Below are 72,089 nucleotides of genomic sequence, written 5' to 3' on the forward strand. Positions count from 1 at the left end.
AAACTGTGAAGTGGATTATGTCTTTATCTATCTTACCACAAGCTGTGACGCTGATTATGCCTTGTCTACATTACCAAAAGCTCTGAAGTGGATGCCTTTGTCTATCTTATCACAAGCTGTGAAGTGGATTATGCCTTTGTCTATCTTATCACAAGCTGTGATGATGAATATGTCTATCTATCTTACCACAAGCTGTGACGCTGATTATGCCTTTGTCTACATTACCAAAAGCTCTGAAGGGGATTATGCCTTTGTCTATCTTATCACAAACTGTGAAGTGGATTGTGCCTTTGTCTATCTTATCACAAGCTGTGACGCTGATTATGCCTTGTCTACATTACCAAAAGCTCTGAAGTGGATTATGCCTTTGTCTATCTTATCACAAGCTGTGAAGTGGATTATGCCTTTGTCTATCTTATCACAAGCTGTGATGATGAATATGTCTATCTATCTTACCACAAGCTGTGACGCTGATTATGCCTTTGTCTACATTACCAAAAGCTCTGAAGGGGATTATGCCTTTGTCTATCTTATCACAAACTGTGAAGTGGATTGTGCCTTTGTCTATCTTATCACAAGCTGTGAAGTGGATAATGCCTTTGTCTATCTTATCACAAGCTGTGAAGTGGATAATGCCTTTGTCTATCTTATCACAAACTGTGAAGTGGATTATGCCTTTGTCTATCTTATCACAAACTGTGAAGTGGATTATGCCTTTGTCTATCTTACCACAAGCTGTAATGCTGATTATGCTTTTAGCGGACTTGTCAGTAGGATTTGTTTTATTGATTACCTACGCATTATATATGTAAAGAAAAAGCAAATAAATTACTTATTTCAGAAAAAAAAAACATATATAGATCACAAACATAAATAAGTTTAATGTTAAAAAATATCGCATATCTATGTAACGTTTACCGTTATATATGAATTATTTGAAGCCATTACAACAATATATTCGCAATCTTTACAATAGCCTGTACAGAATAATTTCTATGAAAAAAACGATGGTTATCGCGATCTGTCAAAGTACATTTTTTAAGGTTATGACAAATTGTATACGAATAAGAATATCGTTTTATCTTTGATTGATATTCCAAAACATTTTGAGCTTATCGTGTGACGTTTGTCAGTGTTCCATTCGAAATAAAATTCGCTATCAAACTCCCATCCATGTCGTCTGTTCGAAGAATGTTTGTCATATTGCCAGGATCATCGAGTGGCTTCTAAACAACTCAGACGTTTCAATCTACTGTTCAATACTGAAAACACCAGAAACTTATCGGCTGCTTTTTCTTAAGCTAGCAAGCTCATAACGAACTATTTATAGGTTAGATGTTTGTGTACTGCTAAGCAAGCTGGCTATAAATGGTACCGTATCTGTATAGTTTTTAACAATGAACCGCGCCTCAGCTCTAGAGATTGTCAACAACGTGAGCTGCTGATAGCAAGATGAAAGATATACAGTCTCAAATCAAAACCAAATAATAGCTGCAAAAAACTAAAATGAAGGCAAGTCATCTGAGTGTAGTTTCAAAGCGGTAGTATGTAAATATCAATAATATCCGTATATATCCCGGTCAGCAGTTTTCGTTCAATTAAGAAGGCAGATTTCATGCATTATACATCAAAAGCGTCAATATATATATACTTACTACAAGTCAGCTTGTAATAACGATAATTATTATGTTAAAAGTGAAAAGCAACTGCCGATTTTAATTTACGGAATATTTTGTGAAAGTAGGTGAGTAAAATACCGACCAATGGCAATTAAGAGTATTGTCATTCGAATTTTTATCATTTACTACATTCAATTGCCCTCCGCTTACAAAGGTGATAAAGAAAATGCTACACGCGTGTCAGTTTTATATGAAACTTATGAAACAACTATGAGAGTTTATCATTTTACTATAAAAGAAAAAAAGAAAAACAAGAGAAAAAAATTATGATTTTCATTAATCTTTCATAAAATGGAAAGCAAATGTAAAATTCTGTCGATCGTATAAGTTTGATACTATTGTAATAAATTCGTTAACAGCATTTTCTAAGACTAATACATAAATCTATATTGGCGATTTTCTTACGCTGGTTCTCTTCCTTCAAGGACGTCGCAATGCATTTAATGCCATGAAGTTATGACGACCAAATCACAGTCATGCTAGATCATAAATCGCATGTTTGATGACAACATTTTGCGATATTGGTATCATTGCACAGATAACAAGACAGTTATGTAGAAATAAAGCATAAGTATATAAGCATAGCAAATATTTTGCCCTTTGAGCCATTTTATAGACTATTGAAAAATCGTTAATATTGAACGAAAACAATCGTAATACACATTTCCCATAATTTGTATGCTTACATATACAACGTAATTGTTCAATGGGAATTTGCATTTCCAAGGCATTGTGGTCAGGAATGACATAATTACAAAATTACTTGATTGCTATTCATTAATTATTTTTTGAAATATGATTTAGTGCAAATATATTTTGGTCCTAATATTGTTATGAAGTCTGAATATATTTTGGTCCGAGTATGGCTTATCTCTGAAATTAGAATTCGGAAAGTAATGGTAAGAAAAATAAATGGTTTCCAATTTTATGGGAGTGATATTTGAGCGCTTTCATTGGTGCAATCACAAAAAATATACACTCACAAAAGACACATATTCTGTATAGCTTGACTAGTTAAAAAATGACAAGACAAGGTTTAAGACTTCGGAAAAATGAAGCGTAATTAAAGAAAAACGCATTCAAATCAAAGATGAAATATATAATGGATGGAATCATGAAATAATGGAGTTTCTGGTTGACAACATCTTCGTCGAGTTTGGTGGCAATTTCTTCTAATAGACTTTTGGCAAGGGAACTAACTGTGCCCCTCTGTTGGCTGTCTTGTTTTGTTTTAAAACGAGGCTGAATATATCGAGGCACTTATCAAAACAGATCACAAAGACCTTGCAATGTCGTTAAATCTCACTTTCAGATGTATTCAAATAATGAAAGATTAATTGACCACGCCCATCCAGTATTTGAAATCAAAGACATGACAGACACCAGTCGCTTATTTCGACCGTTTCCTGCAGTAAAACCAACATGGACAGCATTCCACATAGCGGTATGATAAGCGTGATTATCTTAATTTACCAATTATGAATTTGCCATCATTTCTAGACAGCAAAATCCTCATCCTATGCTGATTCGATATTCAAGGTTCTGTTCTCAATATCATGATTTTCGTGCAAGATGTCGTCAACCGACAGACAAACTCTTAAAACAGGGTTTTGAAAAGAAATCGGTTGATAGAAATTATGTTTCGTCATTGTCAATCAAAATAACAGATTTTCTCAGCTCTGGTATCTTTTTGTGGAACCAAGTGACTGGAGCACGCAAAAGCAATTCTTAACGCTCTGACAAAACGGTCTGACAGCTTTCATTTTACATGCGGTTTGGATCATAAATGCATACACTGTATAGACAAGCTCAGATTTACTCTTCCTTAAACTCATGATATTTTATCATGTAATCCACCTCTCATCCAGTGAATTCGCCCATGTTAACTTTTTTGCGTATACCTGTCACTGGTGTAATATATCCGGGAGCGATTTTCATTGGCTGTACCCATCAGAAACCAATTGTGGTATTAGGGATCATAACGTTACGTCCTGAGGTGAAAATGGCGCAAGCAAATGGTTGCCTCAGGTTGATTTTATCCTGCAAATTTCAACTTCATATCGGTCAAAATTACAAGTTAGAGTTATGTGATATAGATAAGAATAATTTAACAGACAACACTGATCGAAATGCAACATAATGGAAGCAGTGAAAAGTCTGTGATTGATATAGGCAGGTTTAAAATCTATTATTGCACAGTTATGTTTTTTTCAGCTTCTTATTTCATGAAATATTTTTTATGTTGTGAAATAGTGCTAGTGTTTTACTCGTCAACATGAAATTTTCATAGGATCTCTTTCAGGACCAACGATGAAAAAATGAACCCTGTCATATTTCTATGGTAACGACACTAAATGGGTCGTAGAGCAGGCCCTACGGATCTTTAGAATTTTTAAGTTTCTATTTCATTGGTAGTCGCTCATGATGTTACAAAATACCACCCACTTTTATTTAATTTGGTCCGTGGGCAAAATTCCATTCTTCCTCAAAGAGATCCTTTCTATTTTTAACTTGGATTATGTTAGTTCAAAATTGTCCCGAAGTCTGATTTTCGGTTAAAAAAAAGTTGCAAAAACGGAAAGCTAACGAACAAATATTCTTCTTCATAATTACGATATAGTTTTGAAATAAGGCTCTCCTCATTTTACTGTGAAGTAAAGATTGAGATCGCTCTGAAGAGAATATGTACAGTAGGACATCGCAAAGCTATGCCCATGTTAAGTACAAAAGTGTAAAGCTAGATAGCCAAGGTTTTAACAAATGTGACATGAAAATATTGTATATCATTCGATTTAACGATTTTCTACCATCAATTCTAGCCAGAGAAATTACCGAAATGAAAAAAAAAGATAACCCTAAGGTTAAAAAGGTTAAACTTAAAAATGCCGAGTTATGTCGAATTTTATACGTCTATACGTGGTACAGGATCTTATCTTCTTATCTATGAACCTTAAATTGAAAAGTGTTTTGTACATACAGCCGAAAATCGTTATCTCGAATTCTTATAACTCGAACCTCCCATTTAATTCGAAGTTCGCTTAAATCGAATACTCGGATAACTCGAAGTTTTCCCACGGTCACGCCGACTTTGAGATAACGAGGTTCGACCATACTTCTCAGCTTCTTAAATCTGATAAATACTGAAATTACATCTAAGCAGAAATAAAGCATGAAGGAGAAAGTTTACATAATATATTGGAATTATTATACTTTGGATCATCATATCATATTTTTGAGCAATGTGATTTTATACGGCTTGCAAAATCTTTTAATACATATGTATATAAACTATATCAAATTAACATTAACATCATGTTCCATAACTTCCGGCACTGAATCAAAGGACTTCAGATGGCATTCATCCCGAAAGCACTGCAGTCTTTTCAGCGTTTCAATGTCTTGGTAGGACGCATTACTGAATTGTTTACAAAACATTTGACTTTCAATACTTTGTCGCGTCCGATGACTGGAACAGCTTTTGTGACGACACAAACAATGTAGACGACCGTCTGAATGTGGATGCGTTCCACTACTAGATCCACATCCGGTGGAAACTTTTAACAGCGTGTCTTTGGTTGAACCTTGATTCAAGGGGTTTTCTGTCTTTGACAAACGTCTGTTGTGTTTTTGGTAGAATGTGTCTAATACTATAGGTTTTTGTGGAAACAAGTATCTCATTCCACTCGGTGTTGTTGATTGTTGTTCATTTTTATTGATAAAAATAGCTTTTAATTTGTAAAACGTTGGAAAAGCCTCCAAATTGAGACAGCACCGGCAGAATGTCCGTTTGAAAGCATATCTGAATTTCCTTGAAAGGACGTTATAGAGGATGGGATTGACGGTTGAGCTCAGGAAATAAAGAACACCTGAAAATAAAGGGAAACCATGATATTAAATTAATCATGATTAACGTCTGAATTCTAGGAGAATAGACATGATAAAAAGTGGAAATACAACGAAAAAGAAATTTGTATATGAAACAGCAAAAACAATGTCAGTATAACTGGCCAGATAAGCTGATAACCAAAATCACGACAGCTTCAATATAATAGGTATCATGTAAAGGCAGTTTAACCTGCATCAGGTTACAGTCGTCATTACAAGTATCATCAAACAGTTAAACATTTACCATGAACACTGCACAAGTTTACTTCCGATGCTTTTACACGCGAAGGGGGAAAAATCAATCTTATAAAAGCAAAAGTCTGAATGAAAAAAAAAAACCATGCTCAGCTGTTACAAAATAATTACTGTCTTACACACCTAGTGTGCAATTTATACAGACGACTTGTCAAGTAAATCATTTCGCAAGTATTTCTATAATTTTACCAGCGAGGACAAAAATCCATTTCAACGCCAGCCAAAGAAAGCATTACTTTTTAAAAAATATCTGCTAAACCGGGACGTAGAAACATTAATAGGCCCAAATGCGTTTGGAAATTCTCACTACCGGATGTATTTCACTTTATCTCGATACTACAATCGTGTCACTTAATGACTGGAGGGGGGATTCTCAGTCGTATAAACACATATGGCCTAAGATTACCAGACAAATTAATGTTTCATGTTTCTAAATAATGGTGTCCTTGAAAGAAAACTTTATATTTTTCATACTAAGTTTAGACATTTAGTATGCACCACTAGCTTTTATATAATTTATTTCCGAAAGTTTTTTTATTATACGAAACACAAAATTTTCGACATTCATCAAAACATGTTATGGCATCTCTGCACTCCAAATGTCTGCTATTTCATAATTATGTATATGTACTATAATTTACTATGATGGTGTGATGTAAGGTTTCATTTTTCGGACATATTATTTAGAAATAAAAAGTTCTGAGTTGATTAATTTAATCTGCTTAAGAATTATATGATTTTGGATCAACATCCTTTGTATGTGATACACAAACAAAGAGAAAAAGAAATGAAAGCTTCTGACTCCATAAGGACTTAGAGTCGAAAATGAAAAGGTGGCGACACGAGGAAGATCGGGAAGACACTTAAAGTGAAGATAAGAACAGAAACTGAAAGTAGGGAACAGAGGAGACATCAAAACAAAAGGGAAGACTACACCAGAAACGGAGGAGACACAACAATAAAAGTAAAGTCAGCAACAAGGTAATACAACGACAAAAATGTAAAACAAAAAAAGCATAAGAAAGGAGAGACAACAAAAACAGGAAGCATCAAAACAAATCAGTCAGACATAAGTGAGTGACAGAAGTCAACTGTAGGAAAGGAAGGAAAACCACAACAAAATGTAAAACAACAGAAGAAACCAAGGAGACGCCAAAACTAAAGGTAAAGCAACAAAAGGGAAAGTAAACACCAAAACTAAAGGTAAAACAAAAGAAGGATTTAAGGAGAAACCAAAACTAAAGGTACAACAACAGAAGGATTTAAGGAGAAACCAACACTAAAAGTGAAAGGAGTAAGGAGACACCAAATGAAAGGTAAAACAACAAAAGGACTAAGGAGACACCAAAACTAAAGGTAAAACAACTAAAGGAACTGAAAAGATCCAAAAGTAAAGGTGAAACAACATAACAGACGGAACTAAAGAGACACAAAAAAGGAGGGACTTCAAAAGAAACAGAGGGGACACCAAAACAAAAAGAAAGACAACATATATCAGCGGAGGAAGCACCTAAAAACAAGAAACAACTCGAACTGTAAGACACCTAATAAACAGGACATTGTCATACCAGGTGTTCCGAAAGTGTCAATATTATGTATATTTGTTTTTTGAGCTTTTCGCTTCATATCCATTAAACTGATCAGTAAAAGTACACGATAGCAATGCCTATCAGCCTTAAATATTGACATAGACTACCTCTGTGTTGAAAAGACATCACAGCTGAAATCATTATTAAGTACACAAACCTATACATGACATTTTACATTTATTCAAGTAAAATTCCACCATATAATCCTGTATACATCTGACCCCTTTCATGACCTCTGACCTTTATATGACCCGACACTGTACTTACCCGATACGTAAAACAGTTTGCTATGTATCTCAATGTCTTCTGGTGTCCATGTCTTTATATACAATGAAGTCAGTCTCTGGGCATGGAACGGTGCCCAGCACACAAAAAACGCCACCACTACCGCAACTGTAAATAACAAGAAAACTTGTAATAGATTCTAAATTTAAATGGCAGAGATCTCTATGAGCACGTTATTCATTCTTGGTACTATGTAACGAAAAAAAGTCTCCTAAACCTCTAAATTGTGTAACAAGTTTATGAACATTCCTTTACTTGATAGTAACATATCACCATTTCATTACACTATCGGCGTTTTATATCGATCTTGATTCACTATCCAAGATTCCGTTAATTGATAGAGAATGATGACAAGCTTACAATATAATGTATACAGTTGTTGGATTACTTATTCAAACCATCAGGATCTAGACGCGAATTACGTTTCATCTCTTTTAACGCATGTCGCTACTTAATGAATTTGAATTATTTCTCTGAAACGTTCATATATCTAATTTTTTAAAAATTAATAGTCTCAGCAACAGCCAGAGTAATTTTGAAGGGATGTTTCCCTAAATTAGCGGGTGACTACCTCACTAAACGACATACGAGAGGCCCGCTGCTTGTCATTCAGAGCAAACACGGTATAATATTTTGCAACACAACCACTTCAGCACAGGATGGTTAATTTCTTAGTTTCATGGAATTAACAAACAGCCTGGCTAATTTATCGTCGAACCAGACATCTCGAATCTTTCCCCGAGGTTAAAAAGTCCAAGTCCACACTCTACCGCCTGGGCTTTTGTGGCCCCAAAGTATTCAACTGGATGTCAGGTGATAGTAATCAATTATTATAAAACGATTTCAATCAATCAACAATGTTCAATTTGGAGGGCAATGAAAAGCCCGTAGGATGTATAAGAATGCATGCGAACTTATTTAAAATGGAACCGATTTATCTTTTGTGATATATTGATACAGATTCCCTAAAGCATCTCAAATAAAATGCATACAGTTCAAAAACGTATTGTTATTGATTTTAAACATCGGAAGATCAAGAACGGAAATTACAAAATTTACTACTCGTATTTGTATTTTTCCTTAAAACCAGAGATGGAGATGGATTTCAAAACATCATATATATATATATCGGCAGATATGGAGGTAGACTACTTTCCTCGGAGTGTGACATGTAATTGCTTTCGTTGCGATCACATATACGTTCAATGTCTAGAGTGCATAACATACTAAGATTGATATAAAACATTTTTGATATTTTAATCACCATCTTCCATACAACAACTTAGACTGGTTTTTTTCCGTTATAAAGGGCTTTCGGCGTCCATCGGCAGTAGGGATTATCGAGACACCTTAAATTAAAACACCGCTCTCGATTTAGATTTACAACTTTGTATTTGTTTTATGTCTTGATAAAGGGGCAGGTTGCCACGAAAATTTGACAATGCAATTGTCCGTACTGTCGCTATTACTTCATTGATTACAAGTAATACTTATACTCATGTTTGTATTTTTCTCTCAATTTAAAATCAAACAGTGGGGAATCATAAATGTTTCTCTGTGACAACAGAAATTATCTTTAAATCTACACAAAACAGTACTTTTTATCCATGTAGTGACATGGATAAAAAGTACTGTTTTGTGTAGATTAAAAGATAATTTCTGTTGTCACAGAGTCAAGTGACGTTCATTCACACTTGGTTCAGAAGGTTAGTGCGTTCATACCAACGCACCCTAAAGGATGACCGCGGTATGACGGACAGCTAAAACGGGACACATATCAGTGAATACTGAGAGATGAAAGAGATATTTGTTTACGTCTAAGATGTTTGATATAACAGTTTTCAAAGTAATGAGATACCAGGAGGGCCTTCGTCGATATCGCGAACAATGTTTCTTATCAAATAATATGAAGGTGCGGAATATTACACAGGAAGAAAACAATTTCCCGATTCCAGACCATTTTGTTGACTCACACATCCCGAATCTTCACTCGAGGTTTGAAGTCCAACATCCTATCAACTGCGCTATTGCAACCCAAACGTATACCACTGGATATCATGTGAAAGGTAATTGATATCAATTTCAATCAACGAAGAATATTAAATTTGGAGGCAATACAAAGGCACATATGCTGTACAAGGAATACGCTTAACGATGTAAAAGGGGAAAAAAAGAGAGTAACTTATGCTATTGTCTAGTGTTCTGTCCTTCAGACCATATTATGGTACCAAAACAATTTTATATAAAAATATGTTCATATATGTTTAAAAGTTGCGGAACAGCCACATTGCATATTAGGCAAGTTACAACTTATCGATATCGCGTCCTTGAATCATGATTATCATAAAAGCTCCGTACAAATAGGTGAAAAATAGCTATAGCTAGTGCCATGTTGGAAACATTTGCTTATCTTTCATAATGTTACAGCTTTCCTGAAGCATCTCTAAAAAAATACATACAATTCAAAAAGAGCAACATAATCATAACTTAAAATACTTATCTATATCATACAACTTTTCCCATTGGAACAATAACACTCACATCAAGGCAAAATTCCTTTAAACATATCCAGATAATTCCTAATGTAATTCAGGAATCTGGCATTTATCACATCGCCGCTTGATTCGCTGCCATATTAGATATTTACAAGCGTTTCGTTAACAGGACGATGCCCACGAGATCGGTCCTTCTTTAATGGTCCGAGTTAATCGTGTGTTTACGTGTTATCAATGCATCTAGAGTATATAATGGCCAGCGTTGTGGTAAGGCATCCATTCACAGACATGACAATGTGATGGTCATCAATATTCAGGGGTCATATTTGGCAGTTACGGTCACTCGTGACGTCACAATGCTTTGCAAACAGAGCTGATGGAAGTCGGACAGATTTATGCCCGATCAAAGATTTGTCATAGAAAGCATTTAACTTCACGATACGATCCGAAATAGGTGGCAAATCTTACATTTTATATGAAATAGGCAATGCCATATATAGCGAGCGCATTATGATCAACAAGACGCACATTTATACAAACAGTAGACATAAAATGTTGTTTATGGATATTCAAATATGATCATAAATCTTTAAATTATATATGTATATATATATATAAAAACAAAAACAAAAACAAAAACAAACCTATATACAGTTACAAGACGGGCAATGAAATCACAAACTTCAGTCGATCCACAAAAGACACAATGCTTTTCTCCTTTTCGGAAAATGACGAAAGTTCCCGAGCCTTCAACCGGAAATCAGGTAAATAGGAAATCAGACAGACTCTTATCTTGATTGGTTAAAACTGATTTTTTTCCATCACGATTTTGGCAATTTGCTTTTCAAACCATTAATGCATACAATCATTTGTCTGTTCAATTTAATGAATTAATAAAGACTTTAAAAATGTATTTATCTCCATATGAAAGCTTGGAAAGATATTTTGAATAATGAACGAGTCGGAAGTTCTCAAACCATACTGTGATTTTGAAAATATCCTGCTACAACATGGTCAAGGCGGGCCATGTATACAGTTGTTTGAAAGTTGTATTTTTATTCTTTTGACCACTTTGAATTCCCATACACAATACCATTAAGCGTTCGCTATATATAGTAACGATGACTTCGGAAGGTACATATTTACAGACACATTTATCAGTATCAAATCGGCGAAGGCATAAATTCTAGAAGTTTGGTGTGAATAATTTAATATTTATCTACTTTAAAGTCTCTTTCGTCACGAAAACATTCTTCTCCAATGACCAAACCGAGGTGCGACGAGGGATTGGCTTTTAAGAATCTCGTCACGACAGTTGTATGTTGCTAACCCAATATCTTACAATTTTCCCTTGTTCCTACCGACAATCTACGTCTGTTAGAGACAAATACATTTTCGTATAGTGCACACGCATTCCTGTCACACCAAACGCCTTAACGGTTTTTTCACATCCAATTTACTTGAAATTGAACATTCAGCGGGATCAAATTTTCGCGTTATCGATGTACAGACAAATGAAGTTTATAAAACAGGCCATATATATCCCAGTGCATGACAAGCTCTTGCCTCCACAGTTTAGTGAAAATCATATTTATAAAATCATGTTTTAGTTTTTAATGAAATTGGTGAATTTCAATGTCTTTATCTGACATAGGAGGTTCCAAGAATCGGTATCTAGATGGATACTTTTTAACAATTTCTATGTTGGACTAAATCTTACTTGAATTATATTTTACTGTTGTATCGTGGAAATTATAACAACGCAAAAATAACAATTTTTACAGTATTGTATGAATTGTATAATTCAACATGAGATTTATCTCCCTTTCTAAACACTGTATTTCATATGACGTCACGGCCTTTCTGACGTGATCAGTGTATTGTAAAGCGTCGAAAGATCGAGAACGAAATCAGTAATATTTATACTCGTGTTTGTATTTTTCTCTCAATTTAAAATCAAACAGCGAGGAAATCATATATGTTTCTCTGTGATAACAGAAATTATCTTTAAATCTACACAAAACCAATTCTTTTCATCCATGTCACTCTACTCCAGTGACGTCATTCACACTTGGTTCAGAAGGTTAATGCGTGCGTACCACCACACCCTAAAGGATGACCGCGGTGTGACGGACAGTTAAAACGGGAGACATACCAGTGAATGCGGGGAGATGAAAGAGATATATATCTTTTACATTACAGATATTTGATATAATGTTTTCTAAAGTAATGAGAAACCAGGAGGGTCTTGGTCGATATCGCGAACAATGTTTCTTAAAACATCATATGAAAGCCTAGAATATTGCAGAGAAAAAATCCATAATTTGGATTTTTTTTCTAGTTCTAGACTATTGAGTGGCTCGAAAAACAAGAAACAAATTTTTTTACTTATTCATTTTTTTAAAATAAAGAATAATACATAAGGTCAGGTAACTGACGAGTATAACATGAATTAGATACAGTGGTACTTCAAGTGGCATAACGTTTACCTGAGCACGTTTCTGATACTTGTAAGTGTTTTTTTTCAGACTGAATGAAAATATCGTGTATTTGATAATAGAAAATAATTTTTTACTATCATTATCTCGTTCTGGAATAAATTATGTATAAGATGCATGATGTGCTAAGAATCCTGTTTAATTGATTTTTTTGTTTTTGTTTTTTTTGCTCCAAATGTAGGTTCACTGGGTGTACTGATCTGTGCTCATACTTACAAGAGTGCATATGATTTTATATATCTAAATGACGATATAAAATTTCTTTAAAATTATTTTTGAAACGTGACAAATTGTTCTTTTTTTTATTTTATCTCAGAAAAGTTGGCACGCATCAGATCATCTCTAAAGCTGCCTGTTGCATTGCTTCCTTTAATCCTTTAATCTCGTTGAACCGGATATTGCCATTGCGGAACGTATACTGTATATTCCGCATCATTGATTATCAATGGCGCTGATAGATTTTAAATGACGATATTCTTAATAACTATTTTTTTTTCTTTCTTTTTTTTTTCAATTTCAAAGTTTTCTCATTTTTTTCAAAAACTTTAAAACGAAGTTTCTTACGGCCGTTTTCTGTTTTAATTTCCTCTTCTAGGTATCTGTTTTTATTTTCTTAGCTTTATTATGTTATTGGAAATAGTGGAAAATAAAATCCTTCGAAAGAAGAAAAATTTACAGTAATCCTACCACAATATTTCAGTCCTGAAGAAATCAACCAGATACATTTTTAATATTTCTTACAGTAAGAGTTTTCCTGATGGTAACATCTGTTTGTACTATTTTGTTTGTTTGTTTGTTTGTTTTCTGTCTTTGATAAATCAGCTATTGTCTATATGAGGTAAAGCCATCCGAAAACGGTCTAATTAGGAAAAATTCTATTTCCGTACACTATAAGAAGTATGATGTATGTGATGCTCGTTAAGATGCCTTGTGGTTCCGTTGTTGCTGGCATTTTTCATTTGTTAATGTGATTTTACTTTCTTAAATTGACCAAGATTTACATGGTGAGTGTTGCCGATGAATTAGCAGATAATTTCTCATCCGGAGCACCTAGTCTTATTCTCCTTGTACTTTTCCTGAGGTCACCGTGTAAACCTTTCTTTTATTCATACCATGCCCTGATTTCATGGAATTCGAGTTTAAATTAAAATTATGTTGACACATCGGTATTTTCTTTGTTTTTTTCCTGCTGTGCTTTGCTCCGGTATTTTTCTTCTTATTGCCAATACTAACTTATCAGTCAGAAGTTAACACAGGCCGAATTAATCATTTGGATTATAAGCCCTTTTTCTCGTTCTGCAATGCTTTCGTTCGTTTTGTAAAAATAACGAGCACAACCATGCGCTTAGAATTACAACCCATCAGGCAGTTCTATTGAATATCGTATCATTCCACCCAAACATTGCTATACTGATTTGCAATACGCTTTCTACAAATACAAAAAAAAAAAAAAAAAAAAACCAAATTCAATCCGAAAATTCAATTATAAACTATTTTACATCGACAATTTATTTTGAATATAAAATGTGAAAATAGACCCCCCCATAACTTTGGAGATGGTTCGCAGCAAAGTTGATAAATACATATTTTAATTTATTATGGTGTTATTCGAAACTTAACTGTTACAATTATTTCAGACATGGTATTTTAAAAAAGTGATAATGTCATTCATGTCATGTAGTAAAGTTAAAACATTGATAAATTAGTCTTTTGATTTCATTTGTAAATCTTTCAATCGTATTTCGCAGCACATTTCCATACATCACACAATAGTGTCAGGAAATGTAATTAAATCCACGCAAATACATTTTCAGGCAAATATATAAATCTAAGACAAATCACGTGCGCAACTAATCGAACCCATATATTCTCGTGTCGGAATGGCAAGTTCGTTTCAACATCGCAAATTTACATTTGAAATTGAAATAAATCAAATAGTTTTATTTCTACAGTCAAGCCACGGTTCCGACTTTTATAAGTTTGACTTCACTCCACTTTTTAATCATTTTATCTTTTACGCGGAAGAGAAAACAATAGGACTGCAAAGTTTCCTTCTTTTATTTTGATAATGTTCAACAACTATTTCTTTTAAAACCTTCCCGAAAACTTGGTAAAGATGATCTTAGGATCACTTCAAGTTTCATTTGAGGACTTTAAAACAGTTTTAACGTAATGTGCAACACATTACAATATGCTGCAATGTCGGAGTTTCGAACCGAGGTAAAAAAAAAAAAAAAAAAACCAAAAAATACGCCCCCAAAACATTTTCATCTCAATTTCATCAGTGGGATTGGGGAAGAAACACAAAATTACTCAGGACAAGTTTTCAGATCGATATCGCTTACGGAACTTGGAAAATAAAATTGAGAAGTTCAAAACATATTTAATCAAACAGAAATGATACTTTTGTAAGTGAGACTAATCCCTAATCCACGTTTATTATATTTTTTTTCTAAATTTTGAAACCGATGATATGCAGAGATTAAGTGTAGAAAGGTAACTCGCGACCTGACTCACATGTACCGGAGATCACAGACAGACCCTATCTAAAAGAACAAAAAGACCGACATTAAGACAAATGTTTCTTGTGAAAGATAATTCATTGTGTAGTCTTACAAAGATAAAAAAAACAACACTGGTATCTGTCATGTCCGTAGGTCTTCGTTATTGAAGTATTATATCATTTTTCAGAATCAATATTAAAAATGTGCTTGAAAGAGCTGTTCTAATACATAATGTTGATACGAAATGACAGGATACCCAACAGCGGCAACACAAGAAAAAAAAAAACATTAGAAAATGTCTATAGGATGTGAGTGTCCTTGCACCTGTGTAGAGGTTGATGTTATGATACCATGGTGTAAATATGTACAAATATGTTTAAAGGTTTTCAATGATTGGCAAAACGAGACGGAATATAACGGAGCGCAAAAATTTAGGGAATATTGCATCCACCCCTGTCCCATCGGTGTAATGAGATATCTTCAGGTTTTTATCTAAAGATTAAACAGCCTGGGTTTCAAACATGAGATTTTCTATTCTACACTAAGGAACGTTTAGGTCGTCGCCATAATTCAGAAAATTCCATGTTTTAAGAAACGTTGACTGCTTTTTACTGATCAGCAAGATCTAAAACATGTCTTCATATATGTATTTCATAAAATATTAAAAAAAAAAAGAAAAAATAACTGTATTGAATGAATCACTGAGAGATATAAAAATGCTATAGACAAGGGAATCTGTCACTTTCTTTGTATATATCTATGTTTATATATCGATATCTATCGTACAAATTCGATGGAATAACTTAGATGTAAACATTTGAGACACACTACAAAGTTGCTATTTCAGCGACTGAACCTCCGGATTCTCTTTGTCTCTGTACGCATTGTACATTTGTCAAAAAGCATGACGGAAAATGTTGTGTAACACAGAACAATGGTTATTGGCCTGGGCCTACACGTCTGGCACTATTAAGAGTCGTCCCTATCTAGTGACAACACTAATTAAACGTCATCCAAATCGATAGGCATCACATGGTACGAGGACGCCCACGTGGGTCCACTTGTCACCAACACATGTACTTGTTTCTTTCACATGCCTTCCATTATATGGTAATACCAAATGAATCAGCATTGCCCACACAGCTCGAGTCTTTGCTATTGACGGAATCATTAAACAAGTAAACGAGTATCTTTAGGATGCATAACGTTACCATCGTTTATTTTTGCTGTGTTTGCAGGAAGGAATATACTGTAAAGAAATTAATTTTCGTGGTGGATTTATTTTTCGTTGTTGACTTCTTTATTAAACTTAATCCATGAATTTATTTGTCCAGGAACTATGAAAATAAGTAAAAGATAATTTATTGAGCTTTATTTTACCACGAAATCAAATGTCTACGAAAAAGTGATTTTTGAAAAGAAGAAGAAGTGGGGGAAAAAAACCAAAAAAAAAACAAAAAAAAAACACAAAAACAAAAACAAAAACAAAAAAAAGAAGAAAATTAAGCACCACGAAAATAAATGATTTCACAGTATTGAATTTATTCAATAAAATTAACATGGAGTTGGACGCCGATTCTACTTAAACTTAATGATAGTAGGGTCAGAAACCTGGGGCTCAATTTACGTATTTTTTTATGAAGTCACTAATTCGTGATTTCGTGAACAATTATAGCGCCATAAATTTACCTGTACATGTTTTTACTGTTCGTGGACATTGGAATCCGTGGATACATATTGTACAAGAAATCAATGAAAAGAAAATCACCTCAAAAATGATGGTTTTACAGTATACAACTGTCTACTTCAACATACATGATAACGCTATTTCAACGACTTTCCCATTTTATACGTGCAAATAAATACGCTGTTTACGAGTTTATTACTCAATTTACCAGTTTAATGCGCTGCAAGTTTAAAATCTCACTAATGTTGCAGAAGAAGACATCAATTTTTTAAGTATCTTATTCTGGGTTGCCTACAGGGAATTCTTCAAAATACACAGCAGTGATAGATCGGTTCGATTGCTCTGTCATAAGCGTTTGAATTCTCAGTGTCGGGTTTACAAAAAATTGAAAATTTATAAGATTGTAGGCAATTACCCTTCCTGTATCTGACATCACGCCTGCTGTTACATATGATACAGGTTACACCTTTTGGGAATTCTTTTTTGCGGGTTTTAATTATGTGTATTCCATTTACATGTTATGTTAGAATTTCTTGTTTTTGTCTCATCATATCGACAACAGCTTCCGATTTGTTCCGTTTGTTTTGATGCTGGATAGTGTACCTGTTCGGTTAAGGTTATACACGGCAGAAACAATTAGTGCGCCGATATGAAATTTCTCTTTGATAAATGCTAGACTGTCTTGGAATCCTGAGGGTCTTAATATCTACTTTGTCGTGTAACGAGGCCTCAGTGCTGTAATAGCATAGCAAATTCCACAGTGAACTGGGGCTCAATTTACGTATTTTTTTATGAAGTCACTAATTCGTGATTTCGTGAACAATTATAGCTCCATAAATTTACCTGTACCTGTTTTTACTATTCGTGGACATTGAAATCCGTGGATACATATTGTACAAGAAATCAATGAAAAGAAAATCACCTCAAAAATGATGGTTTTACAGTATACAACTGTCTACTTCAACATACATGATAACGCTATTTCAACGACTTTCCCATTTTATACGTGCAAATAAATACGCTGTTTACCAGTTTATTACTCAATTTACCAGTTTAATGCGCTGCAAGTTTAAAATCTCACTAATGTTGCAGAAGAAGACATCAATTTTTTAAGTATCTTATTCAGGGTTGCCTACAGGGAATTCTTCAAAATACACAGCAGTGATAGATCGGTTCGATTGCTCTGTCATAAGCGTTTGAATTCTCAGTGTCGGGTTTACAAAAAATTGAAAATTTATAAGATTGTAGGCAATTACCCTTCCTGTATCTGACATCACGCCTGCTGTTACATATTATACAGGTTACACCTTTTGGGAATTCTTTTTTGCGGGTTTTAATTATGTGTATTCCATTTACATGTTGTGTTAGAATTTCCTGTTTTTGTCTCATCATATCGACAACAGCTTCCGATTTGTTCCGTTTGTTTTGATGCTGGATAGTGTACCTGTTCGGTTAAGGTTATACACGGCAGAAACAATTAGTGCGCCGATATGAAATTTCTCTGTGATAAATGCTAGACTGTCTTGGAATCCTGAGGGTCTTAATATCTACTTTGTCATGTAAACGAGGCCTCAGTGCTGTAATAGCATAGCAAATTCCTCAGTGAACTGATTCTACTGGAAATAAATGAAAACAAATTTCAAATAATTTGGTGTATAAGATATATACAGCAGTCTGGCAGCTACAGACATCCTCTAAAATGGCGCCGTCATTTATATATTTACGTTCAGCGGATTGCCGCCAGTAAACACAAGGAATTCAAGAAATGAGGATGGGGCAGTTTATTATTAATATTATTTTCAGTCCGCCAACAATAATATCGACCGTTTTTTTATTATAGACTATACTTTTCTTTTATATCAATATTCTGGTTTTTGCTCATATATGTGTCACTATGGTAGTAGTACACAGTATCTCGGTGTGGCCATGGATGATATTTTTGTTAATTAAATTATCTCATCATAAAGGTTTTAATTAAGACTTAAATAATAAATCCTTGTTAAAATTGAAGTGGACAATATGTAATTCCATTTTTTAGATTAATGTTTTATCTTTGTGTTTGGAGATTACTATCTGGGCAATCTCGAATCTGTGTCTACATACCCCAAAACTAGCTTTACAGGAAGTGAAATTTTCATAGTGTTTACACGTGGTCATGTTGCATATTAACTGTTTCCTGCTACCTACGTATATATTGCAATTATTTTGGTATGATTTGCACATTACCTTGTAGCTTGCCCTCGACATTTCACAATCAAGTTATTATATATGGTAACATCCTTAACCGTTTTGACATGCATTGTAATACCCCACAGACTGATATTTAGCAAAATGCCATCTATAGTAGAAAACGTAGTGCTACAAACATTTTGCTGACCCTGTTTTGTATAAGGTCGTACTAACACTTCGCCTTTCTAAAAGTTAGATTACATTTATTCTATAAATGTCTTCCGGTGTCGTGACCCGCCGTTGAACGTCCAAGGTAAATTAATTCAATTCGTATATGTTTGACCTTGGCCGACGTTGACCTTTCGTCGCAATTACAAGGAGCTTGTCAGTTTTCCCCCTTGTCAGTTGTACAGTAATTTTTCATGCATATCAAGTTGTCAGGGAGGACAGAGAGCATGGCAAAATTGATATGTCTAAATATAGAGCTAAATCTCTGCCATACAAATAAAACAGATTAACAGAATCGACAATGTTTTGTATAATCGCATGTATTATGCAAATAACAGACTAAATATATCAATAATAAACCTATCAGTGAGGTTTTGATATCATTGATTTAATGATAAGCGTATCAATCGATCTATTGCTTTCTTCTGCTATCAAGATATTTACGTACACATACACGATGCAACTTTTGTTGCATTCTACCTTTCGCTCATTTTGCACTTTTATCAATTTAGGAAAAAAAAGATTAGTGGTTTGACGTCAAAACTGACATTTATCATCTCAAATATTCAAAGCGATTTAACACCAGGTTAGAATGAAAACTTTTGATGTCAGGTGGAAAAAACCGGTAACATTTCCCCTACACGCAGAAAACATCACAGCATAGATTTAACAACACGCGGTAGATAATGATAGGACATTTTCTTGTTTGTTGGGTTTATCGATTTGTGAACAGCCAGGGTCATTTTGAGACACACTTCGTCCAGAGCAATTAGGGTGAAGTGTTTAAGTGCGCAACCTCGTCAGCACAGATTGGTCCGGTCCTCAGCCTCCAAAGAAACACAAAACGCAGTCGTTTTCGTAAGCCATCGCAGTCTAGTTATCGCGTTCCCTGATCGAATACTTCAAGAGAAAATCGTGATACAAAATATTAATAAGTTATCTTCACAGACGTAACTTGCTGACGGTCGGACTAAGAGCACATCACACGATGCAGATTAATAAAGACTTTGAGTAATTTTTAAATGTCGCTGTATGGGCCGAATCATTGTGGGGTCTAAGAAAGACGACATAGTTGTATACTGAAGTTTTGTAACGCTACATTTGCATTGTAAGATGTTAAAAGACTTGCTTTTCCGCATTCGACTGAGAACATTCGACCAAGATAATAGAAAAGGTCATTAAGTGCATCCATGTGGGAGAGCGATATCCTGTATGGATTTTCTACATGGGAGATTGTATTCTTCATAGGCTGAAGTGGGAGGAAAGGAAACATGACACCAATAAAAGCTTGAATGTACCTGTCCAGACTATGAGAAATAATCACCCTGAATTGCGTCTCCAGCTAATATCTTTTTCTATCCTTCTCTCTTAGCATGTTATATTGCGTTTATCGCCCCATAAAAAGCCAGGATTATTTTCAGTTGTGTCTCCTTGTAGCAGTTGTTGTCTACCTCCGTGAATATCATACAGGAGGCCCGCCGCACGTCAACCTTAGAAATTAGAGTAAATGTTTTGCTAAGGGACAGAACCACGGCACAGACCGATCCATTTCTTAGCTTCATCAGAATCACAAATCGCCATGGGTAGGCAGCATCGAACCACGTGACTCAGATCTCCACCCGAGGTGACAGATTAACCGACTTTCTTATCAAGTCCCTTTGTGTTGATCATACATCAATATTACAACATTTAAAACTTCAAATTTCGCCTGCACACAAAAAAGTTAAGGAAATCCATCGTCGGTGACCTGAGTGCTGTTCGAAGTCAAACCTATATCAGTATAATAAACACAACTATTTGTCTGCAAATGCAATAGTTTTGTGTCAGATTGCTCACTTAAGAAATAAAGAACCCTAGAGATAATAAACAAATTTCATCTCATTTGTCAAAGAAAAAATATATCAAGATTTTTTCTCTTTTTCTTTTCATTCCTATGTGGAGTCATTCAGTAGATCTAGAAAACATGAATAACACGTTAGCGTTGCAATAGGAAAGCGGCTAAGTGTGTACCTATATAAAAAAAGAAAAAACAATTTTTTTTTATCGAAACAATAAATGCTTACTATGCTTTCCTGAACGATTTATGTCTCCATCCTTGGCGAGATATATTAAGCATCCAGCTATTCTGGAGTCGACAGCGTTTAGAGAACCATTTTTTAAAACCACACAAATGAGTACAGAGACTGGCACCGGAATGTATTTTAAAATATACAGTGAAATTCTGTTTAAGCCTTGTGATTTCTAAACCTATTGATTTTCTGCGTTATTTTTTTTCTTCATGATGAAATAAGTCTCGGTCGTATTCATTTCCATTCCTTGGAGACATTAAAATCAGACACGTCTTTTTCTCATGATCATTCAAATCAAATACGATTTAATTAATTTCATTTTTTCTATGATAATGCTATTTTTTGCAATCAAAATTTGAAATGAAGTTCTAAAATCGAGATATGCCGATATCTCATTTTTATCGCCTCAAGGTACTGCTTCTTGCTCAATGTTCTCAAATATCGTACATGTCTCACTGTTAAGTCTTGTTAAAAATACATTTTTTTTTCTAATTATCTTTCCATGGAGAATGTAATGCAACAAAATGTCATACCGACATGATATTTTTATTTTTTACCGTGTGGTAAAAACTGATTGCTGGGTTTCTGAGAAATTTCTGTATTGCGAAAGGATATGGCGAGTTGTTAGCTTCCTGGCAAAGCTATTCGATTTTTATAAGATTTGAAACTGGATGCGTTTGATGCTCGTTAGCTTGCTTGTTCCATTGTTCTGTATCTTGTTTTAAATGAAGAACGTGACATTACTTTCTTGGACTGACCAAGGTTTACATGGCGGGTGTCGTCAATGAAGCAGAAGATGCATACTCTGCCGGAACCCCTGGTCTTATTCTCCTAGTACTTTTTCAGTAGTCTCCGTATAAATCGTTCAATTATTCATGTTTTTCGCTGGTTTTACTGATATTGAGTTTGGATTATGATCATGTTGACATGTTGGTATTTTCTTGATGATTTTTGACATGATACCATTTCATAACACATTTTTCTATAGGATTTGAAAGGAAGTAACTTTTTGACCTTTTTTCATTTCTTAGAAGCTCTTCCACCGGAATTTAATCCCATTTGGGAAGCCTATCCTTGGATGTTCAGAAAGCATTTTGTATTTTCAAATCCTTCTTACTGAAGTCTACATCATACGCAACCGTTTTGAAAATCTCTGATTTTATAGTAGACCAAATTTTACACGGCGGGTGTCGTCAATGAAGCACAAGACGCATACTCTTCCTGAACACATGGTCCTTATATCCTTGAACTTTTTAAAGAATCTTCGTGTAAGTCTTTCTCCTATTCATATCTTGTCATAATGAAGATTTCTTTCGTTACTTTATGGACAAAATTCCTGGAAAAGAACTTCTGTTCACAAATCTTACAGATATGATTTATATTCGCAAATTTTGCGATCAAAAGGAATTTGAAAAAAAATAATCTCCTCAAATAAAGACAAAAATAAAAAAAAAAGTGTTTATCCTAGTCTGGTTCGCGAAAGTTTATATTCCTTAACTGATTAGTGAGTTCTCCCTCGATGGCAAACATTTTTGTAAAGTACAACAACGCACTTCAACAGTATCACGCGAAATAGTGAATTCCCTTACTTAAGCAAATCCTCAAGACTTAAAGCAATGTATATATATAGTATTTGTAGTCGGAACAAATGCATGTAAATTATTTCTTTCATTTCACTGGAAGCTACCAATAGTGCCTTTTATGGTACCGTAAGGCTATTGACTTGACATGACTGTTACACGTTCGGCTTAACAAACTGCAGACTATGTCTAACGCCATGTTGCCATCGCCGTGAAACAGTTTAATACAAAGAGTACGTTTTTATGAAGCCATTTTCCCGTTTGGAGATCTTTCTTGAGCCTTTCCTTAATTGCTCTCTGACTAAAGACCACACATTGCATTAGGATTAGTAATTACATGCTAACAGGTCCTATCAGTATCGTAAAATTACAGTCTCAGTTCCGACTCAATTGTACTCCACTCTTTTATGGACGGGAGGCTCATCTAGCACCTGACAATTTACACCAACCTCGTTTGCCTGAAAATCGAGGAGAAGAAAAGGGCATTGTGAAATATCCTGCTCCAAGGAAAGATTGTTCAAGAAATTATCATAAAAAATTGATTTTCGTATCCGGAAATTAAATAATCTCGATTTGAACCCTAGTTTTTCGGTTTCTCTTAATATTTTTGTTAGTTACTGATTAATTATACATGCATACTGAACGAGATTCATACTTGTATGGTTATATGGTTGTTGTAGATGTTTACATATCAGTTTACCTACAAGCTTTGGCCCACTGAGAGAAGAGAGGTAATATCACGCAAATAATAGTACTGTAGCACCGTACTCCCCGAGAAAAGAAAAGCCTGGGCGATTGAAAATTTAGTAACGGCCTAATTGTCAATTTTTAACTTCGCAGAAATCTAATAGAATTATAATTCCAGAGACCGTCTCCTGCATGTAAAATCAAATTATAAAGTGCGTGACTGGAAAAAGATATTGTTAACTTTGTTCAATCGACCAGTGTTTATTCTCATATGATCTAAAACGTCTTCTCTAGCTGTTTTTAAAAACTGCAAAATGAGGAACCGGAAGAAACGGAAAGGAAGCACGAGGATTCCTGAAAGATTTCAATAAAAAGGCAGGAAAAGGTGTGAATATTTCAAAGTAGATAGATGTGGGACTAACAAGTGCAAGTAAATATACGGTCCTCGGTTATCAGGTAAGTGATCAGATATTACAGCAATCGACAGGAGACATCAAAGAAACCAAGAAATATATATAATAAAACATTACTGAAATCATCCTAGGAATGTTCAAGGTGGAATAAACTTTTGTGGTATCACGTTGTCTGTAGCATGGTTAATTCAGAATAGCAGTAGAAATCACAGACAGCGTTCAACTGGCCGAGTGCTGTTATGATGCGGTCAACACACGCACACACCCTCGCACACACATGCACACACACACACACACACACACACACCCTCACACACTCACACACAAACACGCGCGGCTGCACGCACGATATTTCACATCCTACAGACGTTTAGAAAGCCATCTTTTACTGAAGATATTATTCGATTTGATTTTTTATTGGAAATGTTACGAATCTGTGGCTAACATCAAGAAAAAAATCAGATCCAATTCTTGCGATTTTAGATTAGATATCTTTCATTTAAAACGAATTTGTCTGCGCTAAAACGACCTGTCTCATGGGGAAACAATATGTAGAGAAAAAACATCAAGATATTTCAATCGGATGGAAAATATCCCAAAAGAAGTATCCAAAATTAACGATACGAAAACATAGCAGATATGCAATCAGTCTTTAAATAGATTTCATTGATAAAACGACAATTCAAGGAATTCGAATTCCCTTTATGGTTACCATGATAATAATTTATATGATGTGCGTTCCCTAGTTTTATGGTAAACAGTTTGTTTGTTTTCCTTTTACTAATCATCCTTTGGTAACCATTTCTTCTGAGTAATAATTCCATCAAATGCAACAGTTATTGTGTTTAAACGGTCGGTCTACATGCACGAATAGAATTTTTCAGAAGTCACTAGCTTTGTTTAATGGGCGCGATATTTTAAAAGCTATTAATTCTAAAAGATTTATGATACTACTTAAACTCTGAGATACATTATCAGAGGAAGTACAAATCCAAGAGATCGAATGTAATACGAAACAGTACTAAACAACGAATGAAATTAGGTTAGACTTGCAATAAATTGCCTTCAGTGAATGGCCAACTCTCGATGGCCTCCATGACCCATTTTGTTTCGAGTTTAAAGTCTTGGCACGATCAGGGTTACATAAGGACGGTTGTAATATGAGATTAAAGCAAAGATTTGCTGGCACGTTCGAGGTATTTAGTAATCGCCAGACTCAACGTTGTTTATGAATTACGGGGCCTCTGACGCACGTTTTATAGTGCTATCACACTGAAATATCATAAAACTTGCATGGTATCATGACATCCGACCGGTCCCTTACACTGACAAAGAAAAAATAAGCAAAAAATGAAAAGAGAGGAATACATAGACATGATCATCCTCAAATGTTTCAGGAACAGTTTTCATTGTGTATAAAGAAGAAAACTACAGACTGTGCCTACGGACCAAGTAATAAAGTTTACATATCTCAATGGAATCAACTGGGACAGTGTATGTTCTCCACAGATTTGGTACTTCAAAAGAAATTAAGCATAATTATCTATTTTTATATTCGACACAGAGCAAAGAGTTGTTTGTAAAAAGAACGAAACGTGGAAGAAATATATCAGGAAAAAATCCATTTTATGATCATCTCGACATATGAGCGGCAAATTCTTGAGCGTGTGAAACAGAGCCAATGATTGGTTCATGTTTCTGCTTGGAACAGTACATTGTTTATGGTACCAAACCGAAAGTGAGCTGTTCAGAGTGACTACTGATAACAAGTTCGTTCATGGTTAGCGGCATATCAACAGAATTTTACTTCAAAAACAAAATCGATAAAACTAGATAAAACAATACAAAGGGATGGAGACCCCTGAAAAAGTACACGTAGGTGTTCTGGAAGGGTAAACGTCTTCAGTTTCATTGCCAACACCTACCATGCTTATATTGGTCAAATCAAGTAAGTAATATAGCATTTCAATAGTGGTGACCATGAAAGTATCCCATAGTATACATCAATCTTGCTCTTTCGAATCGCTGTTTTACCGTGGAAATTTATATCTTGTTGAGAAATATTCAATTTCTATGTGTGATATAAAGCTGGATGTGTTTGACGTTCGTTAGCTTGCCTGTTGGTTCCTTTGTGGTATACATTGTTCTTACATTGCTTGGATTGACCGAATTTACATGGCGGGTCTCGTCGAAGGAGTCGAAGACCCTTACTCTCACGGAACACCTGGTCTAATTCTCGTTGTACTTTTCAGGGATATACATGTAAATCTTTCTTTTGTTTATATTTTACCCTAGTTTCTATCAATTTTTGCTTGTTTGGTAATTATGTCAACATGTCCGTTTTTGCTTGATTTTTTTTGTGCATTTTCCCGCTAGCGATCGACATCAATCAGACACATTGTAATTTTCAGAATCATTTACAAGATCCCCCTTTTCTGCGTAAATCAGTGAATTGGAAAAATAGATTTTTTTCAGAAAATAATTAGGAATGGTTATCAAAGAAAATAAAAAACTGGTGTGGAATAATTGACGTTATTCTATCATTCTTGAATATAACCGTATGAATGCTGTTTTATTCACATAAAACCACGTTTTCTAAGTACATATTTGTTTACATGTCCAAATTCGTATCAATATCGTACATTTGATTAATCTGATTTGTTTTGAAAGTCGTAAGTCATCTAAGAACCGGTTGTTATCTCATCGCAGACGGCGTCCGGCTTCTTTTTCCGTGATATTGTCATGGAAACAACCGAGCCAATCAGGAGAGAGCATCAGTGTGGTTGCACTCATAACATATTTCCCACTATGTATAAATAATGATACACAAAAGTAGTGAGATTAACAAAGATGTACTCAACAGGGTTTCGCAAAATTACATCAGCCGTATGATAAGTGTCTTATATTGATGAACTACAAGTCGGAAAATCATTTATTCACTACATAGCATGAGACAAAGGATATCCGTTCGTCTCGATGCTTGTCTTGGTGCCAAAATCTCATGTTGATTTGTATAAGCATCGTTCACTAAGCGTTTGAATGACAGTGACAGACGAACAAATAATGATGTAAAAGGACAAATCAGGGGCTTACCAATACACAAATTTTGCCACATTATATTGTCTGAGGCGACAGAATGATAAAAATTTGCAATCCTGTGTCTGTAGGTGTGAATTTTGAAGACAGGGACACGTTTCTAAAGAACGATTATCATTAAGAAGCTAATGATTGATGTCTATATCTACACAATCTATTGATTTAGAATCGTATTTATCATAAGTCCACGAAAATATAACGAGATCGATAATTTTGGAACGAAATATTCTTTTCGATAAAGAAGAGGTTCAATGGGACATAGCTAAGTCGGTAATCAAGTGCGAGCATTTCAAGTCATTATCATTAAAACGGTATATTCAATTTAATTTACACCAACTTAGAAAATGTTCAGAAATACCTAGGTCTAGGTCGTTTCTTATTGCACAATAATTTTGGATATTTCCCAAAACTTCTCCCATCCAAATACCAGACTTCTAGATCTATTGGTTAACCATGAGGATCATTGTGACCTTGAAGTAAAGTCAAGGTCAACACTCATGAAAACGTTGTCGGGCCATTTTTGTTATACGTCACACCAGGAAATCATTGTCTATTTGATAGATATCATCAGGAGAATAACACCCGTTCGTCTAGAAGCTAATACCAATGTACTGAATACCATACTTAATGAATCGTTAACTAACTGTTTGAATGATTTTCTCATACAGGTCTGGCACACAATCCAAGTAATGTAGGTCATTTAATAAATAGGTTTATAGATGTGTATTTTACTTCAAAGCTAAAATAAATAAATTCGAAAAAACGATGTCACACTAAAAAATCAACACGTGATGAAGTCTGACCATTAAAATACGATCTGATAAAATATACAGAATGTCCTTAATGGAGATTGTATTTGTTATTTTAGCGAGACATGAAACCAAGAAGCGTCAATGATTTGCGGTCATGTGTCTGAAGGTGTGAATTTTAAAAACATTGACATATTTCTAAATTACGCTTTATATACGGAAATGATGAATGATGTTGATATAAGCACAACAGACTAATTTAGATCGAAGTTGTTATCACCAAAAAATCACGTGATGAGTAACTTTGGAACAATTTTTTGATAAGCAAGATTCCCCATCGGTCTGCGTCGCTAGCTAGAAATCAATATATCAAAATTTCAGACCATTAACATTCAAACAGGGTTAATTTAATTCAGTCACCTTAAACCAATTTCAAAAACTAGTAAACCTATAATTTACTCTCAATTCTAAACAAGGTTATATACATTTGACTCTTGTGACCTTGAACATCGGTCAATGTCATTTTTTATTGGAAACTGTTTCGGGTTATATTCCTGTTGCTCCTGTTGGACCTGGAATATTTGTCAAGATAATTCATTTCACAAGCTATATTGGTCTCCTTCACTGGTCCAATAGCATGACTTTACGCCTTTTGGTTTATCTCAAGAAGTCATTTGAAGGATGAACAAATTTGACCTAGGGGGCTTAGAAAATAGGTCTCTTATTTCTTTTCATAAATCTTGTCTAGTTATGTTCCTCAGATCTGTCAGCAAAATACAATGATCCTATGGCTCCAATTTATTCGGTCGTAGGTTTTTATCATATTTGACCCCAGTGACCTTGTATATGAATATTTCTTATAATATTACTTTGAAAAACATTGATCAGATCGCTATCATGATTTTGGTTTATCAGAGGAAATCGTTTGACGATTTTAACAATTTGGCGTGTGTGGATACATGTATGGCTCAAGGTCATTTGGCTTCATGCCCTTTGTCTTCATTCCAGTAACCTTTGAACCAAATGTCGTGATTGTACACATCTAGGTTAATTGAAATTGGTTGTTAAAGGGCTTGAATATGTTTGACCACTGTGACTTTAAAGTCTTTCATAATCGCAAATTAGGCTTGAATTTATCCAAGGAACCTAGTACCCAAATATCGCACTTCTACATTTTTTGGTACATAAAAAGAAGCTTCGTGAATTTTTTAAAACCAATATGAGTCGTGTGACCTGGAACATATGTCAATGACATCTCTTTTAGGAAACCCTGCCAGCTTCATTATATGGACATACAGACAAATTATAACTTGGTTATTGAGAATTCGTTGGGAGGTTGGCGCGGGCGGACGATCAACATATGTTTTCATCGGAATTCAATGAATAAGCTTTCTGTCATATTCAATGACCTTTATCAGAATTAAGTTTTATCATGCATGTACATTGTGAGTTTTTTTCAAGTGTTCTGCATTCCTGAAAAGCAACCTGAAAGCACCAATTGTCCTTTCTGAACTTGAACGATTTAAACAGTCAATATCACAACGCATGTAATATTGCACTCTTTTATACCGTCTAAAAATACTGCTGTTTTTTTAGGAGGAAACAGACACACACAGCGTCACTAATATGAATACCAATTGAAAATGCAAATGCGGTATGATGTGAAAAAGTTTATAATTGCAGAAAATATCACAGACAAATGATAATATGATCTCCCGTCGCGATCGTTGGACATTGTAAAAAGGGAAGATCAAAGATGTCGTCGGGAAAAGCAAAGACATCTGATACTTCTGCATATAACATACAGACTGTGCATGCATGATTGTCTATAACTTATCATGGTCATAGCATGTGACTGGGAACAATGTTACTGCATGTCGTAAGAGGCGACTAATTTTGGTACTTCCCTGGTAGATCGGGGATGGTTTTCCCAGTCCTTCTGTTTAGGGTTTATCTGGGAAACCAAGAAAAGGGGTAGCTACATATCACTTCAAGTTCGATGAAGTCGACAACATTGAAGCGAACAACATAAATCTTATGACCCCATTGTGATACTTGAGGTCTTTATATTTTCCTTTTGGTTCATCTTGCTATTGTTTTCTGTCTTTCTTTTCTACAATCTTGGTGCCCCTCTTGACGCCTGTAATCAAATAGCCCTGGCTGTTGCGAAGACGTAAAGTACATAAGCAAACAACTTGTCAAGTACATATCAGTCCATTCTCAAAGTTAGATTTTTGCTAATAAGGTGACGTAATTCCTAGTTTTGACCGATATTTCAAATGTTCTTCTTTTCTTTCCTTTCTTTCTTTCTTTCTTTTCTTTCTTTCTTTCTTTCTTTCTTTCTTTCTTTCTTTCTTTCTTTCTAAGGATGTATATCTTATATCATATGATATCTTATTTGTCGACAAATTTTATGTAAAAAAATTAACATATTTTTTGATCGACAAATGATAAAAGCCGATATATATTTTGTTAAGTATTATATATCATCACAATTACAATCAGAGAACAAAGTGGACATTAATGGATAATACATACATTATACGAGATTTGATTAATATATGTTTTCTAAATTCATACGAAATGTTAAACATGAAACACGAATGGAATACATTTTCAACATCAAAGGTTAGTAACACGCCCTTCCAAAATCCTAGATTGTACAGTGACAGAAAAGTGATGAAAAACTTGCATAACGCAGTTTGCTACATATGTTTGCTACATTGTCTCGAATTCTAAATTGTATTATTGAAATGAACCATCATATTATTTGCTTCTGTACAATCAGTTGACAACATGAGATTACCTCTGTTGGTCGGGTTTGGTCCCCGAAGTTACCAAAAATCTCGCATGTCACGATAACATTACATGACAAAGCTGAGCATATACTCAAGCAAAGGATCTTCTTTCAAGATCTAGATACTGACAATGGAATTTACTAAACTGTTACTTCAGTAAATATCTATATTTAATACTAATGTCAGCTATTTTTTAAATTTTGTCCCTCGACCCAAAGCATCACTGAAAGACGTATCAGATGTTTGATGTGGTTTAATTAGCATTAGACTATACTGTGTTTAATATCGGCACCAAAGTTGTTACGTCAATTACTACTCGCTTTCGTGCATTCGTCAAAACATGCTAACACCGAGTATTTCTTTCTTATCAAAACCATAAACGTTTATGCATTTGTCAAACTTATTTTTCGTATTTCATTGATGATATTTATTAATTTCTCTAAAATAATATCACTTATTTAAGGATACAACTACCAATTCTGTGTATGTAATAACTCCACGTGCATGCATGCTCATTTATCAGGTGCGTGAATGTAACTTGCCTGTTTTGTTATGTAAAATTGCCATATCATCTTTATCGCACGACACTGTTGTGACGTCATAAATAAGTCACGCTTTGATTACTCACATGACAGTGCGAGTTTTCGCTTATATTTTCTTAGATATATGTTATAAAATGAAATCTTACATTCGTGTCGATGTACAAGTTCAAACCGTGTTAAGTATTTGATATCACACAAGTTTAAACGCTCGTGACATATCAAATTACCTAACCTATTGAATAAATTCCAAATTACATCGACAAATGTGTATGATCATCAAGTTGTAGGCTGGAAATATATCCAAATGTTTGAGTGGGCGATGTCGTGCTTCAAACTGGTTATTTTTCCTCAGAAAACTTGCCGCCTCATTTGAATAGCGTATATACTGTAGGGCCAATCCCAAACAATCTCATGATCCATATGAGAAAATCAATTTCTCTGGAAATGTCATGCAATGACGACTTAGCAGTGAACCGTCTGTTTGATTGATGAAACAGTCTATGACACTTACCATATACTTTTCCTTAATGGGAGACATGCAGTCAAATTGGTATATTTTTTTAGAAAGTGAAAGTAAATCTATATTTAGAAAGTAACCCTCCCCAATTTCCCCCCCATATGTATGAAGATGTCACTTTGTATACTAAGAATGACATGTAATTCACAGTGTTACCATTATGACGTAAATATGGTTGGCATATAATAGGTCATTGTACAATGTACAGTAAAATGTTCCGCCTGGATAGCTATCCCGCCATAATGGATAATTTATCATAGTTCAAATCTAGTTACATTTTTGTCACACAACAAAATATGTACGGAAAATAAACGTGTAAATAAATTGAGCTGTCATTTCATAGTATTTATGGTCGTTATAATTGATATGTTTTGCGCATGCAAATTGGTATGTCTGCCTGCTGATCTGTCATTTATATCGACCATAAATGACAAATCAAGATAGTTCAATACTTGAATAAGACAACTCCGCATATCAATACTATCGGCCACTTATCTCTAATTTATTTCAAATGTTGTGCCTGAATACTCCTCACTTACTTTAAATGGAAATTTTTAGTGTGGTTTATTTTCCTTGATTTCGTGGGTATTTATGATCCACTTATTCATAATTATGTGGACGATTCAATTAAATGTTACATTTAAGTATTTCAATAGATTCTTAACTACATTTATCCGCCAAATTTAGTACTCATGAAATATTGTATTTTTAGAAAACCACGAATTTTAAGCCTCACGATAATAAAAGATTTTACTTTAAATGTTTATACTCCATATTCCCAATCAACAATATATTCAGACGCATAAAATACGTATTCCTTAAATTCAAGTTTTGTGCTTACTTGTCAGGCATATTGTATCATAGCTGATGAAATTCTTACAGAAAATCACAATTTTCATTAAAATAATCTCACTCACCAATAATAGCTCTATCCGTTCTGAAATTTTCACGCTTGAAAAAAACCACTCAATGCTGAAAATTAAATGATGATGACAATACTTACCCAACATACGAAGGACAGCTTTCCTGGCACGAGTAGCTGTGGACTTTGCACCTTTTGAAAAATATCTGATGGACGAATCGATTTCAGTCCTCCTCAAGCGAATCCCTATCAATATATACATAACTGTGATAACTGTCATAGGCAGGAAGAAAAAGGCGAAGGTTGAAACCTGGAACATAATTTTCATCCTCGGATGCCACTGTATGGGTATGTTACAAAGCAAAGAGTCCTGTATCGGGGATGAAGTCCGAGGATCCTGCATGTAGTAAAACGTTCGTGTATGGATTGGGTAAGGAAGCGCGGATAACGCCGAGACTATCCAAATGCAAAGTATGCATTTCATGGCACGTGATTGTCTCGAGACTTTTTGTCCCGTGATTGGATGGCAGATAGCAATGTATCTTTCTATTGTAAAGCCAGTGATTGTCAGAACAGATGCGTATGATGTAGACTCCAGTAAGAAAGATTTGAAAATACAAAATGGCTCTCCGAACCTCCAGGGATAAGCCTCCCAAATGGCGTAAACTTCCGGTGGAAGAGCTGTTAAGAAATAAAAAAAACAGAATTACTTCCTTTCAAAACCTAGAAAATGTGCTATGAAATGGTGTCATGTCAAGAAACAACAAGAAAATACAAGCATGCCAACATAATCATAATCCAAACTCTAGGTCAATAAAACTAGGGCAAAATATGAATGAAACAAAGATTTACACGGAGAAAACGTACAAGGAGAATAAATCCAGGTGTTCCGGAAGAGTAACCAACAGGCAAACTTACAAGCACGTCCTGCTTCATCTCGTACAAAGAAAAACTATTTTTCGATGAGATTAATATGGCTACCATAAAACTTCACCATAATTTTCATTAAAATGCATCATTTGATACCATATGTTACGAGGTTGTCAGTTGACGACATCTTGCACGAAAATCCTGCCCTTGAATACCGAATTAACTGTGACATGTGCTGATTGCATGAGCAATTTCAAACGTCCGTCGAAGGTCACGGTCAAGGTCACAGAGCCAAAGGAACATACACGCTAAAAATGAAAGTCCTATCTCTTACGGTGCAAAAATTATGGGCAAGGTTAACGCTGACAACAGAAACAAACAGACAAATACAATAAGCCCCCGATCTTTCGATCCGGTGGTATAAAAATACAAAAATACGGAATCGAACGAAAAATAAACGATATGGTAAATAAAGGGATGAACCGACAAGCAACAAAACAAAGATATACAGAGGTAAGATACTATTTTGGGTATCTCAATACCGCCTTATTTTCCTAATTCTAATTGCCATTTCCATTATTTTTCATAATTTTTACAAAAGCGCGAAGCAGGACCAAACAGAACGCATTTTTACCAAGGACAAAAGTTTTCACAATAGGTTTTTTTTTACGGTAACTTTGTCATTGACTTTTTCATTCTCGAAAAAAGACCCTTCAAAGTTACAAGTTTTACAGTAATGCCACATAAGATCCTAATCAACACCTTGACTAATCTGTTTTAATCTGGAGTATGATGGAACATTTCGGTTATTGCTTGAGGGAATTATCCATCAGCTCAAAGTCAGTCAACTGTTTGATACGGCTTGGTCCTTTAATTATTAAGACGACTGACTGCGAAACCTGTGTTTGAGTCTCAATGGTAATAAATCAGTTTCACTGCTAAGGTTTCTACATGAGTTGGTGATAATTCGCGATTTTACGGTGATTTTTATAGATTAAAGTTTTATATCTTTGTCTAAGAAAACGAATTCAATGTTATAGATTTTAACTATTCCAATGCCGTCATAAAATTCGCCTTTGGAAAACTATTCAATGCTGCGGTTGCTGCAGTTCTTGGTTGAAACATGTTAGTGTTGCTATCTACGGCAGTGTCAGAATAGCCTAATTCTAATTCAATGGCAATGATATCAGAAAATGATAATTCTGTTGTTTCTTCTATAATTTAGCTTCCGTGCCCCCATATGTCTAGAATTTAGCACAGATCTCCGGTTGTTTAATACCCAGGTTTGAAGTTATGTCCTTTTAACACTGTTAATACTAGATTTATTCACTCGGGGACAGCTAGGGTCATTTTGAGGCGATGTATTATTGCAGTAGGTAGGGTCTATCTCAGTGAAAAACATACGGGCGGTCCGTCGCATGCCATCCAGAAAATAAGGCTCAAGTGTCTTAGAACATAACCATGTCAACACAGACTGTTCTGTTTCTCAGCTTCCTGAGAAACTACTTATCACGGGTAGAAAGCGTTGAACTATGCAGTTCAGATTTCTACCTGTGGATAAGTGGGCAAGCGCTCGTGGCCTCTTATCAAATAAAATCGCTTTTTAAGATAAATATGTAGATTGTTGTTGTCTATTTGTTTTCTTTTTAATCATCAGTATGCTTTACAACTGTTTTTCATAAGTTTGTTATGAGGGAATATTTAGGTAAGTTTGATGGTTGTCATAGTGATCTCATTAAGAAATAGTCTATCTCTTGTTGCGATATGAAGCTGGACGGGTTTGATGCTTGTTAGTTTTTCTGTTGTTTTATGAAACTACATGCTTGGATTGAACAAGAAACAGAAGACGCTTACTCTTTCGGAACACCTAATCGTATTCGCCTTGTACTTTTTCAGGAGTCTCCATGCAAATCTTTCTTTTGTTAATATTTTCCCTTGTTTATGGAATTTGAGTTTTGATTATGATTATGTTGACACGTTTATATTTTTTGTTTTCGTTTTTGCTTTTTTTTTTCTTTCAAATGTGGTCACTTCAATTCAAGTGGAAAAACGATTACTGTAAATATTGTCACCAACACAATATCACACATACTCTTAAAATACCTTGCGGGGATGATGAAAATCTTGAAAGAAAAGGACTTAAAAGAAAACACTTAAGTTAATTACCTGTCATCCGTAAAATAAATACTATGTTTGCCTCGGCTTTTGTTATAACCACGAAAGTTTTGTACCATTTGAAAAAAAAGGACATTTTACGGCATTTATCAATTTCCGTCGATTTTCATTGCATTGGCTAAATCAGGCGTTTCTTTTCGCTAACCAGACTTTTTTTTTGCATATCTACTAACTAAAATCAAGGACAATTGACAAAGATAGAAATAAAAATGACGTTATTACACTTTCACTCCCGACAACATATTTTAATGAAGTCATCAGAAAATCTGTGTGTCTCCTGGGCGTGTATGATAAAGTTGGAGAAAATGTGTTAAACCCATTAGAGACATTCTCTCTCACAGACGGCTACAAGATAAGGCCCGTTTAAATTATCCGCCAAGCGGCTATTAGCGCCTTTCACAAGGACATGGCAATAAACGGTTACTTTTGCAATTTCCTATTAGAGTACCTATTGTTTCTAACTTATTTTTAGTTCTCCCGTTTTAGATTTTAACAAATATCTTTGCAATCTGACGACATTGAAAATTAAAAAAAATATTAACACAGAATACGAAACAATTTTATTTATTATCCAATTTATCTTTAAACGGCCATAAAAACACCGGTTTTCCTATATCCGTATAGAAAGGATATCTTACTTAGAAACATGCTCGTCAAATCATTGATATCAACTTTGATTATGTAATGTACATAATGTACGTGAGAATTCTAGTTCAAACTTTCATATCTGGTCATAATCGATGAATGCTTATTCATATGAAATATTTTATACATTCTGCGCAAACTGTTTCTATATTAACCGTATGATATTAAGCGAAATAATCACTGTTCTTCAAAGAAATTATAGAAGTGATATGTAGACAAGGAGAGAGAGAGAGCAAAGAAGGCTCGAAGGCTCGGAAAATATGAAATGGGGGGGGGGGGGGGTTAGGGGCGGGGGGGGGGGTTGGGTTGGTAAGAGCAGGGGCATACGGAACATCTTGGTCCTTTTGTGAAGGGTCCGAGGCAACCCGGATGGAGGTGGGTGTACAAAACGCGCATTGGAATGAACTGGATACGACTCCCAAGCGGAACCCTAACTCCATGTGGTTGTTGATCATTTAAGGAAAGAGTGAAGAATCGTTCGATAAATTGGCTGTTTCCGAATATTTGATCTACTTGTTCTAAGGGCATGTGTATTCAAATACTATCACATCCTGAATAACCTCGTCGTCGATTCTGTGTTATATGCTAAGGATGTTGTTTACTATATTTGATGATCGCCTGTCATATCAATCCCTTAAAGGCAAAGTGCGTGATATGTTTTCCCTTGATATTGGAATTTGGGTTAGGGAAATGAAAATCAAGGATAGTATGATACTGTTAGTAACATTTGATAGCTATCAGCAATATAGATCACGTGTTTGTGTATTTATCGTAAAAAAGCCGTATATCAAAACCAAATACGTCACAATGATCATCAAAAACAATGCTGGTCGCAGATGGCGCCCCTGTCGATAACTTTGGGCACAAAATCATTTTATTATCCATTTAATCGTGCCTGGCTGTTGTAAATCATGATATACAACATGTCCGGCGGTCCATTTAGTATGGTAGTATTATTTTATTGACTGGGGAAACAAATAGCGTATAAGTATTAGAATGTTATCAATTTAAGTTATACTACACACATATCCTTCTTCACATCAGCTAATATGACATTGATTTAAACATATTTTCATTGTATTTCAAATGCAACGGGATTGAGTACAAAATTACAACTTATACAAAGTCCTTTCCCTGAATACAGCATTCGTGTAAATAGCGTCTGAACTAAACAATAGTACCATTCTCAGGATTCTAACTAAAAAACCAAACATGCTTAAATGTATGTTACCTGTATCAACATGGGTAACATGATATACTGCTAAAAAGTTTTATTTTGTGTTTCAAATTTTCGCGCATTAACCAAAAATATTGATGTAAGTGGATGTAGTTTTCACGGAAAGCATAAAATCGATATATGGATTTCTCCATTAATCTTATTTTAATGATTGCTTTCCGCAAAATTATAAAAAAAAATTCACGAAATCAACAGGATTACAGATTATCATTCATCAGATGAAGCCTTTTCGGTCAAAATGCCAGTCTTTGTATTTTAGCGGTTAAAATCAACACTATGTTAGTTTGATGTTCTAATCATTTATCATTGGACTGATTATAGAATGAAGTGATGGACAGCGTCCGATAAATTGGCTCGTTACGTAAATTCAATCGACTGACTTTCTCTCTCGATCTTAATGAATCAAAGCGTCGTCAATATTAACTTCAATACATTAAGTAGATTACACTCTCTAGCTTGTCGTATCAGCAGGTTTTAACTTAAAAAGACTGATAAAAACATAGAAAAAATACTTGCCTTGAAAATTTGATTGTAATGTAAAGAAAAAAATTGTTGGGACCAAAACGATTGCAAGATTTTGTAACAGCCGATATTTTTATCAGGTAATCAAGTTAAAATGTACAAAATCCCAGTTAATCGTGTAATACAACCCCTTTAAAGGGACATCGCGGTCAAAAACATTAATTTTGTTACTAATTGTACGTGGTTTGGGAAACCCCTCTTCAATTTAGCGCTAATAACGTTACATAATAGTTTTGAAAACGAGGCAGATATTTTTTGTAAACACGAACGCATGATGGCATGCAGATATGACAGTGACATTAGTGACACAGTAAGTAAAATCCCATTTTCAGCACCGAATTTTGTTTTGGGTGTAGCAAATGTTATTTGATAAGTCAATTAAGAATTTAGAAATAAGTTACATTGAACGCCAACATTGTCGCAACCGATTCAGACGAGAAGCCATTTTTGTTTACAGGCGACAGTGTTTTGTGTTTAAGCGTTATCATATATGACGCAAAAATTAACATATCCAGACTGTCTATAGATAGATAAGGATTTTCCTTTTATAATTATTGATCTCCTTATGTACATATTTCAGCGAAAACCAACTGATACATTTAATATACGTTTGCAATAAGACAACAAAATCGTTTACCTTGATGTCCTTTAATTGTCGTTAATATAAACATAGACAATTGGGTATACTTGATTTAAAATCATCTGAAGTCACTTTTACTATACCAGTAGGTAAGTAAACAGGCGTGATTGAAAAACCAAGATGGCGCAGAACAATGCGTGCTCCAATTGGCTCTTAAATTTTACTGTCTCTTCTAGTTTTTTTTTAATGGCTACATTTCAAAATTTCATTATTTGAAAGCACTATTGTACTATTTTTCATGCTGGTATGTAATCAGTGTGGAGTCTGGAGATGGACATGCTTTGGGTTTCTAATCATCACTTTTGTATTTTTACTACGATGTGATATAGATTAGATTTTTGCAAGCTTTGGAATTTTCCGTTCCAAGCGTTTCATCTCATTCGATTTGTTAAGGTCTATCGGTCCAGACTTACTTATATATAGCACACTCTTAATTTTTTTCTGTTCCTACAGGCTGTCTTCACACAACCGTTATGTTTTATGGAGACACTCTGCAGCCTCTGTGCTGCTCTCGTTGAAGACAATAGCAATAGCACCCCAATGCCAGTACAGACAAAAGATGTTATTGTAAATGGTGTAAGGTGGAAATGTGACCGCTGTAGAAATCGTACCCGGGTCAAATCTTTTTAGGTCACATTTACACTTCACACCGGCGAATGGAAACGACATCACAAGCACAAAAGAGACCTTAGCGGACGAGAATCTTACAGTGATAATCCTACACATTACGTATAACATCAGAAAAAATTACATGCTTTGGGAATATTTTGCACGGAGTAAAATGCTTTTCAGAAAAGGCAGCTAGCAATTAAGTGCCGTTTCAACAAAATTGATGTTTTTCACTCTTTCCTCTTCTTCAGGGAAAAATGAACAGTCTTTGGGTTTGGGAGGGGCATTGGAGGGGTTGGCAAGTTAATCCCCAAAAATCTCAATTATGGGTCATCAGAGCTTTCATGATAGTTACAGTCTTAATCACAGTACTTTGTAGGCTAACGAGGTTTGTTGAAAAGTACATGTTGACATTGTTTGCTAAGATACTTCCATATTGTATCTTCAAACCTAAACACGTGCCATAAAATATCAAAACTGTATCATTCTAGTGACGTCATCGTTTTACGAAAGACGGAAAATGTACATAACACAAAATTCTCTCATATCATTAAAACTCCCACGGAAATATGATTTATTGTTTATCTGATTTAATGCATTAATTAAGATTATGACCTTCAGTCGGACTTCGACCGACATTTGAACTAGCCGCACGCTCTCCTAGCACGTAGGTTGATGACGGCTGTAAGGTGGATCGGTTGAGGATCACGTTCCACGCCTACCTCATTGACCCTTTTGTACACAATATTTACATGGAATGGTACAAAACATGACCATCATTCAGCGTCTGTAATGTGTACACACCTGTTTGTCAGAATTTTAATAAGAAAAATCAATAATTGTGACGGTATAAGTATCGATCAGGCGGCTAATTATCAGGAGAGCGTGCTACGCCAGGTTCGATAAATTGACTTTTAGTATATATATATATCGATCTGTTTGATTTCCAGGTCATATCCGTTCACAACTTCAGTGTCAACATTTTTCAGGTGTAAAATCTACATTGGTATATATATATATATAGTTTTGTTTGTTTATTTCATTTCTATTCGCTTTATTTTTTTGTTGTTGTTGTTGATTTACCTTCGCACCTTGTTTACTAAGAAAGCATAGAAGTCAATACATTGATAGAGATCAAGAAACTGAACATTCGTGACACTGTGTATATAAGCTTAATGTTAAAAAAATAAATAACGTGCCACCTTTATACCCTGAAAAAAATATCGTTTACAGGATATGATTATCACATCATCTTATAAACCTAAACTTAACACATCAAACGAAGAAGATTTAGAAAATAAAGAACTGTTTTGGCCTTGACCTTTTTCATCAGAAATATTTTGAACAGTCATTAAATTTAAAAAGCTAACTGAATCAAGTGCACGTGTACTGACAACTACGTATGGGATACATTACTCGGAGAGTGACATCCGGGTATTAAATATGACATTAAGACGTATAAACGTCGCACTTAAAACCCCAAATGACTCACATCTATTTAATGAACCAAGATTAAGTGAGTGACGAATGATATATGTTTTTTTTTTCATTCACAAATTATCATCTTAGGAAAGATGTACTTAGAGTCGTATTAGTAGAAATATTCCATTATGAGCCCCCCCCCCCCCCCCCTCCCCGCCCCCACTTCATTTTTTTTAATCTGCTTTCGATTTTGTTTGCGTTTTTTTAATTTTTAGTGAATACGAAACATATATTTTATGAATGACTTCAATTAAGATATAACTAATACATATCTCCATGACTGGTTTCTGGTTTTTAAGTTTAGTTGTTTGTGTACGAACGAAAATCCCATAGGTGATATGGGCTTCCGAGTTGGAAAAACGAATCCATATTTACGATGTGTATTTGAGTAAAACGTTGTTGGTAATTGACAGAAAATGAAGATTCTGTTTAAAAGAAAACAGCAAGAAAATGATCAATAAGTAAGTAAATAGATAAATAAATCTGCATATAGGTGTCTAATTACAGAGGAACAAATTATATTTTTCACGTTGATTTAAATTTTGTTGTTGTTTATTTTTGAAGTTCACTTTCTGGACTCTTAAATCATTTGTCGGCATCCATCTTAACAATACTCTAGAAAGAAGGAAAGAAAGAAAGAGAAAGAAATGCCTCTTTACGATTTATTCTTCGTTGACTTTTCAATCAAACATCAACATCACGCTGTAACATCCTCATTGGATATAGCCATTGGTCGGTTCGGGGAGGATTCTGTGTGCAACAGTGATCTAAGATGACCGATCCGGAAATAATTTCTCCGGCGCCGTTTTCTTTTTGTAAATTACGCGTATTCAAATCTAATTCTGCATCTAATGCTTTATTGCTAATGTCCTAGTTACCGAATTCAGAAAGAAACTTAATGAAATAAAAATTATTAAAGAGCATCAATCTTCAATTTTATTATTAAAGATTATCACTCTTCCATGATCAGCGATCAGTTTCGATATTATTTGAAAATATATGGTGCGTAATCTTCATCTTCAATTTTTCTTCCAAAAAAATATACACTAACTCGCATCATCTCACTTTCGATCATCTGTCCGTCTGGTAACACGGTAAAATATGCCCGTAGCATTTCCAATTACAAGCTGTAAATAGCCGCTCTAACAGAGTGATAACGACCTTTTTGCTGATTTCAGGTTTCACGTTCTTTCAGCATTTGTTGAAACAAGGTCACAATTACGACAGAGAGCAATAACGAAGGGTGACTACTCTGATTTATGAGAATGCACCTTACGATGCCCGTGTTTTACTAGAGGTTAATTGTTATGAGATGTAGAGACCGGAATTTTCACCGACAGCGGCTACAGAAAGATGTATAAACCCAGACTGCAGGTGCCAATCTCACATATATCATACTTACAAAATAACTAGTTATATTGGTTTTGCAACAGAATCCGATCGTCCTCCTTGTTACCAAAAACAACATTTATGTTTGTTTTAATCCTTTTCTTCAACTTGTAACTTTTCTTTTTTACTATCTGCAAACACTTCTCACGGAGTATATACAGGTCAAGAGGTCAAATAGCTTACGATATTTCTATTTACTATCAACAATATTTGTGACGTACTGTTGTGGTAAGCTGAAGAAGCATTGTCGAACAGAAATAAGATGTGTATCTCGAAACTGACAGAACCTTGGTACAACGAATTCCAGTCAATCTGACCTACATGTCTTACAGGAACAACCTGGATACTTCGAAACCTCGTCAATCTGACCTTGAAGTCTAATAGGAACAGCCCGATTATCTCGAAATCTCATCAATTTGACCTTGAAGTCTGATAGAAACAACCTGATTATCTCGAAATCTCATCAATCTGACCTACATGTCTAGACAAAACGACACGAAATAGAAATGTTGTAAAACCTATATCCTCTTATACTAGATATCCCCTAAGAGACAGAGCATGTAACTATATCCCATTTTATACTTCTCAAAACTAAAATCACTTATAAACCGTTCCATGTTTTCGAAACAGCGGTTAAAAATCAACTTAGATTAAATTTTACACTTTGACATAACATTCTTCGTTTCTTCATTAAGCAATAAAAAGAGAACCAGACTTTAAAGTAAATATAGGAGAGAACAAATTGGCCTATATGTTTTCGTGTAAACCAATCTTATGCCCCACTTCTGCTGTTACAATTGATAAATAGTGCGAAAAAATAATCCTCTCGACTCCCAAAGGGACTCAACCTTAAGGCTGACCAATTCGATGTTTCTGACAAATGGAACCACTTTATCGATAGGTCTGGCAGTGACCAATCTCTGTGGATGAATGCGGTCAGTTTTCATTAACGATTTATGTATTTGGACATTTATCATTTACGAAAGCATATCACTAAACACGAATTTTTGGTGTAACAAAATTAGTTAAAATGCTATCAACACCTATCAGAAACTAGAGTAAATAAAATCATAACTCCGACTTCAATATCATATTATCCGGAACGTAAACGTCGTTTAATGTCACATGTCTTGTTGATCTTACAAATACATCGTCACTATGTTCTAGTTGATAATAAAATTTCATTTACATATTCTCACGGAATAATATCGATATCCAATAAACATTTTGATATGATATTAAGCGATGTTATTTTCGGAGTGATACACGTGTATATAACATACTTTTAAAAGAAGATGATATTAAACGATAAGAAACGTGTCGTCTGTGGAAATGAAATTTAAAAACGACATCAAACGGTAGAAACGTGATTTTTTTTCAGTTGGTCTGTTAGGTGATAAGTGTTTATTTTTTTATGAACACATTCTCCCGGAAAATACATACATGTATATGCCATGTCTGGTTTATAATTAATGTGCATTGCAAGGTTGACCAGTGTTACATAAAGTTTCGCAGTGACGGTAGCATTCCGGGGAGAGCCTTACATCATCTAAACGCTTGAGTCTTACGTAATATTTCACGATATATCAAACGAGACCGGTCGTGGAACGTCCAAACAATTCTGATTGAAGTTGTATTGCTAACGTGTACATATTATATATTGGATAAAAGATAGCATGAATAAAGAAACAAAGAAAAAAAAAACAAAACAAAAAAATCAATGCAAGTGTAAATAAGGCAAAGGTTAGGAGATAAGTCGAACACAGATAAATGCTGTCCTTTCTATCAACAGTCATCGAGTAGTTAGATAATGCTTAAGAAGGAATCAGATTGCCTTCGCTCAAATCAAATATGTATAATGATTTCTTGACAGGGAACACTTGCGCCTATTTCCGTTAGACATTGATGAACGGAAATAATGTCCGGAATATAGATTCCGAATCGGAACCGGACCTTGAATTGCGGATCAATTTGATTAGCATCATCAGGATTAGGTTCAATACTGATAGAAATTCATAGTCTTAATTTTATCCGTGATACAGATCCATCTCATACACAGTATATATCCAAGACCTGATCAACCTAATTTCAGTTCTCATCCATTTAATTTTCGCATCCACTTAGCGAGAAATTGCTGTTCGGTAAAATCGGGCGTAAATTACTGGCGAATACTCTTACTGCCAATTCAGTTATGATAGAAATGTAGCCGAGTTCTTATTTTTTCTGACTGTTATTGTCTTCCAAATATTACAGCGTGTTTGGGAACCAGTGATAATATATTGGAATTAAAGTGTACTGATGACACTTTTCTGTACCTCGGAGTACAACAATTACACATCTCGCTTGCGTTGTTTGTTTACTGTCGACTTATATCTAATATGAGTGTGGGAGCACACCTTAAAATGTGAGTACTCCATGAATTTTCATGTGAAAGCTCTGTAGCATACATGTTCTGCTCTACAGATAAATAAAAAATGGGTTTAGAATCTTAAAAGAAGTAACTTGTAGCCAAATCTACCTAAGGATGTATGTCTTTACCAAATAACGAACACGAAATGTTCCACACTGCAACCAGAAGTGACACACATGCATAGTATGGTGTTAAAAGTCCCATGTATTTAGCCTATTGGATCGATTTTTTCCTGATGTGAATAATTGGCATACAGCAATGGACAAATTGGATTCTGAAATGTCATATTTTTATAAATGGCTTGTCATAGAAAGCGGGATCCGAACTCCGAGTGTTGTCACAAGCTGTTCGACCTATGTAGAAATGTTGCCTATCTAATTGACCTACAAATTCGCCTGTCACGAATACAAAGAGACCTGATGAATTATTTAAAAAATATATAATCTGCAAAGATGAAGATGTAATGCCATATATTTATAGCCGAAGTGAAGCATTGACATCCACGGTTCAAGATGTCAGGGAAACTCCACCACAAAGGAAATCATCTGAAAAAAAGGCGAAAGGTTTTCGGTCAAATTGCCCCAATACCCCAAATCTGGAGCTCTATTATGTGTGTTTTTTCCCCTGATTGTTGATTCATGAGATGTCGAGGTTGGAGGTGTGGCGGGAAATCAATGATATATGCTACAGGCGAACACTAGTTGTGTAAATACTGAGGGTTATGTCGGTCCAAACTTTAGTATTCAATATCTACCGGTGTCGGATCTCTGACAGACATAGCACAAGAAGCCTACATTGAAACCATGTCAAGTCTTTTCTCGATTTTCGATCGATACATATAAAAGTACTCCCAATTTTATGGAACAAAGATGCAATCTTTTATCGTAGAGATTTTTGTGTTTATTTGAGATTGGTTTCTGTCTAGACTGGTGTGGTCAAATGATTCAATTAAAACCACGGACACAAACTGACCACTAAATTTGGCCTCGGTCAATAACGAGACGGTAGACAGCCAATTCACATTCCCAAAAAGCCATATCTTCAAATTAATTTCCACTATCACAAGGCTTCCGCAATCGGTTCTTTGACACTTTCATTTCAAATTCTGATGGTTATCTTTGTAAGGAATAATGGTCATTTATAATAGTGACATTTTTATTCAGCTGCATAAGACTTATTTTCAAAATCTGCATTTGTTTTTCAAAACCTCTTATTAGACTTATTTTCATTACGTTGTATAAGACTAAATTTGCATCAAGGAGTTTAATATGTATCAAAATATTTACGAAAAAAAATGCCAATTGGCTGTTTACTCTAACTTCGTTGTCAAACTTTCAGATTTATTTTTTGGGACATGAGAGTATTTCAATCAAACTTCTATGTAGCTCCATTGTGATTTCATTTACGGACGTTTATAAGCAATGTTGACCTCACGTTGTGCATGGAAATGAAGACTCTAGAAAATTTCTATCTTCATCATCCTAATCTCAATGGGAAATATACCGTTTCCGTGTGCGATATGAAGTGAAACGTTTCGATGTACCTGATAATTGGGCAAATTATTGTTTACCTTGTTCTTATTTGAGAACGTGACATTACCCATTTTGATTGACCAAAATAAACATGGCAGGTGTCGTCGATAAATCAGAAGAAGAACACCATTCCGGAACACCTGGTCTTATTCTCCTTGTGTGTTTAAAAGGATTTCGTGTATTTTTGTTCATAGTTCTTAAACTGTCCTGGTTTCATTGATTTTGAACTTGGGTTCCTATTTTCTTATTTTGCTGGCAATTTCATTCTTGATTTAAAAGAAAGAAAATACGAAAAAAAAAACTGTCTAACCGCATATGGTGCTGACAACACGAAATCAACACTTAGGAATCCAACTGCTGGTGTAGACAAAAAGAGGGAATTTTCTTTAAAAGTGAACAGAAATATATATATGTGGAGAAGTCGCCTTGATAGCGTTATCACAACCCTGTGGTATATAAAACATCTTTCATGTAATAAATACTTATATAAAACAGATCATAGATATAGGTATATATTTCAATCATTCAGAAAGCGTTAACGACAGATGATGTTTATTTATTATCGCCAATAATGTTTATGTGTCTGTTGAAGGTAACTTGAAGCGCACATTTATGACGTAACATCCGGTTTATTGATACGCAACAGATGGCTATTAGATTCAGTTAGTTTGTTATGAAAGGCTATCCACACAGTCCTTCAACAATTTTTGCCATTGATGTTGTGTAAATGGCTGTCTTTAGAGAGAAAATTAGTAACAGAGTTCTGATTTATATTCTTCAGGCCTCGAACTATTCACGATCGAACGATCTTATGATGTAAATGAAGGATAGAGACCTCAATAGATTTATAGGAAGACAATTCATTTATAGCTGGTCAATGCCTATGGCGCGAGGGTCAAGCCTAAGGGTCCCAGCAGGCACAGATACTGATAGTTACAGGAATATATAAGGATCACCAGGCTCCTCTTCAAAATAAGATGGAGGTAGGAAATAAGGGAACCAAGTGCTTCTTTAAGACAAAACCCCTGCCATAATCGTTACTAAAACAGGGAGTTTAGGCATCCAAACTAACACATTGAACAATTTACTGACTTCTGTAATCTTAGATGCAAAGCAAAGGTATTTATAGTATTTCTGTCAATGTGTAGTTTAAGGGGTACCAGAATAGAGCGCCAGTCTTGAATAGCGGAGATAAAAAGTGTCTACTGGTCTCTGTTGATATAACAAGCGTACAAAGACTGAAGAAGCAGTGCATGAAGTAAGGGTGTCTTCAATTACAGCCAGTGATTATAAATCAAGATAATTAAAGTAATCTGATTGAATTAAACCGATTACGATTTTGTAAAGCTGAACAGACCAAGGTTTTATTTCAATTACATAACATAACTTAAAATAAGACTTAATCACCAACAAATGTAACGTGTTATAAACAATTAAAATATATTCGATATCTAACTCCAGTGAAGGCTGTTTTTTTTAATCTCGTGTCATTTTTAATATCTATATATCTGTTTATTTTTGGATATGATGGCCGATGAAGGATATGACTTAATGTGAAATAAGTGGGATGGAAATGCGACTAAACGAACGAATAAACACGCACTAGTATTCGGTGCGTGCTAGACATGATTTGATTTCTTAGAACCGCAATGTTCTTGTTAACGACCAACAATCTTCGTGGTAAGGCAATAATGACGTAATCACTAAGGAAATAACGTCACAATTAGAACAAAATGTAAGCCAAAGCACAGTCATAAGACGGGTCTGAAAGTCACAGAGTCATTCTCAAGGTATTGCGGCGCCCCTAGACAAGGCAACAGTGTCGAGAGAGTCATATTAAACTTAGTTACACGGAAAGCACTCCCAAGAGGAGACCTGCTCAGAATGAATGTCTTATCAAAATGATTACACGAGTGATCTTCAACTTACGCAGACACTGATCAAATTTTGAAAATCTCTTAACTTTCAGAGATTTCAAAATGAATGAATCATCCGAAGGAATATTTTGGTCACCAGAAGCATTTGAAATCGACAAGAGAATGAAGTTGTTAGAATGATCAAATTGAGGAGGTCGGCAACAGACTCTGGACATGTACTTTATAGAATGTCTGTCGATTGGGATAAGATATATTTGTTAACTTCTGTTTATTTCCATAGAAAGCTGAATTCAAAGAACTCGTCAAAAGAGAAAACATTGACTGTGACTTCATTTTCAATTTCTATTGACAAAATGTCTCAAAGTTAGAAAAATCATTTTACAACATCGACATAGATCTCTTGAACATGCCATGAAGTTTGACTTACGCTCGTATCGAGTCAATTATCCCAGTTTTAACGTTGAATATATGTAAGGCCGTGTCCGAATTTTCTTTTGTGAAGTTTACCTTTATTGATAGTAAGATGCCTGATTCCACAACTACGGCATTTACATGCCGAAGTTGATTTCAAATGAAACGGACTGTATCATAAATTATATTATGTATGTATGTTATTTGGTAATATCTGGGTTATGAGTAACCAGAATGCCAATTTTTTGCCGTTTCTTAGCAGTGTTCCAGCCGATGATAACGATCAAATCAGACAACTTTTAGACGAATGGAACTAGACGCATATCGGCATTCTAATCTAATTCCGACATTTGATAATCTTGTTGCATCCTGTTTCGTGATCCACATAATGAAAGACTGCAAGTCACTAAATATCGATGTCACTTTTCTATGCGCAAGTTCTTCACTATCAGAAGAAATCCGGATTAGAACACGACTTTAATTTTAAGTTTCATTTATTTTCAACCAATAGACACGCAAGACGTAATTTCGTGATATCGATGTTCATATAGTTTATCCACGGGTGTATCCGGAAAACCTTATAATGAATTAGATAGAGCTATACAAGATTGAATCTACATTACATTGAATCGGTGTGTGATACCTTGTGTAGATTATGCAAATAAAAAAATCTACATTGTCACAAGAATGGTAAAGTGAATACAATAAATAGGTTTGAAAATATCGGAAGATATACGAAAAAAAAAAACAAAAAAAAAAAAAAAAAACTACTTTCACACCATCTAAAGTACATATCAATTGTTACCTATGTATATCATCTTAATATGTTTTTATCTCTCTGAGCTGCGAGACGGATCCCGGGCCGATCGATTAGTAATACACTTCATCTAAATGGTTTTGGGTAGCATGCGACGACCTCCCATAACATGTTCAGTAAGGTAAACATTTAAGAGCTCTCGCCAAAGTGAACCTTGCTGTTGACTGGACAATAAACCAAATAAAAACGAAATATTGTCAGGGTCAAGAGATGAGCTTCTGAGGACTTAACACTTATGACGAACAACAAAAGAAATTCTCTGTGTTAAGGGGATACAGAAAGGTCGTCAGGTTAACAACTACATTTCAGATTAAATATAACCTTCAACGATCATTATTAGAGAAAAACGCAAGAAGATCAGTTAAACACATTATATTCGTAATACAGTCTCTTCGAAAACAATATCAATGTTACAAACGACATCACTGACGAGTCCAAAAAGGACGAAACGGCTGTATGATGCAGTTAATTTCATTCTTTGTCTCTACCTATCTTACTTTAAATCATGAAAAGTTGCTATTCACTTGTGTGTCTTTTGTGTAACATTCGTATGGCTTCATAAGGCTATCGTACTACAGCCTTAGTATTTGTCTCCGTTTGATGTTGGTATAAAATTTGCACATTATGCAAAACATTCCTAATCTGCGGTTTGTCTAATTGATATATATATATATTAAAGGCCTTTCGTGACGTTGGTTTTTTTTTTAATTTACCTTCATCGTGACATCTTTATATAAACATTTGAGTTATTGTAACACTGTTTAATTACTCTCCGTCTCGCTTAATCAGTTTTTAATATGACAGGTTAAAATCCTACACACAAGCATGACGGTTTTAATTGATATACATGTTGTTTGTGCATGGTTCTTATCGTTTACTATCTATCACAAATTCAAAAAGTTATTGTTTTATTACTCGACAAAACAATTGACATCTGTCATGAAAAATTGTTTCCGTAGTTTTCGATGACCTTGTTTGGTTTTCTTTGTTATATTGAAAGTAATTATTTGCAATTCAATGAAGAGCAGACTAAATAAAAAATATCCAGACAGTTCAAACAGATTACCTCTACTAAATATTTGCTGAAAAATGATATACAAATATTGAATAGTGGAAAGGAGAAATGATGTAAAAGGCAATTTTCCCTGCCTGTGTATAACTGTGTAGTTGTTATGTTACTCTTTTGCCAAAAACGCGGGTTTTAAGCGTCTGCAAGAATACCAAACACGTTCCCCGTGCCAAATATACTTATATCTGTGATAACAAATATTTTGAGAATTAATAAAAATATATTCCAGCACAACCGTCTTTTATTGCCAATGGTATTAAATTGAGCCGCTGTTTTGTAGAAAAAATCAATCTATAGACAAAATTACAGACATTTATGTCAACGACCGTGCAAGATTTCTCCTGTGAACAGGAAAATGAATAATTGACCAATTTTCCTGCTGTTGCTTAAATAAGACGTATTAGCTGCCATTTGACGCATGTTTCATAAAAAACCAAACACTTCCGTTTTGATGTTTTGCTTTGTATTGAAGAAATTAAGTGAGACCTTCTTGTACTTCTCGTTCAGTTTCTACCAGAGTTTTCGTTCCTGACAATCACAACAAACCTCTCTTAACGGCTAATGGGCAATCTTATTTGACCTCCGGGTCATATACATTTTTATAACGTAACAAGATGGCGGCATATGTTAGAAAAGTGATTCAAATACAAGTGGTCGTTGATTAAAGGTATTTTCAGTTCGAAAGTTGGGAGATATTGCTTGTAGCGCCTTGTGTTAGTAAACCATTATCAAATCAGACATCTCGGATAAGATATAAAACATTACAATACTATAAATAATTGTTGTTCGTGAGTAATTAGATTTGAATTTTTAAAATTTCCTTTAGATTAGTTTTCATCATTCATTAACCGATTTTTCTAGCATTGCAAATGTCAGGATCCAGTGAAGAAAACAAAACAGCTGTTAGATTTTATTCTTCAACCTATTTTCTGGTTTTTCGTTTGTAAATGGACACCGTTGACATGCTTCAATAACTAACACGAAGGGACTGGGAGAGGAGTCTTAATGAAGAAGTAAACACGTCACAATTCGTTACATGTCGCCTTAACGAAACAGATAGATGACAAAATGACAATCACAACAGGAGATTTCGCGAGAACAATTTTCACATTCCTTGCCTCAATTTGCTGAAATACTGACAGTTTTTGATATGGGTCCCTTATTATAAAATATTGATATGTATTCTAGAGGGAATAGGCGTTTCATTTGCTTAAAACATTTTGAAGGAGGATAGGCGAGGAGTGTTTAAATCCTAAAAAAATGTTTCAACAATCGGGGTGTTTTTGAAATGTTTCAGTAATCCGGATGTTCTAGAAATATTTCAATAATCCGGATATTTTAGAAATGTTTCAATAATCCGGACGTAGAATCAGTATCCTATGAAAAAGTATTCCCATTTCCATTCCAATCAGGAACCTCATCATACGTTCATTCCTCAAAAATCGAAAATTGTATTTTGTTTGAAGTCAATTTCTCTTTCACAAAATAGTATATAGAAAAATGAAATAGAATAACAAATTGTCAACAATAATTACAGTACATTCAGATAATACTCTTTATCTTGTCTTTATATTGAAGCAAGATTCGATAGTCCGAATGCCTTATGTTCCGAAGTTAAAATACCGAAGATTCGATAGTCCGAAATGTCTTATATTCCGAAGTTGAAATACGGAAGGTTCGTTAGTCCGAATGCCTTATATTCCGAAGTTAAAATACCGAAGGTTCGATAGTCCGAAATGTCTTATATTCCGAAGTTGAAATACGGAAGGTTCGTTAGTCCGAATGCCTTATATTCCGAAGTTAAAATACCGAAGGTTCGATAGTCCGAATGCCTTATGTTCCGAAGTTAAAATACCGAAGGTTCGATAGTCCGAAATGTCTTATATTCCGAAGTTGAAATACGGAAGGTTCGTTAGTCCGAATGCCTTATATTCCGAAGTTAAAATACCGAAGGTTCGATAGTCCGAAATGTCTTATATTCCGAAGTTGCAATACGGAAGGTTCGTTAGTCCGAATGCCTTATATTCCAAAGTTAAAATACCGAAAGCGTCATTTTCCCATTTCAATTTTTGTTGTTAACATCCATCACAATACTTCACTCTATGTTAATTTGTATTTAGACAGAACGAGACAATATTTCACATGTTTTGATGTATTTGGGATTCGGAGTAAACTGTTTAACGAGTATTAGGACTTAGTACATGTGCGGTATATTAAATCGTATTACAATAAATCCTACATTTTCATTACTTATTTGTACATGGGAAAAAAAAAGAAATTGAAAAGTGCTATTACCAGGAACAGACCGTAGATGAACAAACCAATCATATACTTTCATTTTCATTTTTTAAGGAAATGAACTATTTCAACTTAGTATAAATTAGTAATTTCATCTAATCTTTCTAAACTTGACTGTATGGTTAAAGTCGTGTTACATTTATCGAAAAATAATTAAAACTGTAAAAAGATAAAGATATGTTGTCAATAGAAAGAATTATTCATTAAAGGTGATGACATACGCCAATTTCAAATTACATGCTGCTACAGGCGTTCACCAGAGAGCCATTTCTAGGCCCTCCTTTATGTGTTTCATTAATTAATGAGTTTCCGTTTAATGTGAAAGAATTACAAAGAGTGAGCAGATAATTTTGTTTCTTATCTTTTATTGAAAATGTTGAAACGGAAATTATCCGCTTTTGTTGTGTTTTATATTACAGGGTCAAAGATAAGTTCGATAAATTTTTTGTCAAATGTGATTGGTCCTTACATATATAAGACAATACCGCGCCGACAGAAAAGTCGGAAAACAAAAGATAATTCAAATATGTTTTCTTCAATTATAACCGGTCCTTACATATTCATGGCAATATCGCTTCGTCAGCAAAATCGTAAATCTTACTATAAAGACAGGAAAGGTTAACATGAAGAACCTTTAACAAGTACGAGAAGAAGACCAGGTGTTCCTGAAGGGTGTTCTCAGCACCTCATACATCACCGACGTCACACGTTGTGTCGATTTAGGTCAATACAAAATAACATATGTGACTAATATGCTCGTTTCGTGATCAAACTTTTGGCCTTTTGTTGTAGGCAATGACACTTGTCTCGGCGCAGCGTAAACTGAAAACAGACTGATCGATATGTTTGTGTTATTATTGAGGCGTATGTAAATAAAGGCCCATGAATGCCATCTAAAAGTAGTTCAATGCTTAAACGTTGCGGAAGGCGCTATAACTTGAACTCCATCTGTTTTAATAAAGCTTACATTGTTGTATGACAACCGTATCTTAGAAATTCAAAAACACACTGCTCAAAGCCATGTTGTGTACGAATTATATGCGTATGTGTCTAGAAGCAAGTAAAATGACTGTGCTTCATTCTTCTGAAATGTCCACAAACCTCACTTCCTTTGTTATTACACATGTAAACTATTCTCCATACGCCCAGTCGTCCCACTAACCCCGATAATTACCTCACCTCCCCCTTCCCTCCCCCCTCCCACATGCCTTCGGATTGTTTCCTAACCATAATTGCGTGTTTACAACCTAACTTTCACTTTCAGTTACAAGTGTTCGAGACGTTTGATGACTTCCGGTTCACTTTGAACGCAATGAGATTTTACGTTATTTTGATATACTGCGATTGTATAAACTGTTATCGGTCAGCAAGGATTTTTCTTGTTTTTTTTGTTTTTTTGTTTTTGTTTTGTTTATGTTTTTGTGTTTCGTTACGGGATTTAAAAAATCCTATTCGGCCGGGCGATTCATCTGATCGTACACTGTCAAACGCCAAATTAACAAACGAGTTTTAGAAGTGGATGTGCCGTCTGCATTTTTAAAATTATAAATTATAAAAAAAAAAACCATCAAAGCATCTAAAACACTGTTTGTCGCTGGTGTTCTATCGCCCCAAGAGAGTCTGGTTATTGTATATATATATAAATTCTATCCATTTAACATTGACCCTGGTTTTTGGTTGCAGACATGAAAAGTAATTTTATTGTCTTTATGAAGCAATGCATTCATTTTACGACTTTGGCGGAAGCAACTAACGATTGGCGCTTATAAGCGATTCTTGTATGTCAATACATAACTACAATAAGTATTTAAGCAATGACGATTTTGCAGATATGAACCTTAAAATGCACACTGCTCTATACAGCTGACGAACTTTTTAAAGAAGTAATTCCAATGAATGATAATCATATCGTAATTATAATATAACTCATTGATGACGAATGTAATGATATATTTATCTGATAAATGATAAAAAAATAAACAAATGAATGGCTAGATAAATAAACATTCTGCTTTTGAAATTTTAATAATTGCAGGAATTCTGGTTTATTGTGTGCAGTCATGTTGTCTCTCTCATTATTTTGGTGCCTCAATGACCCATTGATCTAACGTCTGCGAGCACTGAGCTTATACACTAAACTTTCTTGAAAAATATTTTAGAAAAATCAATGACTAGAAAAAAGGCATTCTTTGCTGATACCAGTAATTGAACAAGCATTATCGGTAAATCCTTGACCCACCACGTCACGTGGGCACGCGGGGGAGGAATAGTTGACTGTTATCTGATGAGGGTCTAATGTTCGTTCCTAATTATACCTTGTAGATGAAAGCTCTGATATATCTCATTCCGCGATACCTTCTCATCCGTGTATCGATAATTCAGTATGGCTCGTGCAAGTCTTTAGAAGTAGGTATATCACGCTGTATATCATAAATAGGAATTCCACTTCTTACATTGTCACTGATAATCAATTTATAAACTGCACCATGTGTTATTTGTAAAGAGGTAGGACACATAAGGCCATGATTTGACAGCGTATTTTATAGGCCGTTAAGTGTCCTTTTCTACCATACGTCTTTTTAAAATTACACACGTGTACTGTAAGGCACTGCGGGTTATCTAAGTCTGTAGGTAACCGATCAATGCGGAATGTCTTTCACCATAGATTTACGCTAGTGGACAATAAAGTATTGAGTCTTATATTATGGTCGTCTTGTTTAAGAAAGCCTACACTATTACTGAATCTTAAAGAATACGGAGCTGCGAGAACAGACAACAATAGATTCAAACACTGGAACGTTATGTCATAAACTGACCGAAATAATCACTGTTTGCTACAGATGTAGCCCATTGCCCTATATCATCCACACGGAGAAAACTTAAAACCTGCGCTTCACTGAAAGCAAAGCACTTTTACTGGTCAAAATGCGGGAGCGAAGCCTGACAAATTCCGATCTTTAAAAAAAGGCTAATTACCGGTTGTATGGAAAATGGGTTCTGATGAAGTGTATAATGCTTCATGATGACAGGTTGGTTTGTTTTTGATTTATTTAAAAGAGCTACTGGTCGCTGAAATCGGTAAGACTTTTTTTTCGAAGTATGTCTGTTTGTTGAAGTTCGATTACTTCAATATAACTTGACAATATTCCTTTTTTATCGTTAAGGACATATGCTACTTTGCATACTGTTCCGCAATATTTGCTACCTGAAGAGAATTTTTAGATCCTTTCTGCAAAGCATTATCGGCTTGAGTTTTGATTCAGTGAGGCAACTTTAACACTTAATATTGGTGATTGTTAGGCGAAGTTTTGATATATATCTCAACGGCTTAATGCAGGTGTAATAATATGTGACTTGTAAATGACTGCTCCCTCGCCACAATTAATGTAGCAATAACTGATCCCTGATCCGGGCTCTTGAGCAGCATGCCAGACTCCTCTGTATCAAGAACGCTTCGTGTTGAGTTTGATCTTAATCTGTTGGCATTCATAAGCTCATAAATGACAAATGAATGCAGTTCAATGGTTTTAATTATATTTGTCTATATTTGTTTTTATAATAGAAGAAGGAATGCGGGGTTTGATTCCCGAAATGGAAGTGAAAAGGTAGCAGGTCACCTGTCAAACCACTTGAGCTTTCCACGTGTACTCCGACAATAAGACCCCTTGCCCTTTCATCAGGGCGAACAAGAGTGTTTCGCAACTGATGTAAGATAAACGAATTATCTTAATAAAGAAAAAGGACCTTAATCTGTTTACACTTCTAGCAAAAATTCCTACGCCGATAACAGTTCATGAGTTGGTAATACACAACTGACTTTAGTAATGTTACATCGAAGGGATGTCACTCAATCAATGGTTGTTATAACTTAAAAAGTTAACTGCATCACACAGATTTTCGTCCTCGTTAGATTCATTAGTGATGCTAAGGGACTTAATTTTGAAGACGTCTTGTCAGCATGTTTTCCTCTGTCCAAGAAGAAATAGCAATAATTCTGGTTAATAACGACCTTGGGTTAACTTTTTACCATAACAAAGTAACATGTATGCCCTTGGTAACAAATTTACCATCAATATTGATCGAAAGGTTTCATTATAACATGAAAATTGACGAAACAAAAATTCCACACAGCTGTAACAAAATCGCAGGGACAAAAGAAATCTCAAGTTTATTAATAAAATACAACCGTATAAATGACCAGGGTCTTCCGCACGCGCGATGGTCAAATTTGTTAAAAAAGACTCCTTTCCATAATAAATACCTGTCTTTAAAGACCACTGGTTTCGTAACTTTAATGTTTCACAACTCGTAGTAATTGAACCTATCCATAAAGACCACTAGTCTATAATGTACCTGATGTAATATAATTCAATTGGTCCTCTATATAAAGGCCATCGGTATATAACAAATACCTGTCTATAACGATCACTTGTCGCGAGACCCTATGTAATTCATTGTAATTAAACATCTACATAAAGACCACTTTCTAATACAGACCTTAACAGGCAGGTTGTTTGATTCTTTAACTACAAGGCATGTTAATGTCTCCCTATACGTGACAAATAGTGACAGCTATCATCCTTTTTTTACGTCAAAATAATGTTTCACATAGATTTTCTGCATCAATAATTAAGATAAAAAACATGGCTTCATGTTATAAATTTGCTTACTGATTTAGAAAAAATATCCTGCAGACGTTTGACCTTACTTAAGAGACTTCTTATCAAACTGTGTCTGTTTACGTGTAATGTGTGGGCCGAGTGATGCTAGGTATAATGTACATTAGAGCTGACGTCATAGAGCAGCGTGATATATATCAAGTGATTTTAAGGAAATTCATGACTCTCCGAATTATCAATATCAATTATAGGGATGGAACGAACCCATGTGTCAAAGTAACAAGCACTCTCCAAATTAATTGACATCTTTATAAACGTGCTTATGTTGCTTTGGCTGGGCGAGTCTGATTAAAGTTAGTTGTACCCACGAGAAATACGAGACTATATTTTTAAAAGCACTCATTACAGTTTCCATGCTAAAAGGTAAGCACATTTTGTTTTTTAAATAAAAATATGTTTACGCGCACGAACGATTTTTTCCTACAAAAATTGCCATTAAAGGAAATGCGACACACTCAGATGAACATCACAATTTGTCTTAAGTATAGGTTCAATGAACTCCAGTCTCACCAATAAACACTGCACGATATGAACTGCATACAAAGCATCCCTTGGGGTAACGTTTACGACTTCATTGCTCAAAGTCAAACAAAGTATAAAGAATCCTGTTGCTGAGGGTTAAAAGTGGCCATAATGGTAATGGCTAATGAATAATATGTACAAGCCTCCCCGTGGACGTTCAACAAATGATCTCCCTTTGGACGTCGAAAAAAATGTTTTTCCGTGATAGATATGTCATAAATTTCTGACATAGGCGTCATAAACGATATAACCGTACTGGAGGGCGCAATAATGTTCACGGATAAAAATAACGACTGGTGCATTTTCATTTTTCTATTGGGAATACCCGACTTTTGAGTGGCGTGATTACTAGATTTTAGTGTTAATCGATGCATTTGTTTACATTTTTGAATGATGTAAATCCATCAATATAGCAATGTGCATCGAGTTCACAAACAATATACATCAGGTCAAGTTGATGACAAGCATATCTCACTCATTCTCGTTTCATAAATAATCTTAACCCGTCTCATTCAATTGTTTTTACTTGTCTCATACAATACATTTTACCTGTCTCATACAATAGTCTTTACCTGTTTCCTACAATTGACTTTACCTGTCTCATAAAATTGTCTTTACCTGTCTCAGAAAAAAGTCTTTACATATTCATAAAATTGTCTTTACCTGTCTCATACAATACTCTTTACCTGTCTCAGACAATTGTCTTTTCCTGTCTCATACAAAAGTCTTTACCTGTCTCATACAACAGTCTTTACTTGTCTTATACAATTGTCTTTTCTTGTCTCATACAATTGTTGTTTCTTGTCTCATACAATTGTCTTTACCTGTCTCATACAATATTCTTTACCTGTCTCATACAATATTCTTTACTTGTCTCATACAACAGTCTTTACTTGTATTATACAATTGTCTTTACATGTGTCATAACGCAGTCTTTACCTGTCTTGTGCAATAGTCTTTACCTTTTCACACAATTGTTTTTACATGTCTCATACAATACTCTTTACTTGTCTCATACAATTGTCTTTACCTGTCTCATACAATTGTCTTTTCTTGTCTCAAAAATACTCTTCACCTGTCTCATACAATACTCTTTACTTGTCTCATACATTTATCTTTACTTGTCTCATACAATACCCTTTACCTGTCTCATACAATACTCTTTACTTGTCTCATACATTTATCTTTACTTGTCTCATACAATACCCTTTACCTGTCTCATACAGAAATTCCTATCCTTCACGTTAATGATACGAGGTTTATCAACTGTTTTCATGGATGAAACCATTCACACTTAAACTCACCGGCAGCACTTATTTACCTACAGCACGTACCTGTAATCCTTACACACAAAACACTCCTGATACTACTTCCATCCTATTTAGATTGCTCCTGAACCATAACATGAATTTCATTATAAAAACCAAATTGAATTTCGGCATTAAATAAAACAACAATGTGATCCACTATAGAACGCATTACAAAACTTAAATAAACATGGGTAGATATAGTTTGACTATCACATTCGGACTCTCGAATTATATTTTCACTTCCCGTCATGACTGTTAAACGTTAATTAATCATCTTTTTGTCTACACAAACACATACGTCGACACTTATATATGGACTATATATTCAATGTATTTTTAGTAATCCTTCTTTAACAGTGTTTTGTACCAAAGGACTGAAATGTTTTTCTTTATTTCAAGTTCTATAATCGAATGAAAAGAAACAGAATTTTATACACAATTTCCTGCTTCAAAAGAAATACATGTGTTACAGACGAAAATTTTAAGATTCTTTCACGAATCTACTTAGCCTGTGTTAGAAATCGAAACGAATTTAAGATTCTGTTTATCGGATAACTTAGACACTTTTGCAAACATTTCGGAAAATGATATTTGATGGAACTAATATAAAATTTAAATTGGCGAAATTTTATTCCATATTGCTGTCTTTGGTGACGTCACAAGGCAACTGACGCCTTGAAATTATGACGTCACAATTGACAAATTTTGTACCTTCACTTTAGCAAATCACAACTCCGCTAACAAAACCGTACTTCATATGAAATAAAGTCTTATCTCTCTCGTGCTTATATAGATTTTTGATAAAGTTTTACAAAAAATAGCCATTGACTTTATAAAGAGAATGTTACTTACCAAACAGTAAAGCTAAAACATCGCTTAGCGCCAAACTCGCCAGGTAGTAGTTAGTTACAGTGTGCATGTAGATATTTTTATAGATCACAATAAAAGTACACAGATTTCCGGCAATTCCTGTCAAAAATATCGTAATATACACGGCTGTCAAAACTCCAACAGTAGTCAAACCCTGTGTCTTATTTCCAAGATTAAGAATTATAAACTGCTCCAAATCAAAGTCGCCTTCTATCACTACGGTTGTGTTCGTCGCAAGAGACGTGCTCTCTATCCTTGTGTTGTTAAAGTTATCCCCAGAACGGATCCCTGAATGAGTCGTGCCATTGGACATGTTACTTAAAATTGAAGAATCTTTGAACACATGTTTTGATTGTCGAGTGCTCGATTCATAAGTCTATTTATAGAACAAAGTGATCACCTTGTCCTGATTTTTGTGAAGTCCATGGCGTTGTGAACACAAGCAAAAACAAATTCATTATTAGCCTCTGGTATGACACTTGCTGAGCGAAATGACTTTTGTAAATGCCACCTGAAATGTTTTACACGTGAAATCTTCGTCGAAAAAACGAGAAAAAATTAACTCATATCTTCACAAACAAACTACTATTTCTCAAACCAGTGTCTATTCAAATAATATCACAATTTCAATATTAACTAAGAAAAATGGTTCCTTCAGTATATCCCATTATTCTGTCTCGATTGCAAAATCTAAGCAAATTACTCGCACAGTGTAAGTATCGTCCGCTTTTTTCTTTAGTATTTAAAAGAGTACCCGACCAGTTTGAGTACCGCCCACGGAAGAATAAATGCCGCCTTGTACTGATAGCCTAATTGCAGCACCTCTACCACACTGCAGCAAAGTGTTTGTAAGTATCCGGAGTCTCACTCACTATCTCCTAACACCTCACTCGGAGAGTTCACAATGAGCGAACAAGACATGGCGATAACTGATCAATGTTACAATTCGCTTCGATCCTTTGTGAGGTATCCATACTTCTCCGGCCGGTACAACCATTTAAGTACAAATGACACTTTTCCTTGGAGTGTCTGGGCACATGGCACCATCACTACATATGTAGCAGTGACAAAAATACTCAACGCTAATTGGTTTTCCCATTCATCTCCCATTCATCCAGCGAGTGTTTACGGTTCACTGGGCTTGCCTTACCGGGACATATGAATATATACACACGCAGTTATATGTGAATGTGTAATGATCATTTTTTTAGTAATGAATTGAAATTAAATCACATTTACAGACGTGTATCATTTTGATGTACGTTCATTATACACATACACATATACATATAAACATACGAGCTGAGGTTTATTCGCAAATGAACAGGCGATGTAGTTGTCTTGGCTGTTTTATACCATTACAGTTCTTAGAGACTATTGATGGGTTTTAGAATGACCTTAAAACGTTTCCGGTTTTTGGATTTCCGGTTCTTTGGAATCACACAGGATTCTATGAAATATCTACAATTGACGTTACCGTGACAACAAAGCCGAGGAGAATATGAACGTGTCAGTTAATTCGTTGGTATCTAAGATGCCTCGGCCACGTTTATTCAGTAATTACAATTACAGAACTCCGTCTAACACAAATTGAGAATAAAATAACCAGGGCTGTCTTCTGTATTCACGTGACGCCAACATCACGCCCACGTGACACCCATGTGACGACTAAGTCAAAGTGAAACGTGGAATTAGCGTAAGCTACCGCCGTCTGGCGGAATCTTAAACCAAAAAAAAAAAAAAAAAAACCGATTCCTTTTAGTCTGATAGTTAAAGTACAAACATTTATTTTTGAGATATCTTATTCATAATGCCTCGTTTTCAGATTACACCATGTTCATAATTGCAACGATTTTGATTAATTTATTGTATGGTTGTAAGGTGTTTCATATTTTAAAACCAAACCGTGACAGCTTAATTATAATTGCATCGACATAATACCAGCAGCTATGGCTCCTTAGTGAATAAATTATATATGTAGCATGAAAAAAAATCAGCGAGGAAATAGTGATAGTGGATTAAGTCCTGAACAGGTTTTGAATGAAACGTGTCAAATACTGCCTTTAAGGACAAATATGTTAAGTTCAAGAAACCTTATCAACACAATGACTTGATTTAGACATACCATTAATACTATGTAAACCTCAGAAAAGTAATATTCCATTCCAATTCCAAATATTAAAAAGATATGACAAAAAACATTGCAATTGTAACTAAAATAAATGATAATAATTAGGAAAATGCTGCCAAATTTAACTGACCATTTCAAAACACTACAAAATTGTGTATTGAAATAACACCTCCCACCAACCACGTAGTTAATGTTAAAAAAACCCATAAAACCTTTCAAAAGTACAAATCTCCAATCACAACGGCCGTGGTGAAATCCATTGATAGTTACAAAAATAAAATAAATCTCCAGCTGGACTCAGTTAGAAACACTTTCTACGAGTCAAAAAAGTTTTCTTCTAACAGTTGCCTTCAATTTGAACATAAGTACGGCGTGCTTTCGCCTTAAACACGTACTTGTGAAACAAGTGACACTATTTCTTTTATATATTGGTTTACAATCAAGTGTATGTTACTTGCCTTTTGATCTAATTATCTTATGTTTGCAGTTTATTCTGTCAGTGGAGAACCAAGTGCTTAAAGGTAAACCTGTTTTAACTGTGTTGGAAGAATTATTATGATAAATCCTTAACAAAGGCGAAAACCCTTATGATTTTTCAGTGTGTGTGTGAAAATGGTATGTTTTCGCCTTCAACATCTAATAGACACGAACAGACTTTCGTATCGGCCCGAAAAACGAGAAATATATATAAACCCGCTGTATCCTTTGGGTTCATAAGAGAACAAACACAACGATATCAGCGTTTGCTCAGAAATATGCTCACGTGTCAGGTACACTTAGGTCAGTTACCGCAATTGATCTTGATAAACCTGACAGATCAGTCGTGATCATACATCGTGTGTTTCTGGTCAAGTTGTAGGAATCCCTGTCTACAAAAAGCGTTGATGTAGATGATTTTTGCAGATTACAACAGTGCAATCATATCGGCAATGTTCTAGAGTGATATACGGCTGGTTCAATTATGGCCTGTCATTGTTGAGAAGATATATAGATATGTAGATAATGATTTGTACACGTGAGCTATTGCTATAGAAATACAATCGACATTTCACTAATGTGCAAATTAAACAAACTCGAATGGATTTTGATAGTTTCCCTGACAATGTTGACGAAACATAATTAACATTAATTTGATGGTTCATGTTTTTGAGAGTTTTAATTCTCGCAATTTTAAAGGAGGTATTAAAAAAGAAAATAAAAATGGGGGGTGGGAGCTTCAAAATAACATTCCTTATGCATTCCAGTCTAGTTTTTGTTTAAACAGCGAAAAAAAAATAATAATAATAATCCACAAGAAATAAAACCTTACATCATACTTATATTTACTGGCTTTGAGGTACGTCGTTTAATCGTCCATATATCTAAAACGGAATGCTGTTCTTTAGAATATTTCTAAAAATCTGATTTATTGCGTTCCGGAATCATCTCGATTGGGTACGATTTGACTTTATAGATTGTTACGGTAAATATCGATTTTGATAAACTCTGGGTTTACCATAAACCAAATATGGTGTTACGTGTTAGTCTCTGCACGTGGCGTCGTTTTAGATGACAATCACATATCTAAGAAAAAGGGGTTGTTGGACTACATGAACTGTAATATTGTTTAGAAACCTATCATCTGTGACTTTCGGTGCGAATTACTGTGACACCGTTCGGAAATGCGGCACCGTACGGAAGTGTGACACGGTATCAGGAATAACATTTCTGTGCAAGCGGAAATGATGCTTCTCGGGAGCTGTCGATGTACAGAGAGTAACCGAAGATCGATAACATGCATGGCTATTGTTTCCGGTATATATGCCGTTGTGTACTACAGATTTTAATCTAGACATGTTTTCGCTGTCTACTACACTGAGATAAAAGATTATCCCCAGTAATAAATTGTAATGATCTGTACTGGTCAGTTTTTATCGACCAACTTTAATCCGGAATTCGACCGCAGGACCTAAAGGCGGAGGTTATAGTAAAGCACGTGCCTGGTTAGACAAGATATGGATGTAGCTGTCATTTTTATTGCTCGATAAAGGACCGTATAATTTGTACATAGACGATTTGTACTGAAACTATCTTAAACATCGTCTGCAAACACGTTTATCATTGCGTTTGTCGACACCACGTATTTTCACCATAGCGCATGCGTGAACCATGCAGTGTCCGGTATATCGGTATCCAACGTAAATGTAATCTAGCTCATCCAGCCGCTTTATATCTTTTGGCGTAACGTATGACAACAAGAGCCTTGTTGAACGAGATTACAGTGCATCCAACAGTAACGCTCGAGAATAAACAGAACATAACATGAACTATAATTTATAAATGATATTGTTCAAAACCTCACACGTCCGTAGATAACCTTGGCTGTTAACAGGACGTAAAACAGTAAACTAAACAAATTTTGGTGAAAACTTGCGTACACGATTTTATTAACATTAAGGGAAATATGCGATTACCACAAACATAATAAGGCGCAGTATAATCAGTAAGCAGTATAGTAATCGGTGGATTATATAGGTCTTTTATCTAATCCATTTATCCATCGTATGGTCTATGCATTTGATACTGTAAAAAGAATTCCTTTATCGGGTTTTATTTGCGTTTATTTCGTGAGTAAATCTAATGTCCGCGATATTGTAAACAAGTTTTTTTTAAGTATCACTGATTTCGGGAGCAGTATCCCTGAATAAAATAAATGGTTAAAAACAAAAACAAAACCACGAAAACCCACGAAATCTAAGTCTCACAAAGACATAAAATTTTACAGTATATTTCTATTTTTCCTGTCAGATTCAAAGCATTATTTACACAATGGACAACATGTCGGATACGGCAACAGGAATAATGCGTGTTATCAGACAGTCGTAAAAAGTACATCCGACCTGACCTCTTTTTAAAGCCTGCTCTCCTGCCTAAAGCCATACAAACTGGCGATTGCGCACTGCAATTTTCCGAAAGAACTATTGTAAGAAGCTTTTCTCAATTAGACACATGTTTCTTATCAATTTAAACTTATTTTACAATATGTAATTCGTTTTCGTCAAGCCTCTATGTTTATCTTCTTTGCTGTGTTCACTTGGTGGATACTTATCGTGTCATCGACATTGTTCAAATATTTCCATTCCGTTGAGCGTTATGAACTAGTCCCACTCGTGTGTGTGTATATATAGGGCATTATGATTTCTGATAACGCTTTTGAGTGCTTTGCCGATTATCCATTAGAAAGAGAAATTGTTGTTAGTTTTATATTTGAACGGAGTAAATGATAAATAAATAGATAAATAAATAAATAAATAATAATGATGATAATAATAAAACGCAAACACAATAAAAACATCATATTGTAGAAACAGCGTTTGTTTATTTGAAAACGTTTGTCTAAAACTTCTTATCCTGAATCATGTATACGATCAGTTAATACAAAAACAAGTTTTTTATTTGATGTTATTTTCTTTTTACATTAAAATTTAATATTCAATCTTAAATTGAAAATTTGATATTGCCCCGATTTTTTTATCCACAAATTGAACAGTTGCTTTATGAAACTGAAAAACGAATTCTGAGTTCTGATAAATGATGAATTTCGTCAGGAAAAGCCATCTCCTATGACACGATTAAAATCAAGACGATGAAAAAATTGGATAAAGTTTAGCGTCAAACAGGAAGCAACATGAGGTTTTACGAGTTGAGAAATATCTACTTTTAAACGAAATAATCTTTTTCCGTAGAACGTGCAAGGCCAGCGTATACCAAGGGAGACAAGGAAACAAGGATATCAGGATAATGATGGATGCTTCTGTTGTCTCATCAAGGTCATATCCGTCCATTTTAAAGCCATGAAAGAAACCAGATTGATCTGTGACAGGAAACTTGTTGATAGAAAATCAGGCATAGAATGTACCTCAACATGCAATTTGAAGTGTGGATTTACATGTTATTAGAAGTGTAGACTTACATGTAATTTGAAATGTGGAATTACATGCAATTTTTAAGTGTGGATCTACATGTAATTTGAAGTGTGGATCTACATGTAATTTGAAGTGTGGATTTACATGCAATTTGAAGTGTGGATTTACATGTTATTAGAAGTGTAGACTTACATGTAATTTGAAATGTGGAATTACATGCAATTTTGAAGTGTGGATCTACATGTAATTTGAAGTGTGGATTTACATGCAATTGGAAGTGTGGATTTACATGTAATTGGAAGTGTGGATCTACATGTAATTTGAAGTGTGGATCTACATGTAATTTGAAGTGTGGATCTACATGTAATTTGAAGTGTGGATCTACATGTAATTTGAAGTGTAGATCTACATGTAATTTGAAGTGTGGTGCAATTGGAAGTGTGGATTTACATGCAATTGGAAGTGTGGATTTACATGTAATTTGAAGTGTGGATCTACATGCAATTGGAAGTGTGGATTTACATGTAATTTTAAGTGTAGATCTACATGTAATTTGAAGTGTGGATTTACATGCAATTTGAAGTGTGGATCTACATGTAATTTGAAGTGTGGATCTACATGTAATTTGAAGTGTGGATTTACATGTAATTGGAAGTGTGGATTTACATGTAATTTGAAGTATGGATTTACATGTAATTTGAAGTGTGTATTAACATGTAATTTGAAGTGCGGATTTACATGTAATTTGAAGTGTGTATTAACATGTAATTTGATGTGTGGATTTACATGAAATTTGAAGTGTGGATATACATGTAATTTGAAGTGTGTATTAACATGTAATTTGAAGTGTGGATTTACATGAAATTGGAAGTGTGGATCTACATGTAATTTGAAGTGTAGATCTACATGTAATTTGAAGTGCGGATTTACATGTAATTTGAAGTGTGGATTTACATGTAATTTGAAGTGTGGATCTACATGTAATTTGAAGTGTGTATTTACATGCAATTTGAAGTGTGGATCTACATGTAATTTGAAGTGTGGATCTACATGTAATTTGAAGTGTGGATTTACATGTAATTTGAAGTGTGGATCTACGTGTAATTTGAAGTGTGTATTAACATGTAATTGGAAGTGTGGATCTACGTGTAATTTGTAGTGTGTATTAACATGAAATTTGAAGTGTGGATTTACATGCAATTTGAAGTTTGGATCTACATGTAATTTGAAGTGTGGATATGCATAGTGCAAAGCACGCATGATGAATATTGCTCAAAGGCAAGCCATACATCATAATGATAATTCAAACACTAGTTCAGGTATTTTATATAGTATAACCAAGTTACACATTTGTTTCACAGCGAAGACTTGAAAGCATATTCATTAGGGTTCTCTAAGAGCAAGTCTTACAAAGATAGATTGGAAAAGGTATCGAATTATGAAAGTGTTTAATTATGTACACGGTTAAAGACCGCAACCGTTAGTAGAGGTTTTTCTTGAAGGATTAACTTTTGGATGATCTTCCTAAGGGATGAGCAGTTCACATGATTATAAAAGTGATAAATGATTTTAACAGGAGAATGCATTGACGACAAAAAGTCCTTGAAATGTCTGGTAATTATTCACTGTCAACTGAAATGTATTGCATAAAGCTAAGTTTAAATAGAACTGAAGTCCATTAATTTTGGTATAATCACTTTATAATAATTTTTCATTTAACGTACATTTTCTAATTTTCTATCTATCTAATTCACTTATTCTTATTTTGAAATTCATTACAATTGTTCAACGGTTTGTTCAAAGTTTGGAATCCGTTAGCAATTCCATTCGCTTATATTTTGTTTTTGGTTTTCATTTGCGTTCTAATTTCATCGAAAGCACCGGGTCAATTGGTCATAAAATTAAAAAGAGACAAAATAGAGTACGTTAAGTCAACCACTGTAGATAGGTTGTGGGGAATAATTAGGTTTCTTTGTCTCGAAGTGAGTTTATCCTTTGAAATGTGTGAGCATAAGAAATGACTCGAGAGTTCCGAATTGCTGATGTGTCCAGATTATTTACGTCGCTGAATTATCGAGGTGGTTGGGTTCAGAAGGTTCCATTCAATGTTTAGCGAGCCCTTCTATTTTATGACTGGATGTATGGACGATGTCTTGTCTTTAAAGGGACTACATGGTTAGATATTCATTTCATAACTGATAAAAGGCATTATAACATTTAGATATCTGTTAAAAATTGTGTACTTTCTGTTAATCATGATATTTCAAAGTTTGCGTAATCATTTTATAAACAACGTAAAAAATTGAATAGGAGCGAACCAACACTAATTTATATCATTATCGTTCGGAGATTGTAAACAATGTCTTTGTGGATGCAATATTAGATTCAGATTAATTCAAATTCCTTTATTTCGCTTTGTCACCCTTTAAGCGTGAAACAAGAGGTAATTTTACAAAGTAAGAAATGAAAAATGGTTGAAATGATGTTTCGGTTAATTACATAATTTTACATAGTAAGAAATCATATCAAAACGGCGGGTTAAAACGAGGCTCCGGAAGGTCACGTGATGAACTCGGCTATCTCCGATCAAAACAGCAACGGGTGGTAAACACAGCCACGGGTGTTGACTAGTGTTATTTAGAAGCTGTTCCCAAAATGGCAATTTCCGTCAAAGATGTCAACAAGGTTTTGAGATGCAGATGGTGAAGACCAACGGAATTGTGCAAAGTCTATCATGAGTTCATCGGGAAATATAGAGTTTTCTTATTGGACATGAAGGTAGATGCTTACGATGCTGCTTAAGCGCAAGTTTTGTTTTCATAAACCTGTTTCTCATTTGAGAACGTGACATTACTTCTTCAAAAATTAAAGAGGGAATGTTGTCGAGGATGAAGACAGGTACACTGTCGAAACATAACCAAATAATCTCCAAACATAGGAAAGCACACTTATGGACACTGCTCAACAGAGCACATTCTCAGAAAGTTTGAGGAATACGAATTTTGCAAGGCACAAGTACAAAAGTTGCGTATGAGCACGAGAACGGTTTCGTGAATACGGGCCCAGGTACATGTATTATCATCCTTCATCTCTTTCCAATGGTCTGCAGTATTCTTTTGTAAATAACTTCATCTTTTTATCGATATATAGTTTGAATTTCAGTTTTTGTAAAATAGCTGTATTTTATTTTTATTCACATGCATATCTACGTGATAGCATTTAGCCCTACCTGTTACATATCAAACATCCCTTTCATAACAAAGAAAACCAAACTACAATTATTACTGTTATCACAACCAATGCTCGATTCAGCAGTATTAACGTATAAATATGTCTTTACTTTCCGGTAAGAAAACATCCAAAAGTCGGGACAGAGCAAATATTAAGATATATCAATTAGCCATTACAAAGACTGCTGTAAACTATCAGCAAAATTGTATTGCCTAAGTCTGTTTGCTCCGATGAAAACTAGCTTTATAAACGATGCGAGACAACTTTACTATTCTCAAACGTTTATCGCTTTGGTAGGAAGCCAAAGGACTAGGTTCGGTAGAGATGATTCGTGCGAATCAATGTCTGCATACACGTTCGTATTACGAAGACAAAGGTGCTGTCAGGCAGCATAAGATATAATATAAGACAAGTTGTTTTCTTTAGCCTGTCTTTCAGCGCTCGCAATGGATTTCGATTTAACACAAATTGTATTAAATTCTTACATGCTGATAGGCAATATAAAGTATAATTTATTTAGAGAGTAACTAAGATACAAACCTTAGAACAAAATGTTATTTTGCATGTTAGTCTACTGATGGCCATACAAATCTTGGAATATCACATGCATGTAACTCAAGACTATACATACAAAATACTGGTATCAAGTTTTTTAATAGTTTGACCCATACTACGTCATAAATTTACGCCAAAAATTCACAAACGAGGGGACGGGAAGGAGTGAGGAGGGGAGGGGGGCAAGGGAGACGGCGGGGGAAGGGACTTAAGATAATGCATGAAAATGAAAATACACATCAACAGAATCTTGACTTGATTAAAAAAGAAATTTATTGAAACTAGGACAAAAAATCAACAATAGCAAAATTTAAACATAGACTGCTGAACACCATCAACCATACAACCATTAAATCGGAATACAAATTTCAAAAAGAATGAAGAAATAAACTCTGCGTACTCAAAAACCATTTAAGATGTAGGTCACATAATCAGTATATGTCTTCATGTTCATCGCATTCACAACATGTCTATTACTGGGTTCTATATAACGTTAATCTTATATACACAATAGCGTCTATCCGACAAATCACACATCTATATATCTATGGGATATAAGACCAAAATGCCTGTTGGGACATTTCCAAATACAGTTATTTTATTGACGAGAAAATACCTAACATTGATTTTTCTAGGAAACATTTAGGTAATCGGTATATATGTAAAGAATTATACCCCCAGTCTACATGCACGCGATAGAGGAGAGACTCTTAAAATACATCATAGCTCGTCTGGTATAGAATAGAAAGACTTTAACACACGAGAGGCTTTTCGTTTTTTGCATGCAATTGTTTTAATATAAATTATTTTTAAAGTCGCCTTGCCTCACAGTCTCATTAATTCAAAACAAGGATTTAAGGATTCCTATTGTCAAAACTGCTTTCCATCAGAAGATGAAGTTGTCTAGCTCATAACTAAACGGCGAAAGTTGTTTAATATGTAACCATTGATATGTTAAGGTGTCAGTAAAATTTCTGATCCCATATATCCAGAAATGCTATGGAAAGTTAAACTAAACTGATGCCATTGATATTTGGATTTAAGATATCTTTCTATTTTAAATATCCCCACAAACAACTGCTTTGGACCATGTGTACAATACACATCCTATATCAAACAGTCATGTAGTTTTGAGGAGTTCCCTGGTTGCTACTTCACCGAATATTATGCATATAGCCCTTCGTATGTAATGCAAAGCAATTGTGATCAAGTAGCTTTGCCAAGAACATAAGCACGACGGCATGACAATATTAACGGCCGAGAGTAGGAATCGAACCACACACCTCGAATCTGCACCTCGGGTCGCGTTAGTCTGATAGTGTATTGACAATTTTCAATTATGCTATGATGATCCAAGTGTTACGATCACTTTTGCTCTCTGCACGCGTTGAAAATGTCATGGCAAAATTGAAGATGTAAGTGAATATTACAGAAGAGCAACACCTGACTTCAAAACAATCACAATATACCGTTATGTGACCTTGAGATTCGTTTGATATACATAAAAGGATCAAAGGTCTTTTCGTCTTTTCCAGAAGGTCTCACAATTTTTCCAAAACCTTCAATTTACCATGACATGTTACATGGAGGGAGAGAAATACTTTTTTTTCTGCCTGTTTGAACATTCATCCGTTATTGTCTGACATTGTTGCTTTTTTCAATTGCTTCCGATCCACATTAAAGTCATTCTTGTTTACTGATGTGGTGTTTGGTACGCATGCGTTATCGTATGAATGACATTAACCGTCTGTTGATCAACGACCAGAGATATTTTCCTGTTATGGTAATTGATGAGTATCTCTATGTGGATATTCCAGCAGAAACTAATTGGCAATGTTCATAAAATGATACATGTACATATATTTGCTATCATATAAAAAACATCACAAAGAAATGGTCTTATCATGATGTCACTTTAATGACATAATTGTTATCATTTTCTTTTGTGTGCTTTTCTAAAAAGAATATTACCTATTATTCAGATCCTTAAAACGTGGATCTGTAACTTTCTGTTTGATGAAAGTGATTGAACAAATATTTTTCATCTTCTAAAGAGAGGACTTTGATTACACATTTTGTCGCCAAGTAGTCCGATCATAGCAATTATTTTCTGCTATAATTAGGTTTTTTTTTAAAGAATATGAAAAGTCTTTTGAAAAGAGAAACGCCTTGTGTGAAGGATTTTTAAAGTTTTGTCAGCAAATTTGCTTGAAGTGTTGAGAGCATTGAAAATATTTTTCTTTCCTTCATTGAAATCGGGAAGCCTTTCCTGTTGAAGAGGCACAACCATATGAACGTAGCGAAATTCGTTCTCGT

General features: G+C 34.7%; 1 protein-coding gene across 1 annotated transcript; it reads right to left on the reverse strand.

Moving 5' to 3' along the window:
• Positions 1-4,967: 4,967 nt before the first annotated feature.
• On the reverse strand, positions 4,968-60,264 carry LOC132555981 (pyrokinin-1 receptor-like). Its single transcript, XM_060220367.1, has 4 exons — positions 59,934-60,264; positions 32,729-33,268; positions 7,676-7,801; positions 4,968-5,545 (listed from the first exon to the last, which is right to left on the reverse strand). Exons 1-4 carry the CDS (start codon positions 60,262-60,264, stop codon positions 4,968-4,970), a joined length of 1,575 nt encoding a protein of 524 aa, XP_060076350.1.
• Between the last annotated feature and the right edge of the window lie 11,825 nt (positions 60,265-72,089).

This window comes from Ylistrum balloti, unplaced genomic scaffold (genome assembly GCF_031769215.1).
Source record: "Ylistrum balloti isolate Yb309-2 unplaced genomic scaffold, AGI_CSIRO_Ybal_v1 Utg370534, whole genome shotgun sequence".
In the NCBI taxonomy this organism is placed as follows: domain Eukaryota; kingdom Metazoa; phylum Mollusca; class Bivalvia; order Pectinida; family Pectinidae; genus Ylistrum; species Ylistrum balloti.

Bases quoted from the DNA above. Each gene is read 5' to 3' on its own strand.
- LOC132555981 (XM_060220367.1), bottom strand. From the start codon at position 60,264: ATGTCCAATGGCACGACTCATTCAGGGATCCGTTCTGGGGATAACTTT. The intron at 7,802-32,728 runs GTAAGTATTGTC...TGTTATTTACAG, and splicing joins AGCTGTCCTTCGTATGTTGG to TTGCGGTAGTGGTGGCGTTT. The intron at 5,546-7,675 runs GTAAGTACAGTG...CTTTATTTTCAG, and splicing joins CAAACTGTTTTACGTATCGG to GTGTTCTTTATTTCCTGAGC.